General features: G+C 45.6%; 2 protein-coding genes across 5 annotated transcripts; one reads left to right on the top strand and one right to left on the bottom strand.

The window, feature by feature from the left end:
- The first annotated feature begins 4,629 nt into the window (after positions 1-4,629).
- On the top strand, positions 4,630-8,728 carry LOC123427137 (cell division control protein 48 homolog B). Its single transcript, XM_045111109.1, has 13 exons — positions 4,630-4,765; positions 4,880-5,171; positions 5,287-5,331; positions 5,419-5,474; positions 5,604-5,753; positions 5,820-5,927; positions 6,071-6,170; positions 6,466-6,750; positions 6,830-6,999; positions 7,384-7,512; positions 7,876-7,969; positions 8,068-8,145; positions 8,218-8,728. Exons 2-13 carry the CDS (start codon positions 4,992-4,994, stop codon positions 8,530-8,532), a joined length of 1,710 nt encoding a protein of 569 aa, XP_044967044.1. The 5' UTR covers positions 4,630-4,765; positions 4,880-4,991; the 3' UTR covers positions 8,533-8,728.
- A 39-nt stretch (positions 8,729-8,767) lies between these two features.
- Positions 8,768-11,084, bottom strand: LOC123427138 (protein CHROMOSOME TRANSMISSION FIDELITY 7). 4 transcript variants are annotated; one of them, XM_045111110.1, is made up of 7 exons: positions 10,831-11,083; positions 10,661-10,744; positions 10,362-10,578; positions 10,128-10,220; positions 9,814-9,888; positions 9,356-9,708; positions 8,768-9,114 (listed from the first exon to the last, which is right to left on the bottom strand). In XM_045111110.1, the coding sequence occupies exons 1-7, from the start codon at positions 10,887-10,889 to the stop codon at positions 8,979-8,981; spliced, it is 1,017 nt and encodes a 338-aa protein (XP_044967045.1). In that variant the 5' UTR covers positions 10,890-11,083; the 3' UTR covers positions 8,768-8,978. The 4 variants fall into 4 exon arrangements, with proteins under 4 accessions (XP_044967045.1, XP_044967046.1, XP_044967047.1 ...); XM_045111111.1 differs by having other exon boundaries at positions 10,661-10,690; positions 10,831-11,082; XM_045111112.1 differs by lacking the exon at positions 10,661-10,744 and having other exon boundaries at positions 10,831-11,084.
- Between the last annotated feature and the right edge of the window lie 61,005 nt (positions 11,085-72,089).

The raw sequence follows: 72,089 nt of genomic DNA on the forward strand, positions 1-72,089 counted from the left end.
ACTCTAAAATAAAAAAGTGAAGGAAAAACGAAAAAAAACACGCGCAAAAAAATCACGCATGACCTTAGCGTGACGCGACTTGTTGGTACTGGGCCGGCTTACTTTGGCCTCGCTGGAGGAGAGCCATCCCGTGCCTAGGCGTCGCAGTAAGACGAGAGCAGGGTTTGCTGGGCCGCCATCGCCGTTCCACCCGCTCCTCTCCGTCGCTGCCGCCGCGGCCGCCCTTCACCTTCCTCCTCTCCCTCACGCCTCCGCTCTCCTTCCTCCATATGGGCAGCTAACAAATGGGATACAATATTCCTCTCTCTCGGATGATGTTCTATAATTTCACGAGAGAAATTTGTAGCTAAGAAACACACTATTTGTATACTCACCAAGCTTTAGTCGATGAAAAACCTCCATCATGCATAGTTTGAACAACTTTCAAGCTGTGTGGGTTGATAATTATCTTGCACACCCAACTTGACGTGCAGGATGAGCCCGCGTTTAAACTATAACTTCGAGCAGAGAGGGGTACTTGTTAATGTTCTGCATTGAAGGTTGGCCTATCTTTATACTACCTCCGTCACGGTTTAGAAGACACAGTTAAATTTACGTGCATTTTCATAATAGACAAGGTTTAAGGCACATTGCATTTACTCCTAGCTTCTAATTACTACTCCATTGTACTACTTTTATATGCATGCGTAGCGTGAATGCCATTTTTGAACTCATTTCACAGCTAATAAATAACTAGCTAGGTTCTAGAGAATTTTCATGCACGCCTTCCAAACCGTGACGGAGGGAGTACTTGTTAATGTGTCGCACCGAAGGTCCGTGATAGCTATGTGCCGCCCGTACTGATTCCAAATAGGATTCACCTGCGGGTGACACAACAACGGGTTGATCCATTAGTTGCGTCGCTCCACGAACTCGTGCATGCTGCCATTTGTTATTGGTGATAGGAAGATGGCTCAATCATTGAACTAGCATTGAACAACCTACTTTAGAAAAAACTTAGAGTTAACCATCTAGTGCAAAAGTGCTAGTTTCCCCCTCCCGGAGAATGGGATAGTGGCGATAAGACCCCTCACTGGTCAAAATAAAAAAAACACCTAAGTCAAGCTCCTTCTCACAATTTGATCATCTGTGAACGAAAGAGATATCTGATTTGAGAGTCAGGACCTTAAAGCTGATTATGGTGAATCCGATGATAAGACTGGCAAAGCTTCTTTGCTCTAGGTAGAGGCGGCTGTGCTTTTCATTTTCTTTGATCTTTCCACGAGGGCCTCCGCTTTCCTTGAGGGAATACGACGAGCGCTCATCTCCAGCATTCAGGTGGTCCTATCATCTCTATTTCCTCCCGACATTTCCTTCTCTAGTCAGGGAAGCCATAATCAGTCCACTCTGTGCGCTCGATCAATTAGTCAGTCTTTCCTTTTTTTTTCGTTGTTTTTATTCGGTTTTCTTTGACTTCTTTTTCTCTTCATTATGCATTCGGTTTTCCTTTTTTTGCAATGGTTTTTTTATTTTTGTTCTTCTCTATATTTTGTTTTTCTGTGTTTCTTTCATTGTTTTTTTTGGTTTTTTGTTTCGTTTTTAATTCTTTTTTCCCTACACGTGTTTACTTTGTATGTTGTACATTTTTTCTTGTACTTTTGAAATATTTTTATACCCGTTTAACATTTTTAAATACATATTAAACATTTTTATCAAAATTTGTTTTGAATGTATTTTTTAAATATGCGTTAATCTTTTTTTAATACCTGTTGAAACATTTGTTGAATGATATTTTCTTTGAACTGTGCAAGCATCCTTTCGGAAATGCCACAAATACATTTTGAAACCCGCAAATATTTTCTTAAATATGACGTACTTATTTTAATATATGCATTTTTTGAACTACACAAACCTTTTTTTACATTGTATAAACACTTTTTAAAATGCCATGTAATTATTTTTTCCAAATGTGACTTCTTTTAATTTTCAGAAACATTTTTCATGCACATGATTAACATTTTTCGTACACTTGGTTTAACATTTTCGGTACACATGGTTAACATTTATACTTTTTATTAGCGTTATACATTTTTTATATGCACCAGAATTTTTCTATACATTTTAATATTGTTCTTTTTTTTTGCGGGAATTTTTTCAATATTGTTCAAATACAAGAATAATAGATTTTCAAATTTTTATTTAAATTGTTCTTGTAATATATATGAAACATTTAGAAATGTATACAAAATTAACTCTAAAATAAAAAAAGTGAAGGAAAAACGAATAAAAAACAAGCACAAAAAAAACACGCATGACCCCATCGTGACGCGACTTGTTGGTACTGGGCCTACTTAGTTTGGCCTTGCTGGAGGAGAGCCGTTCCGTGCCTAGGCGTCGCAGTAAGACGAGAGCAGGGCTTGCTGGGCCGCCATCGCTGTTCCACCCGCTCCTCTCCGTCGTTGCCGCCGCGGCCACCCTTCACCTTCCTCGTCTCCCTCGCGCCTCCGCTCTCCTTCCTCCATATGGGCAGCTAACAAATGAGATACAATATTCCTCTCTCTCGGATGATGTTCTATAATTTCACGAGAGAAATTTGTAGCTAAGAAACACACTATTTGTATACTCACGAAGCTTTAGTCGATGAAAAAACCCCATCATGCATAGTTTGAACAACTTTCAAGCAGTCTGGGTTGATAATTATCTTGCACACCCAACTTGACGTGCAGGATGCGTTTAAACTATAATTTCGAGCAGAGAGGGGTACTTGTTAATGTTCTGCATTGAAGGTTGGCCTATTTTTATACTACCTCCGTCACGGTTTAGAAGACACAGTTAAATTTACGTGCATTTTCATAATAGACAAGGTTTAAGACGCATTGCATTTACTCCTAGCTTCTAATTACTACTCCATTGTACTACTTTTATATGCATGCGTAGCGTGAATGTCATTTTTTAACTCATTTCACAGCTAATAAATAACCAGCTAGGTTCTAGAGAATTTCCATGCACACCTTCCAAACCGTGACGGAGGGAGTACTTGTTAATGTGTCGCACAGAAGGTCCGTGATAGCTATGTGCCGCCCGTACTGATTCCAAATAGGATTCGCCTGCGGGGGACACAACAACGGGTTGATCCATTAGTTGCGTCGCTCCACGAACTCGTGCATGCTGCCATTTGTTATTGGTGATAGGAAGATGGCTCAATCATTGAACTAGCATTGAACAACCTACTTTAGAAAAAACTTAGAGTTAACCATCTAGTGCAAAAGTGCTAGTTTCCCCCTCCTAGAGAATGGGATAGTGGCGATAATACCCCTCACTGGTCGAAATAGAAAAAACACCTAAGTCAAGCTCCTTCTCACAATTTGATCATCTGTGAACGAAAGAGATATCTGATTTGAGAGTCAGGACGTTAAAGCTGATTATGGTGAATACGATGATAAGACTGGCAAAGCTTCTTTGCTCTAGGTAGAGGCGGCTGTGCTTTTCATTTTCTTTGATCTTTCCACGAGGGCCTCCGCTTTCCTTGAGGGAATACGACGAGCGCTCATCTCCAGCATTCAGGTGGTCCTATCATCTCTATTTCCTCCCGACATTTCTTTCTCTAGTCAGTGAAGCCATAATCAGTCCAGTCTCTGCGCTCGATCAATTAGTCAGTCTTTCCTCTTTTTTTCGTTGTTTTTATTCGGTTTTCTTTGGCTTCTTTTTCTCTTCATTATGCATTCGGTTTCCCTTTTTTTGCAATATTTTTTAATTTTTAATTTTTTCTTCTCTATATTTTGTTTTTCTGTGTTTCTTTCATTGTTTTTTTGGTTTTTTGTTTCGTTTTTAATTCTTTTTTCCCTACACGTGTTTACTTTGTATGTTGTACATTTTTTCGTATACTTTTGAAATATTTTTATACCCGTTTAACATTTTTAAATACATATTTAACATTTTTATCAAAATTTGTTTTGAATGTATTTTTTAAATATGCGTTAATCTTTTTTCAATACCTGTTGAAACATTTGTTGAATGATATTTTCTTTGAACTGTGCAAGCATCCTTTCGGAAATGCCACGAATACATTTTGAAACCCGCAAATATTTTCTTAAATATGACGTACTTATTTTAATATATGCATTTTTTGAACTACACAAACCTTTTTTACATTGTATAAACACTTTTTAAATGCCATGTATTTTTGTTCGAAATGTGACATCTTTTAATTTTCAGAAACATTTTTCATGCACATGATTAACATTTTTCGTACACGTGATTTAACATTTTTGGTACACATGATTAACATTTATACTTTTTGTTAGCGTTATACATTTTTTGTATGCACCAGAATTTTTCTATACATTTTAATATTGTTCTTTTTTTTGCGGGATTTTTTTTAATATTGTTCAAATACTAGAATAATAGATTTCAGTTTTTATTGTAATATATATGGAACATTTGGAAATGTAAATTAAATTAACTCTAAAATAAAAGAGTGAAGGAAAAACGAAAAAAAACACACGCACAAAAAGAAAACACGCATGACCTTAGCGTTACGCGACTTGTTGTTACTGGGCCGGCTTAGTTCGGCCTCGCTGGAGGAGAGCCGTCCCGTGCCTAGGCGTCGCACTAAGACGAGAGCAGGGCTTGCTGGGCCGCCTTCGCCGTTCCACCCGCTCCTCTCCGTCGCCGCCGCCGCGGCCGCCCTTCACCTTCCTCCTCTCCCTCGCGCCTCCGCTCTCCTTCCTCTTCTGGGTTGCTGCGACAGCGGCAAAGGCGAGGGCGGCACGTGGACCTCCCCGCGGTGAGAGTCGCCTCCTCTCCCTCCCCGCGAGCACCGCCGCCGCTCTACTCGCCGCCACAGTGCCTGCGGCGTCCTAAGGCTCACTAGGGCTTATCCCGGGGTTCTCGCTTGCAGCTCCGGCGACCCCTGAGACTCTCCGCAGTCGGCGCGGCTTACCGTCCGGCCTGCACGACGACGACGACTTGACGTCCCGCACGCCGGTCTCGGAGAGCGCTGAAATAAGCGAATGGGCGAGGTAATGGCAGCACGGGACAGAGGCGGCGCTAATGGGGACGACGGCGAGACGGTTGCACGTTGGCGAGCGGAGGAGGCTGTCGCCGGGAACCGCATGGCCCTTCAGGCTCTCCGGGAGCTCGTGATTTATCCCTTCCTCTACGCTCGCCAGTCCCGCCTGCTCGGGCTTAAGGTGCTGGTGCTACTACCTCCTGTCCCCTTCTCTTCACCCCGCCAATTTCATCAGCTGACGAGCTTTATCTAGCCAATTTGTGTGCTCCTTATGCTGTGTGCTCTTGCTTCTGCAGTGGCCCAGAGGATTGCTGCTCTACGGCCCCCCTGGCACAGGAAAGGTACTGCATTAGCATCGACATGTCTTGATCGTTTTACAAATGTTGACCAGTGTGGTTCTTAGGATTGCTTCTTGTTCTTCTTGTCAGACAAGCCTGGTTCAAGCCATGGTTCGAGAATGCAATGCCCATCTGACAATGATCAAGTACTACATCAACTTGATGGCATCCATACCTACAATTTTAGGCTGAATCTGCCAAATAGGAGTACCATTTGTTTCTCAATGTGTATTTGGGCATAATCATTAAGCGCTCTAATCTGCCTGTCTCGACAGCCCGTATTCTGTCCATAAAGCTCATGCTGGAGAGGGCGAGAAGTTCCTGCGTGAAGCTTTCTCTGAATCCTACTCCCAGGCGTCACAGGGCAGACCAGCCATTATTTTCATCGATGAATTGGATGCTATATGTCCACGCCGTAACAGTAGGTATGTTTACCATGTTATCTTGTTTGGTGCTTGTTGAAATCTGTTTTCTCATTGTACTCCTCACAGGAGAGAGCAAGAGTCCCGCATTGTTGGTCAGCTGCTAACTCTGATGGATGGAAATAAGAAATCGTCGAAGAAGCTTCCTCATGTAGTCGTTGTTGCGTCAACAAACAGGTTAGAAACGCCAGTTGGAGGATTGTGATTGCTATTTTAACAGCCATGTTTAACAGTCTCTCCACTAGGACACTGGTTGTAGTTTGTATATCATCTCATGAAAGTAGTTCTATTGAAACAATATCTCGTCTTGTAATCTGTAGGGTGGATGCCATCGATCCAGCATTGAGGAGGCCAGGACGTTTTGACTCAGAGATTGAGGTCACTGTTCCTACGTTAGAAGAAAGGCTGCAGATTCTTAAGGTAGCATAAACTTTCTATTTGGGCTAATACTGATTTCTTCTTATCTATCTCTGTGATGTCTTCTACATTGCATACTGCTTATCACTCCGGTTGTATGGTTAAATCTGCAAAGTGCTATGCTTTTGGATACACGCCCTAGAATGCCTGCATAAAACTGATATCACTTGCCACTGCTTGATATTTTTTGTACTGAGCCTAAAATGTTTGTAACATAATGCTGCAAAACCTGCATTGTCTGAATCCATTAAGTGATATCACCAATTTGCTTGAAGTCTAATAGGCCTTATTTCTGTAGCTTTATTCCAAGAATCTGCATCTTGATGAAAGTGTTGATCTTCAAATTATTGCTGGATGGTGCAATGGTTATGTTGGGGCTGATCTAGAAGCTCTATGTCGAGAAGCTGCCAGACTTGCTTACCGTAGATTGTCAAACTCATCCGAGGATGGGAAGGTGCTCACACTACTCATGGAAGATTGGGAGTCTGCTAGATCTCAGGTCAAAGCAAGCATGATAAGAGGGGTAACTAAAGAAGCTCCAACTGTTTCATGGGATGATATAGGAGGTTTGAAAGATCTGAAGGTGAGATATATTTCACTTTAGACCTTATATCTTATATAATTCAAACAATTTCGTGACGGTGATTGTCCCTGTGCTGCAGAAAAAGCTCCAGCAAGCTGTTGAGTGGCCCATCAAGCATGCTGCTGCATTTGCAAGACTGGGGATATCACCAGTTCGTGGTGTGCTTTTGCATGGTCCTCCAGGGTGCTCAAAGACCACCCTTGCCAAGGCTGCAGCACATGCAGCCCAAGCTTCTTTCTTTTCTTTGAGGTCTGTCATAGTGTGTCTATTCTTTGAATAAAGTTGCAGCTCACGAATCCACTTTGTGGAAGAGTCCATACATTTTGTTTAATCAAAGTGAGCCCAATTAATCCCCGATATAGTGGGCTTTTTGTCAGAGGAAGGAAACAACATGAAGTTCTTCTGGGCACAGAAACATGAACTTCCTTTTCTTTTCCAATTCGTATGGTATTTTGATCAAGCTGGCTTACTATAAATATGATTATTTTTGCTAGTTTAGTTGTTATAGTATGCTGTGATCCTGAAGTTTGCGCAAGCTTAAACTAATGAGTAGAAAATTGGCCTAGCTATCTTCTGTTCAGGATGCACTCCTCATCGAAGGTCATCTAGGTTTTGAAATATATTGTTGACCAGTGGTGCAGAACTATACTCGAAGTATGTTGGAGAAGGTGAAGCTTTGTTGCGAAGAACATTTCAGAGGGCAAGGCTATCTTCTCCAAGCATTATATTTTTTGATGAGGCTGATGCAATTGCTCCTAAAAGGTATGAGATCCTTGTGTCCTAAATATTGAACACAAACACATCATATCTACATTGATCTGTGATTTTAGTAAAAGAGAGCCTGTAGAACATTATTCATATAAACTTTTATCCTTTTATAACTATGTGATCAGGAAACTTGCATTTGGTATGGTGCAGCAAGAAACTTGTTCATGTATTGGCAATTAATAGTGTTAACACATTTTCTTAGGAACTGTTTCTGAATTTTGTTTTTATCAAGACCATAACCGAGATTTCTTTGAACTTTAGTTGTGCCCTTGTTTTTTTTTTGCTACTCAGTACTAAGCTTCGAGATGCCAATTTTGCAATGAAATAACTTAGGTTGGCACTTGTATGATCTTGCAGAACCGGTCCTAGTGGGGACACTGGCAATGCCACGGTAGGAGAAAGACTCCTATCAACTTTGTTGACTGAAATGGATGGTTTAGAACTGGCTACGGTACATCTTAGCTTGCTGATAGTTTTCAACTTGATTCTACTGAATCCCTACTTCTCTTTGTAATACAAAATAAAAGACTATCTTGATATATGTTGTAGGGGATTATTGTTTTGGCCGCTACTAACCGCCCCAAGGCAATCGATGCAGCTCTTCTCCGCCCAGGGCGCTTTGATATGGTACCTCCCTATCACCGCCCTTCCCTCTAGCATGCACATCTGCAGCCACCATAACTTTCTCTTGAACTGCAGGTGTTGTACGTTCCACCGCCAGATGCACAAGGCAGGCAAGAGATATTACGCATCCATACACGGAAGATGAAGCTGGGGGAGGATGTGGACGTTGGGGAGATAGCGGAGCGCACCGAGCTGTTCACTGGTGCTGATCTCGAAGGCCTGTGCAGGGAAGCAGGAATGGCGGCACTGAGGGCAGACCTGTCAGCCAGTTCGATACACAAGGCTCACTTCGAGGCCGCAATAAGGTCGCTAAGGCCGTCGCTGACGAAAGCAGAAGTTGACGAGTACGCAGCTGCCGCCATACATGGCCCATCAGCTAGGAAACATTAGACCATGATGAGGAAACATTAGACTATGATGTATCTATTGAGCTTTTGTTCAAGTTCGTGTTACACAAGCATTTTAGACCAGTCAACCCTTGGATAACACAAGCATTTTAGACCAGTCAACCCTTGGATAACACAAGCATCATGATACATTTGTGTGGTTCTTTCTTTTTTTTAATGAAAAATGAGAATTCGAGTGACTCTGGTTGTGTTTGCCAGCTGCTATTTTTCTCTACAAATTGTCTAAACATGTCAGGCCTCGCTATATTGACAAACTGATAATGAAATACAGTAGCTTGTAACAGCATTCGGCTATCTTTGCCGACGGAAGAAAACATGACGACCTCGGCACTATAAGAGCAGAATGTGCCCTGTTTATGTGTCAAGTACTCAACATGACTGACTTTTGCAGCTGTTTAACACTTGCTTTCCAATTTTGGGAGGACCTCTCTATACATCTCCATTCCTGTAGACTAAGAATGCACTGGTCTTGTAGCAGCTTGACGCTAGCTCTTTCCCGTCAGAGGTTGGTGGCGTGAAAGCGCATTGTGATATCCCCAATGCGCCATCTTCGCAGAAGCTCTTCCTGCAGGAGATAAATGGAAGCACATCATCAGGACAGGGGAGGCAAGCTCAATAGACCAGTGATCTATCTTTGCAGGGTGATATCAGTCACAGCGAGTCTAGTAGCAAGAATGTATGCAGTCTGGTGAAAATTTGACACATCATGCTATCATGTCCCCTTGTTAAGGAGAAGAGCGCATGTTTGACAGTGATGAGTTCTCAAGACATGAGAAAACTGCAAGGAAAGGGCCTGGAGAACATACCGTGCAGCATCCACTAGCTGTGATGCTATTCCCTTTCTTCTGCACGATGGCACCACCCAGATGGCCCGGAATCCACAGAGGGCGGGAACAGCTTCTTCTTCGCAGACTATGGCGCCAGGGCCCTGGCACACTTCTTTGTTCTTGTCGGGGTGATTATGCCGTCGTAGGACTTCCCTCTTGAAACTTATTTTCCCAAACTTTAATGTATGGTTTGCCTGTGCTGATTCAGTTTTATTGTCCGGCAAATTGCTTCGGTTTTCCGATGCAGAGCTTGGAATAACTTTGTGTGCTGCTTTTATCGGTTCGGCAACTAGACATCCCACTATCCTCCCACCAGATACAAACAGATAGACCTATGCAACAGAGATGTTTTCTTTCTTTCAGTAACACAAAATATATTGCATTTATGATGTTATATTTTATATACTCCGTACACGGGAATTAAAAGTGTAACTTACCTTGCAGAGCTTATGAAGGAGCTGGCCTTCACCAAACCCCAGCTCCTTTTCCACCACTTTGATCACCTCCTGAAACTGACATATGTACATGATGTTAAATGGTTTGCAAACTAAATCTCAAAATCTGTGCAATTTGCATCTGCGTTTCTAATGTCGAAATGTGGATTGGTTGTGAAGTGGTTCAGGCTTTCAGCAGTAAGCATGGATGCATACACACAGATTACAGCTACCAGTCAACTTACAGTCTGCATTTCTTGCTGTTCCGTATACAAGTCATGCATCAGGACATAACAAAGTGAGTTTGCCCAAATTACCTTGCTGTTCCGTATACAAGAATTTTCACCTCTTGCTAGAATTATCCGGTCACCGCCCTCGGACCTCATAACCACGGTTTCCTCGCGCCAACCCTGCATTTCGTCGGTCAGAAACTCTCCACCCGTAGAAACAGCAAGGTGGAAACTCTCCACCCGTAGAAACTCTCCACCCTGCAATTCAAAAAAAAAAAAAAAAAAAAAAAAAAAAAAAAAAACAAGTGCAGCGCAATGAACCTTGAACGGGACGCCCTCGAAGTAGCTCTTGTGGTAGGCCCTGTGAACCTTCTCGTCATCGTCGTTGCCGCGGGCGTACATCATGCCGCAGACCGCGCACATGTGGAGGAGGAAATCAGGTTGCCCCAGCTCCAGGTGGAACTGCCCGTAGTTCCTCTTCTTGTTGAGGACCTTGCCGTCCCCGCAGCTCTTGGGCCTCTTCGCCTCCGTCGCCTCGCTGCCCAAAACCATCGACACGGATCAGTCGGATTCGCGAAAAGGTGAATCTGAAAGGCACCCATTCGGTGTAGAATACTTGCAAGATTTTGGAAGCATCGAACGGCCGTCCACTTGGAAGGAAATGAGAACGAACACAGGTCAAGATTTCGCGTCGGAGGATAATTCTGCATCAGTTGTAAGGGTAGGCTCGGAACCGGCGAGGTTTGGTGCGAGCAGTGATCGGCTTCAAGCGGGGAAAGGGAAGAAGAACCTGCTCGGATCCGGCCCCGTGACCTGGCGCTTGAAGAACGTGTTGATCTTGGGCTGCATCTCCTCGCGCTCTCCCCCTTCTTCTTTCCTGCCGGAGTGGGGGAAGAAGAGGCGACGGCGGCGGGCGGAGACGATGAAGACGCTGGGTGGGGACTGAGAGGGGGGCAAGCGGGCGAATGGACGGTGCTGATGAGGGGATGACGCCGCGAGGGGAGGAGATCGGACGGGCAGGGAATGGGAAGGCCGTCACGCGGGGTTCTGAGATGAAGACAGGGATTCGCTCCGCCGTTTTTAACCGAAGCTCCGTTGGAAACAGAGTCCTGGAACGGAGGGACTCCGAACAGGCCATTCGTCTCCATCTTTCCAATTTTGCTTTCAAATCAAATAGCAGCCCTCAAATTCACTCTAGCAGCCCTCAAATTCACTCTACTCTCTAATTATACTATGCACTATATCCTCTATATTTTTAAGACCTCACAATTAATTAAGATCTTTAATTTAGAAATGCACCACTCGATTTTCCCTGGTCAACAATTTTCAAGGATATCTCCCGTTCAATTCTTTTAGTCCACTAACCTCTCATATTCAATTCTTTTATACTACACACGATGCTTGTTAATTTTAAGGCCTCACATTAATTAAGGTCGTTAATTTAGAAATGGATTATTCGATTTTGATCGGGTTAACAATTTTTCAAGGAGTCCCCCTTCATTTCTTTGAATTCACTATGTTCCCTATTTCAATTTTGAATATAAATAAAACTCACTCCATCATCTCCCTCATGCGCCAAACTTTCACATTCATTTCTTTGAATTAACAGAATCATACCACGAAAGACCCACCAAACTATCACATTATAAATATAAATAAAACTCACTCCATCATCTCCCTCATCCGCCAAACTAAATATTTTATCAGTTCTAAAATATAAGGGGTATTAGATTTTTGAAAAGTCAAATTCCTATAACTTTGACCAAATTCAGAGCAAAAAATATCATCATCCACAATATTAAATAAAAAACTATGAAAATTCATTTCACGATGAATCTAATCATACCTACTTGATATTACAGATTTTGATATATTAATTTGATTAGACTTAAAAGGTTTGACTTTTCATACACCTTATACTTTGAAACAAAGTGATGTATCTTCTAAGAAATCCAACAATACCAACGACGCAGCAAAGCGCGCCCAACCCTTCTAGTTTAATACACTATGCTCCTTGGTTTTAAGGCCTTACATTTAATTGACGTCTTCAATTCTGAATTGGGTCACTGATTTTGACCAGGTCAATGTTTGAAGGGAAATGCTTCTTAACGGATGTCTGATAGGAACAAATCTTCAGACTGGTCAAGGAACGTAGATGAAGTTTTCATCTCATGGCTGAAATTGATTCCAAATCTGGTAGACGTGTTTCCATATATATCTGCGTGACTTCCTTGCCATGTATTCACCCATAATCACTCCCGTAATAATCGCACCAGCCCCAAACACTCCCCACGCGTCCCTCGTCCCCGGCTCCATGGCTGCTCCAAAATCACCTCCATCCCAGAGCTCACATCCTGAATCCATCCGCCATGATTCAGCCATCCCCCTTGGACCCTAAGATTAACCGGGTCGGTGCACCATCCCATCCGGTGGCTATGCCTATTCTACATGACATGCACAAAGGACGAGGTCACAACTTCCTTGCCTGCCCGTGCATCTGCCGTACCTTCATGGCAAGCGGCCTCCGGTTCACCGTGGCCGACGGTCCTCCCGGAGTCATGATGCTGACGACAACTCGGAGCGGCCGGACCACGTGGCCGCCTTCGTTGAGCTAGTGACCGAGGGCGCCGTGGCTTGGGCGCGCGTCGGGTTCGGGCTGGTCGACCAGACCACCGGCGAGACGGTGCCGTTGTTCCGTGAGAAGGACCCGATCCTGTTCGACGCCAGCAGCGAGGACACGTGCACCTGGGGCACCGGCGAGGTCGCCAGGAGGATCCACCTCCATGCTGGTTCGCGCTACGTCCTCGGCGACCGCCTCAAGATCGAGTGCGCCATCGACGTTTGCGGCGACTTCCTCACCTTCGACGACCCGCCACCGACGTCGTCCTCCGGCCTTCCGCTCTTCCAGCAAGTCGGCTACGGCAAGGGGGAGCCGGACGTGAGCACCCAAGTCGAAGGAGGGACGATTGGCGCGCACTACTGCATCCTCGACGCTCATTGTACATAGAAGCAAATTATGGCATCATAAGAAGCAAATACTATTTCCGTTGGAAGCATTGTTTCATTGGATAAGAAATTTATGTTTTTCATGCTCCTTCCATTATATACTCTCATACTTCCTAGCAAAATTAAGGCGGACATGTTTTCCAAGCCATCTGCTAGTTGATGTGATTCTATGCTACCATCTACTTCATAATTTCTTCTAAAATACCAGTTTTTTTGCTTTTGACCATACATATGTTTTCCATATTGTTTCATCAAACATACGTATGCGTCTATGCTACCAACCAAACCTGTTATTGCCTTCATACATAATCTTGTTTATGCTTCAAGCCGATTGCTCGTAATTTGGTTGTTGTTTTGGTGAACTTATGTGTGCAAGTTTCTGGTGTAGATGGTGACTTCTTGTTGTATTTTGAGTGGAGGCTATGCATTGGCGGTATGCATCAGTTGAAGCCCAGTTCACGAAGGCGTTTGCGAGACATCCTAGGAATCTACAGTAAGGGGGAGTGAAGGCAGCCAAAAAGAAGTTGGGCAAGATGTTGCTTGAACTCGATAAGGCGCACTCTAAATTGTAATTTCCATTACCTTGGAAACATATGTAATAATCAAATGGAAAAGTAGAATTTTTATGTTTAACCCAAACAAATATATGGGCTATTGGATTCCAGTAGACTTGAATAGATTTTTGCATCATTGTAAAAATATTCGGGACCCCGATCCTAAGCCATAGGAATCCAGCCTGTAACACATCGCATCCCTTTGTGGTCTCACGCACGGTTAACTCCACGGCTGCAGCCTTACCTTAGCCGGGACCGTTTGCGTCTTTTGACTCACGTATGCGATAGTGTCGCTAGCAATCCAATGTCAAAGAACCCGGATCGACATGTCTAGTCATAAACCAAAGTGGCAGTACCGCACAAGGACAGACATACATGACCCAACAAAGCGGGTGTCGGTCATCAGCGAATGTAGACGAGTCGTAGCAAGCTACAAGGACTCCATTATGTCGCGTGACATTTCCCCAAAGGGGACAGACACAGTAGCTAAGAAGGACACATGCCGGTCAACCAATGTGTCCGGAGCAGTAGCGAACTACCAAGGCTCGTTGGATCACAAAGGGGCATTTCCTTGTAAGGAATGCTACTAAAGTTCACGACTAGGTATTCGAACCCCATACATATCAAGTAAGACACACGTACGCATGGCATACCGATATGTATAGATACATCGATGGCATCACAACATAACCATAAACATACAAGCTTTATTTAAGAGGCTCGGAAGAGCCACACACATAATATTACACATTAAGGGTCTCACGACCCATAATAGCAGTCATACAATTACAAGCCAGCGGAAGAGTTATAAACTGTCTGGGTACAGACAGGGCAACTAGAAGGCTCATGGCCTGACTATACTACAGAGCCGACGTAGGGCCAGATCGTAGCTGGGACACCAGCTACTCGTCGTCGTCGATGTCAACGAAGAACCCTCCATTAGGGTCATTAGCAACCTCTGCAACATTTATTAAGCAAACATGAGTACGAAGGTACTCAGCAAGACTTTAGGAGAACTAACTACTCATGCAAGGTATCAAAAGGTATTGTGGGGTTTCATGCGGAAGGCCAGCATATGACTCGTGGCTAGACACTTACATTTTTAAATAATTTTGATAACTTGATTTCTCGCACACGAGTCCACTAACACCACAACAATACACTATCGTGGAATCATTCCGTCGCCGTACGGAAATGCCGTCCACGACACTCATGCTTATCTTGGCAATTTTATGAGTAGCCGTTGAAGTTATCTATGAACAACATATGTCTCCAAGTAGTCCATATCCGCGGACGCGGCTATTCGAATAGATCATAACCCTGCAGGGGTGTACTTCGTCACACACGCTCTCGCCACTTATCGCCATGTGCACGTCATGCACCTCGGCAACCTTCAAGCGGAAGCCCAGCGAGGGAGTCGGCCACGACCGTTAACCACACTAGTACCTAGTCCAGGTTTATCGCCTATCTGAGAGTAACCCGTACGGAAGTCCGGCCGAGGTTTCCGCCACGGCCTCAAACGATGGTTCCCAAGCCCACCATCCGGGTGCCACTTGGTACACCGTTCCACTGCCTACCGCATCACGGCCCACCTCTCAGGTCAGCACCATGCACGGCCTCGAGCATTACTATAAACACTAGAAACTACTTGCAACTCCTGGACTGAGTACTACGCGATTAATAGGCCGAGCGGGGTCATATTTCAGGGCCCAGCATGTGGTAGTATCTAGTCTTGGATTACATACACGGAACTCAGTTCCTAAGGACGGTTCCAATGAAACAACCCGCCATGTACTCCTACACAGCCTTTCACCGGTACCTTTACCAAATCAAGTTCAACACACAACCTTTGCTTACCAAACACATTCCACAATTCTGTTCATCTCCCAGATGACAGACCATACACAACTCTAAGCATAGCATGCATAGCAGGATAAGGCACATCATAGCTCAAGCAACTACCAGGTATGCTAGGTTGCAAGGTTCGGCTATTTACTGTGACAAGGTTAAGTCATGCAAAGGAAGTGGATTCAACTATCGTGGCAAAAGCAGTTGAAGCATTTGATCCTAAATGCAATAAATAGGTGCAGGAGCAAGAACATGGGAGTTATCGGGATGATCAAAGGGGTTGCTTGCCTTGTTGCTCAAAGGAGGAACGATATCTGTCAGACGGATATTCGGTGGAATCCGGGGGTGCGGAGCCTACCGAAATGAATGGCAACATTCAATAACAATCATATGCACTCAAAATGATGCATGAGCATGGCATGAGAGTGCAAGGTGATAAGTTGTTATAATCAATATGTATTAGGTTTAGAGTTGATTTGAATCACATTCGGATATCAATTCCAAACGGGGTATTCGGATACCGTTTTAATTGATTCGACCTGATGCTCAGATCAACTTGATGTTAACATGCATGAAATGTCATGTTATGGTACTGATTTGTAATTAGGACAGTGGTGATCATTGTGTTCATAATGAAATTTGAATAATTTTCCAAATTCCATTTTTAAAGTAATTATAAGAATTGAATTATTCCTTATTCCAAAATTTAGGGTTCTGTAACTTTTTCAAACATAGTTGAAAATAGCATAATCAGAATCCTTGAATTTTTCTGATACTTTTTCATATATAAATTATTTTCATTGGAGTTACAGATTAATTTCTATGAATTTTACAAGTTTTAGCAATTTCCTGGAATTATTTCTATACTGGAAATACTTTTATTGCATCAGCATGACATCAGCAGGTCCATCTGGCCGTTGAAAGTCAAACCTGACCAGTGGGACCCACTGGTCAGTCTCTCTGGTCAATTTTAGATTAAGATTAAACTTAATTAACTGATTAACCTTGCTGGACCCACATGTCAGTGACTGATTAACTTATTTGATTTATTTTTATTAGTTTTAAACTTGCCAGAGGTTGGCCCCACCAGTCAGTGGCTCAGGCCAGCCGAGATCCACCGGCGGCGAGGTCGTCCTCGCCGGTGGGGAGCCTCCGGCGACCACCAGCACGGCGGAGGGGCTCGGAAACGGCGCACAGGGGGCCAAATGCTGCGCGGAGAGCACCAGAGGAACGACACATCTCCCGCAGCTTCATTTCTGCACTTAGCCGGGGCTGATCTGGCCGGAGATGACGCCGGCGACGAGCTTGGCGGCGGCCAAGGCTCGGGCGTCATCGGGGTCTTTGATCCAGAGGAAACTACGCTCGGTTCTTAGCTGCTACAGCATCTACGCGTCGACCTGAAGCTGCTGGTGCCCTCGGAAGGACGAGCTGATCATCGGAGGGCTACAGGCGACGAGCGGCAGCGGCGGTCCTCGTCGGGCTCCGGTGAAACTAGAGCTAGAGGAGGGGATCGACGGGAAAAACTTAGAGGAAACGACCGCATGCTCACGGGGAGTGCAGAGCAGGGCTTAGACGGCTCGGGGAAGGCCTGGGGGCGACGAATCGACGGGAGAGGTCCGGCGGCCGAAGGTGGAAGACGACGGCGTTGGGGGCGATGCAGAGCTTGGGGAGACGTCAGCTTCTGCAGAGATGACCAGGGCGACGAGGCGGAGCTAACAGACTACTCGGAGGCGGGATCCCATGGCTAGAGGTGCTGCGGCTCGAGCTCGAGCTCGGCTCCAATGGCGGCAGCAAGGAGGAGGAAGAGATCCGGGAGGAGGGAGAGAGCCGATGCGGGGAATGGATAGGGGAGGCCTCAGGGGGCTTATCCCCGGCCTTGCCAGCGCGAAGCAGCGGCCAGGCAGTCGCACAGGTGCGTGGCCGCGCCGGAGGAGGCGGCGGCCACCTCGTGCTGCCTACTGGCGCGAGGGAGGGAACGAGCCAGGGATGGGCCGGGCCAGGCTTAGGTGACAGGTAAGGATTTCCCATTTTTTTCTGTTTTTGTTTTTCTGTTTTGCTAACTATTGTTTTGCTAATTATTTCAGCTCCAAAACAAAAAGTAAAAACTATTTTAGACCTCCTGAAATATTGTTATAGCATTCCCAACCATTTCCAAAGTTTCCAACATTTTTGGAAATTTATAGATTCTGATTTCAAATTTAAAACTTGAAACCAGTAGCCTTTTGCATTTATTTAAAATGCTTAAAGTGTCAAAAAAATAGTTTTCTCAAATGCTCATTTACTTTCATGATTTATCAGAAAGTTTGAACATTTCTTGAGGCCATTTTGGGTTCATTGATTTGAACTAGTTTGATATTTTCTTTAATTGAAATAGTGGCTAGGGTTTTGAGTTTTTCCTTTGCCACTTTGTTGTTTTTGTTGAAACTTCTTAGATGCAAATGCAAAGAAGACATGAACACAAGACTAACTTGCTTAAGGGTTAGGGATGTGAAGCTTGACACTGGATGCAATTTTTGTTGGATAGAAACAAATATCATTTTGGGTGGAAGCAATTCTTTTATAAGACAGAAACACATTGGAAGCAAATACACTGGATGCATTTTTTTGTTAGATAGTAGAAACAAATCACGTTTTGGGTGGAAGAAAATTTTGTATTTGACCGAAACACATTGGAAGCAAATATATTGGATGCAATTTTTGTTAGATAAAAACAAATCTTATTTTTGGTGGAAGCAAAAAAATTGTTCGGGCAGAAACATATTCGAATCAAATATTATTTTCGACATAAACTCAATAGTAATACTATGATAGCATAGTTTATTTTCCAATGGGGAAGCAATGCGTGATGGAAGGACAATTTTATTTTTCAAAATATTAGTTGGAGAAAGCAAGGGAGATAATCGAGCAGTGCATGTGCTTAGCCGGAGCAGTTACTGCCAAGAAAATTTAGTGCTGGCCTACTAATGAGAGAACCCAACAAATCTCGTGGGTTGCTGACCATCTGATCGGACGACTTACGTGCACCTGATCGGACGGCCTTCTACTAGTCTGATAGGTAGCAAACATCTGCTTGAGTGTGTTGTCTCTTCAATTCTTTTATCATCCTTATACACTATTCTCCCTAATTTTAGAGCCATCTGGTTATATTGAGATGTCACACATTCAATTGATGTCTTTAATTTGAAATTAGGTCACTAATTTCAATCGTCCAACGATTTAAGAGGCTTTCTCTTCAATTCTTTTATCATCCATGCTCCCTAATTTTGGAGCTTTCCGTTCAGTTGAGGCATAATTCGAATTTGGTTTCCGGTTTTGATCGGGTCAACGATTTCTCAAGGAGCTCTCTCATTCATTTGAGGTATTCAATTTTGATTTGATTCACGATTTTGACTGGGTAAATTACTTCTCAAATTAATAAGCAACAACCATTTTATAAAAATATATCAGTCCCGTACACCCTGTGATTACCTAACGAGGAAGCGCCAACACACGAACTATAGTACTAATATAGTCCATGTGCCTACAATCTTTCCCATGTATGGGTTGATTAGTAGATAACATAGAATCACCGCCCTGCCAAAAAACCCACCAAAAAATTGTATTATAAAAAATAAATCACACTTCACTATCTTTCGCATGCTTCAAACTAAATCCTGTCATTATGAAATCTCAACAACACAAACGACACAACAAAGCACGCCCAACCCTTCTACTAATCCCAATTTTGCTAACATGTGACATCCACCAATGAGTGTGGTTTCTTCTATCTCTCTCCACCCCGCGTCATCATCTCACTATGAATTCATAAGCTTGGTGAAGTGGTAGAGACATTCCAGACGAGGATAGAGGCGGCCCGAGGCATGAGGTGACGACACCAGAGCGGAGACGGTTGATGGAATGATGCGACGACGACGCGGGGCTTCGAGAGCTTGTGGACGCACGTGATGACAAGGAGGGTGGAGGAGGCAAAATTGACGAATTTGACCCATGAATGAAAGTATTTCACAAATTGAATCGCGTTCGAATTTTTTTCCACTCAAGTGACCCTTTTGTGTGGCGCCCGACACTCAGGCGCCACACTGCACTGTGTGATGCCTTTGCCTTAGGCGCCACACAGTGCAGTGTGACGCGTATGGCTTAGGCACCACACTAGCTCTCGGGCGCCACACACCGTAGTGTAAGGCGCCACACAGTGTAGTGTGATGCCTAAGCCAAAGGCGCCACACAAAAGGGTCAGATGGGTGATTTTTTTTCGAACACGGTCCAGTTTGTGAAATACTTTCGTTCTTGGATCAAAAATTTCCATTTTGCCGGTGGAGGACACCATGGAGGAGCCGAGGAGGCCTCTTATGATGGTGCAGAGCTGGGGCAAGTTGACATGGAGTTGGGGATGGTGTGCTGACGCACGACACGAGCTTCAAGCCAAACTCATGTTAGGGTTCTATTGGTGGCTTTAGGTGGAGCAACTTGACAGATGAGTTCGGGGAGGGGTCGAGTAGGTGCACGGGAGGTTGGGGAAGGCACGGTCGCCACCGCACGGGGAGGAGAAGCCCCCTGGCAGGTTGTTTAGGGGGGCTCTTGGAGATGATCTTAGGCTTTGCTTGGGAGCTTTGGAAACATTCACTTTTATAAGAGTATTTTACCTAAAATGAATGAAATACTTAAATCCAAGGGACAATCATCGGTGAGCTGGATACACTAAACTCGAGGAGCGAATCAGGTTGTTGAAGTAGTGGTTGTCGAACACCGTCGATCCGTCATCACAGTCCACCGCCGCGCTCCCCGACGCCGCGCTCGCAGGCATAAGCTTCATCGCGTACTTAGCATTCATTGTGCCGTCCACCGGCACCATGCTCCCATACGCGTCAGGTCGGAACCGCTCCCGGAATGTGCCGCATTGCGCCGATCCGATTGTGTGCCCGCCTGCAACACACGTCGGCTTCACGCCGTCAAATCAACGATGATGTTGCCGATGATATCACGAGTATAGGCAACTAGGCGAGTTAAATTCACCCGCGGTCAGTATATTTGATCGTGGAATTCATTTTGGTCACTGGACTGCGGAATACCTAAAATACGTTGCTTAATGTCACATCAGTGAACAATGCCGGTCACCACGCACGTTGTATAGACGTATTTGGTACACGTGGCATGTTGTTTGACCTGTTGACTAGCCACGCAAGCCAGGCGGGGGGTCTTTTGCTCTCCCCTGTTGATTTTAGGGGCCAATGTGCAAATTTTCCGTTCTGTTAAAAAAACCTCCGTCGTCGTCGGCCAAATCCCTAACCTTTTTCCTCTTTCGCCCGCCCATCGCCGGCGTCGTCGCCCGCCCAACACCACTCACCGCGGGCATCGTCGCTTCTGCGAGCATGTGTGCACCGAGCTCCTGCCGCTCTTCTCATGGCCGCGGCAGTCCATTTATCTCCCTCATCGACTGCCCGGGGGCGTGTGGCTGCCTGGTGAAGAATAATCTTTCCAGCATTGATGATCACCCTGGATGGGTGTACTACGGCTTCCCCAACCATGGTGTAAGTTTTTCACATTTGGCCTGCAAAAACTGTTGGTTTTGCCACATTTTGTCTCTAATTTTTGCATTTATTTTGACAGAATGGATGCAATTTCTGGCATTGGGAGAGGGAGTATGTTGCTATCTTGGTAAAGAAGATGTTTCTCACTGGAGCTAATGCTCTCGATGCAATTGGGTGGTCTGAAGAAAGGAGAGAAGACCTGGAGCGACACAATGAACAGAGAAGAGCTAGAGCTAGATTTATTAGGGGTCCATGCTCTGAGGAGAGGATGAATGCATCATTGTTGATGGTTGGCAGGCAGATTGTTCTTCTGTTGAAGATAGTTGTGGCAGTAGGTGTGCTTCTGTGCGTGATGTGTGTGTTGCTGGTGACGAAGTGATGGTAGAATTGTTGCTACTATGAAGAATTGTATATGTGATAAGTAGTAGTGACAGTAATAGTGAAGAGGTGTTATCCTCTTTTGGTTTTGTAATCAAGCTGCAACTTATGGAATTCCGTTGGCAAATATATGATCACAGTTGTGAGATGATGTTAGCTGTGACAGTTATGCAAGTTATGGAATTATGTTCTCCTCTTTTGCATTACCGTGTTATCATTTGATATTGAGAAGCATCATATATAGCATAGAAACATGATAAATAATATATTAAACATTCCAGCTTCACCAGAAGCACATGTCTACCAAGATAACACCAAGGTTTAGTTCAACACCATGACACCACCAAATAGAAACTCAACATGAAAAGAAACGCCAAAATGATGGACTAGTTCACCAGGAACATATTGACCAAAGTTTCTACTTCCTAGGCTCTCTCAGCTCATCAAACATGCCGACCTTCTTGTGTTTATTGCCGTTGGATCCACCTCCCATTGCATGTGTTTGTTGACTTGAAGAGGCCCTTTTAAGACTGGACTTGTTCTACCGATCTTCCTTTCTTTTGGCACCAAGCTCAAAAGCTTTTCTCTTCCTTGCCTCCTCTCTAGCAGCTGCCATCTCTGTTGCGTTCTTCTCTCTTTGTTCAAGGATGATTTCTCTCTTGGCTTCAGCTATTTCCTCTTCTTTGCAACATTAGAAGCTCTTTTTTCTTGTGTCTGTTGCTTCTTTGCTCTCTTTCTATTGCTTTCTTTTTTGCAACCAGGTCTCTGTTCTCTTGTGCCACAACAACTCTCTTCTCTGCTGCAACATCTAGTGCCTCTAGTGCAGCATCTCTATTCTTTGCCATTTCTCTATCTTTCTCCATCTTCACCTGCCTCAGCTTTATGGCTTGACTTCCATCCCTGTTAGCAGTTGTAGTAACATGTGGAATGCTGGTGTTCTGAGCTCTTGCTGACTTGATGAAGCTTGATTCAGGCATGTGTTCATGAGAAAATGCAGGCCTCCTGGATTGGTGCTCCATTCTCATTTGTTGTAGCATTATGTCACCTTACACTTCCTGAAATGATGAAACTTGTAAATGCTTGGATAAGAAAAATCACAATATGCAAAGCTTGGTAAGACAAACCTGAGTAATTACTGGCTCCTATTCATCATCACTATAACTATGTGAACCAACTTCATCTTGATGCACATTCTGTTGTTCATCATCTGATGACGCAATAGGAATAGGTTGTGGCTGTTGGGGAACATGGCATGGGAAACAAAAAATTTCGTACGCACACACAATACCTATTCATGGTGATGATCATCTACGAGAGGGGAGAGTGCATCTACATACCCTTGTAGATCGCTAAGCAGAAGCGTATATAAAGTGGTTGATGTAGTGAAACATCTTCATGATCCAAATCTCAGCTCGTCCCGCGATCTCATCATGATCCGTCCGCGATGTCATCACGATCCGTCCCGCGATCCCGTCACGATCCATCCTGATCTAGTGCCGAACGGACGGCACCTCCGCGTTCAGCACATGTACAGCTCGATGACGATCACCGCCTTCTTGATTGAACAAGAGGGGAGGAGAGGTAAATGAGTTCTCCAGCACAGCGGCATGGTGGTGGTGGTGGTGAACTAATTCCGCAGGGCTTCGCCTAAGCACCGCTGAATTAGACTAGAGGAGAAACAGATCTAGAGGGAGAGAGAGAGGCAGCCGTGGCTGATTTCTGTGTGTCCCAAACCCTCAATACCTCTAGTATATATAGGAGGAGTGTGACATCCTCAACTGTTGCTACAGTGATCTCTGTAATTAAGCTACAATTCTCGTATGCTAATGATGCTACGTCACCGTGATTACTGCTGTTAAACTCGCGTGGGTTCAAACCCCGTTCAAATTCAAATTTAAAATAAAATCAAATGATAAAAGTTTTTCAATGTCAAAATAAAAATGTTCGGTGTCAAATATTACATAGAAAATTGCCCTTTAGGAATCATTATTTTTGAAGGTATTTAAGTTCACTAAAATAAAATAATACTAAAACTGTAATTGAAATAAAAAGAAGAACAAAAAAAGGCCCCGGTCCAACTGGTCCAGCCCACCGGCCCACCCCACACCCTTGGGGGTATTTAACCTCCAAACCCTAGCTAATCCTCACAACCTCCCACACTCCCTCCCAGCCGCCACAAAGCCACCGCACCAGACCCCCATGAGGCGAGCCCCTCGTCCCCCCACTCCTGCCACGCCCGAGCCCTCCCCAGGCGCCCTCACCTCCCGCTCCTCCCTGCCACGCCCTAGCCCAGCCCCTCGCCGTCGCGCGTCGCGCCAGGGCCGCCCCGTGCCCGTGCCTCTCCCTACCACGCTGCAACCCCCCCCGCCGCCAGGGCCCCCCGCGGCGCCTCACCACCGCACCGGGTCCGCCTTCGCCCCATGCCGGCCACCACGACGCCGGCCCTCGCCGGATCCACCGCGTCGCGCCGACCCCGCACCACCTCCCTCGCTGGACCTCCCCACGCTGCTGCCTCCTCTACATCGAGGGTGATCTCCTCGGCTCCTCCCTCCCCTTTCTCTCCCCCTACGCAGCTCCGGCCACCGCCCCCACGCGCCGTCATTGGCCTCCACGACCCTGCGCCTTCCCCCGCATGTACTCGCACCCACCACCGCGTCGCCTAGCCGCCCCCTTCGCCCTGACCACCAGGGCCTCGCCCCTGCACCGTGTTCCCTCCTGCTAGTCAGGGGAGGGGGATTACCCCTGTGTTTTTGTTTAGAAAGAAGAAAAAACAAACAAACTATGTATGCATGTTAATATATATGTATGTATGAAAATATGTATGTATGTATGTTAAAGTGTATGTGCAATGCATGTGTATATATGTAGGAATGTATAATTAAAATTGTGTACAAGGTGTGTGTAGATGTAGTGTATGTGTGCTCGTTGTGCCAATGACATGCGGGCCCACACCTCAAAAAAGAAGAAAAACACAAAAACAGAAATTTAAAATGAATAAAAATAGTTTTATAAATATTTAATATTAATAAATAAATTAATTGGATTAATTATTTAGTTAAAACAACAATTACTGTTTTGAATATTTAGGATTGAATATAATAGATAAATAAGTATTTAGTTAATTATAATGTTTAAATTGGGTAAATTAATTAAATAAACTGTTAGCTAAATCTGTTAACTAGGATAAATAAATTATCCTAAGCAGTGTATGACAGCTGGGTCCCGTCCCACTAATTAACCTGATTAATTATATATTATACCCTAAAAATAGATGTGCCTATGACACATGGGACCCACTGGTCATATTTGACCAGTTAAAACCGAGTTGACTGCTGATGTCATGATGACATCACAATGCTGTCACATTTAATTATCTAAATTGTTTAAATCTGTTTAATTCCTAATATTGAATAAAATTTTAAAATTAATATAAAATAAGCCTTAAGTAAGATGGAAATATTTTGAACATGAAAGTTCATCTGCAAAATGAGACGAACCCGGATATGCTGTTCATTCGTCTCTCACACGTCCCTAGCATAGCAAACGTGGAACTTTTCCACCGTTTTTATCTGACCGGACCGGTAGTAGCCACAGACCCGGGAAATATCATCTGATATTTTCCCGACCCGTCTATGACGGATAGCACTTCGTTAGCTCATGCCTAACCCTACTTTGACATGTCATGCTTTGTGTTTGCATCTGTGTTTATATTTATTGTTTCTCCCCCCTCTTCTTACCGGTAGACCTCGAGACCGACGGTGCTGCTGGGTATGACTACCCTCCCGACGACCATCCCTTTGCCGCAAAGCAACAAGGCAAGCAAACCCCTCTTGATCATTCCTATATTGCCCATTCTTTCTCCCTCTTACTTGCATTAGAATTTTGCTATTGTTGTAGTTAGCATTGTAGTTAGCTCCTATATCTGATGCATAACCTATTTTGATGAACTACTAATTTAAGTACCGCACTTTAAACTATTTAGTATAAGTGGCTCAGTCATCCCTTTTGCCCCCTTAGTCCAGTTGCCCCGCTTTTATCATCAAGTCTCGATCCCTGATCGACGAGCCAAGACCTGACACAACACTTACACCCCCCTTAGTTGTACGACGCTACAGAGCTACTATCGTGTACCGGGGGTGACACCTTGCGAAGTACTCATGATGATATCTCTGTAGTGCAGCTAGTCAGTCGTTGTTATCGAGGGTGATTCCTCCTTCACCACTCCCGACGATGACTCTGTCGTGCAACCATTAAGTGAGAGACCCTCGAGGGTCATTCCTCTAAGTCCACCTTGACAGTTACATCGTTCGAAATCTAACGAGGGTGATACCTCGGACCCCCCTGATGTTACAACCACACAGTTACTTGACCATGTTACTGGGAACATTGGTGAATAATGTTAGGCGGGTGGATTCCCGCGTGGATGTGTCGATGAGTTAATTAAAATGTTAATGGATTTGGGTATTTTATCTGGGTTGGCCGGAGACCTTATTTCGCATTAACCGTCTACGTGGGAGGAGTTATGGGTACTCGACATCGTGGTATCAGCCGAACCTCTTCAGACGTCGGCAATGGAGCGACGCGTGCCCGAGTGGTCCCGATAGGCATCACGCTTGTAATAAGGGGTGATGGGGTTATAGTCCCAGGGTAGGGTAATAGGCCTGCCCTACAGGTCCTACCCAAGGACTACCCTTCATAGAAGACAAGGCCCTTAGTTAGTTCCGACTGAACTAAGGACTCCCCCATCATCCAGTCGGCGACGAGCATTCGGAGCGTATTTAACGTACCGACTGGATTCCACTCTGTACATCGTAACCTCCCAAGAGGGCAACGGTCATGCGTTTTCATACACCATTATTAACATTTAAGGCATACGTTACCTGTAACGTAGGCATTTATTCGCCACTATTCCACCCCTGTCCACCGGGCCATTATGAAGGGCAGCACACTCTATATAAACCGCCCTTCCCCATTGGTGCAGGGGTTGGCTTATACTGTAATCCTATATTCCACTCGACACTAAGCTCCCAAGAGCAATAATACGTAGGGCTTTTACCTCCACCATAGAGGGGCCTGAACTCATACAACCTCGCCGTAGCTAAGGCTCCGCCCATCCTTTCGTACCCTACACATCTACTGTCAGACTTATACCCACGACAGTTGGCGCCCACCGTGGGGCAGGCGTCTAAGCGACTTCTGGCGAGTTTGCAACTCCATCTTTTCATCATGTCGTCCGACGGAGATTTGTGCATGGGTCACGAGATCCTCTTCGGCGCACTCTCCTTCATCGTCGACGATTCAGCATGGCTTCGGGATGCGCCTCTCGACGTCGAGGCGCTCCCCAGTCGCGGGGCTACGCACTTCCGTGCCGGTGCCCGCGGCGTCCTTCTTCTCCAGCAATCGGCCCCGGTGTCGAACTTCGCCCTCGTCATGCGCTGCAACAAGCGGTCTCGCCGTCCGTGGCTCCAGCGTTGGGTGCGACATGCCCAAGCGCGATAGAACGCGTCCTCTCAAGTGGCGGTCCTCGAGTCGGTTGTGGTCGCACCGCCGTCCCAGTGCTTGGGCTCAGTTCCGACTGAGTTACCTTCCGAGTACTTGGGTCGCGGGCCCGCAACCGAAGTTCACATGGCCGATTCCCATGAAAGTCCCCTCCGAACTGGTCGGAACGAGCATGAGGTTGGCGAATCATCCGTCGCTGATCGTCAACACCGCCGTTCTGCCAGTCAGCGCACTCGCCAGAGCAACGTCGAGGTGTTCCGCACACCCGTCCTCAACCTGGCCGCCGCCGCCAAGATAGACGATTCCCTCCAACCGACTGATTCAGATGCTGGTAGAGGGATCAAGTAGATCCGCGCCCTGTTTCATACGGTGCAACAGCAAAATTCGGCAGTCTCCCAGTCGCACAACAGGATCCACAATAGTTCTGTTCACGCGAACACGCATCGGTCGGTTATCATCCCCGACTCTCATCAGCGACGCGAAGGAGGTAGCCGTTCCAGGAATCCCGAAGATCGTCACCATTCACGCACCCCTCCGCGTGGTGGGCCTTACGGGCCCCGGCATCATGATGATCGGCGTTCAGTCGGTGACACGTACGATCCAAGGCCCGACGCAAGAGGGTACATCGCCCAGAGGAAGGTCGACAGGAGTCGAGCCCACCGTGATGGTCACGATAGAGACCGTCCGAGTGGAAGCAGGACCGTCGTCTCTGGTCCCGAGTGCTTCAGTCGGGCGATCCGTTCAGCTGACATCCCTCCCAACTTCCGATTGGCGACGGGGATCAGCAAGTTCACAGGAGAATCCAAGCCAGAAACGTGGCTGGACGACTACCGAGTGGCGGTCCAGATCGGTGGCGGAGATGACCAGGTCGCCGTGAAACATCTCCCCTTGATGCTCGACGGCTCGACACGAGCGTGGTTGAACCAGTTGGCCCCATCAAGCATCTACAACTGGGCAGATCTGGCCCGAGTCTTCATCAGGACCTTCGAGGGCACGTGCAAACGCCCTGCTGGTCTCGTGGAGCTCCAGCACTGTGTCCAGAAGCAGAATGAGCCCCTGCGCGATTTCATCCAGCACTGGACGACCCTCTACCACACGGTGGAGAACGTCACAGAGCACCAAGCAGTCTGCGCCTTCAAGGCAGGCGTGCGGTACAGAGATTTGTACCTGAAGTTTGGTCGGACAGGCGACATCTCCATGAGCAAAATGATGGAGATAGCCGCACGCTATGCAAATGGCGAAGAAGAGGACCGCATACGTAGCGGCAAGCATAAGGCAGTCGCCGATGGAGATGGGAACAACAATCGGAAGCAGAAGCAGAAAGCTCCGTCCACTCCGTAGGCAGAGGTAGCAGCCGTTACCAATGCCAAGTTCAAGGGCAAGGGGAAAGCTCAGTTCACCCCCAAGAAGAAGCAATTCGGAAACTCCATCCTGGATCACCCATGTCCAATCCACACGAAGATGGACGAAGAAGGCAACGCCATATTCCCAAAGCACACCACTCGGCAATGTCGCCTCCTGATCCAAGGGTTCGGCGAAGGGCAGCCAAGCGAAAAGGACAACGAACAGGATGATGAGGACAAGGAGGATCCGTTCCCCCAAGTCCATGCAACATTGATGATTTTTGCTGACGTGGAAAGCAAGAGTCGACTGAAGCTGGTGAACAGGGAGGTGAACATGGCAACCCCAACCAATCCTACTGAAAGGACGTGAATGTCGCCTAGAGGGGGGGGGGGTGAATAGGCGCTTTAAAATAATTAAGGTTTAGGCTTGAACAAATGCGGAATAAAACTAACGTTTAATATGTCAAGCACAAAACCTACAAACAACTAGGCTCACCTATGTGCACCAACAACTTATGCTAAGCAAGATAAACAACTAAGTGATAGCAAGATATATTACAATAAACAATATGTCTATCACAAAGTAAAGTGCATAAGTAAAGGGTTCGGGTAAGAGATAACCGAGGCACGGGGAGACGATGATGTATCCCGAAGTTCACACCCTTGCGGATGCTAATCTCCGTTAGAGCGGTGTGGAGGCACAATGTTCCCCAAGATGCCACTAAGGCCACCGTAATCTCCTCACGCCCTCGCACAATGCAAGATGCCGTGATTCCACTAAGGGACCCTTGAGGGCGGTCACCGAACCCATACAAATGGCAAACCTTGGGGGCGGTCACCGAACCAGTACACGTGGCAACCCTTGGGGGCGGTTACCGGTACCCGTACAAATTGCTCGGGGCTATCTCCACAACCTAATTGGAGGCCCCAACGCTTGCCCGGAGCTTCACACCACAATGATTGAGCTCCGAGACACCACCAAGCTTCTAGGATGCCAAAGCATCCACGAAGAACAATATCTAGGGTACTAAGTACCAAAGGTAATAAGCTTCTCAAACTTCACTTCCACGTATCACGGTGGAGAACTCAAACCGATGCAACCAATGCAATGGCAAGAACACACGAAGTGGTCAAGTCCCTCACACTCAAATTCCTCCACAACAACAAAAGCTATGGAGAAATATGAGAGGAAGAACAAGGAGCTCACAAAGAACTCCAAGAGCTAGATCCAAGGGGTTCCCTCACATAGAGGAGAAAGTGATTGGTGGAGATGTGGATCTAGATCTCCTCTCTCTTTTCTCTCAAGAACAAGCAAGAATCATTGGAGGGATTGAGAGTTAGCAAGCTCTAAGAGTGTCAACAATGGAGGTAGAACAGGAGCTCAACGGATGGATAAGGCCAAGGGGGAAGAAGACCCCCTTTATATAGTGGGGGAAGGAATCAGATTGTTACCCCCACTCTCTGCCCGAGCTCCAGCGGTACTACCGCTGGCTGCAGCGGTACTACCGCCAGCTAGCGGTACTACCGCTGGCTGCAACGGTACTACCGCTGGGCCCCTCGTAGTGCAAAGGCACTACTACCGCCAAGAAAGTCTTCGCAAAAAGGTCCGTCCACGAACAACCGCTAGGCAGGCGGTACTAAGCTCCTGGAGCGGTACTACCGCTGACCAGGGGCGGTACTACCGCCAGCCAGCGGTACTACCGCTAGGGCCAGCGGTACTGCCGTCAACTCTAGCGGTACTACCGCTAGGTCCAGCGGTACTACCGCTCGCCACTGAAATAGCCATAACTTTCGCATACGAGCTCCGAATCGAGCAAACCCAAGCTTGTTGGATTCAGGACGACAAGAGCTATCCAAACAGCGACCATGCAGATATGAAAGTGCCAATGATATAGAGATGTGAGATCTCTATGAATGAAGAACCGGCAAAACCTCCAACATCGAAAACATCATAGTAGATGCATATGGACTCCGTTTTCGATGAACTCGAGCTTGTCACGAAGATGACCATAAGCTCTAAAACTCACAAAGAGAAACACCAAACAAGAACCAAGAAGTATGATGCAAGGATGCAAATGGTTTGAGCTCTCAACGAACGATACGATCAAGCTACTCACTTGAGAGCCCCCCTTGATAGTAAATCAATCTATCCTAACCAGAAAACCTATCAAGGGCAAACCTATACCTTGCACCTCGTCCTGTTGAGCTAGATGATGATGATCTTGGATTCCTCAAGATGGACCACCTTTCTTGATTGCGTTGGCTTGATGAAGACTAGTTGATTGCTCCCCCATACTCACTATGGGTGAGCCACTCTTTAGCATATCTTCACAAGTCCATTGCCACCACAATGGACAACAAGCTTCAAGCATGATATCTTCATGCTGATCCACTTGAACTTGCACATCGCAATCTTGATGACGATCACAACTTGACGTCATACTTCATGGGTTGTATGAGATCTTCTCTTTGACGCAAGCCCATGGAAACACACCTAACCCCCACATAGAACTCTCACGAAGACCATGGGTTAGTACACAAACACGTAATGGACAATGCTTACCATACCATGGGATCACTTGATCCCTCTCGGTACATCTTGTACGCTTTGTGTGTTGATCATCTTGATTTACTCTTTGTCTGAGATCTTGATCAACCTTGTGTCTCTATGACCATTCTTTGGATAATACCTTGAATACCACCTTGGTCATCATATAAACTCCTTGAACCCAACAGATGGACTTCAAGAAGTGCCTATGGACAAATCCTATAAATATAACTTAAGGCAACCATTAGTCCATAGGAATTGTCATCAATTACCAAAACCACATATGGAGATATATGCTCTAACACCTACGTTCCTCAAATGATCTCAGACTGCGATCACCTTTGATCAGTCGGACCATCCAGCGCATGTGCCCACCCAAGGGAGGCAAGCTCTTGTCGTCGACCCGGTGGTGGAAGGAGTCGGACTGCGCAAAGTCCTCATGGACGGCGGCAGCGGCTTGAAAATCATGTACGCCGACACTCTCAAGGGGATGGGCATTCCGATGTCCAAACTTAGCGAGAGCAGCATGTAGTTCCATGGAGTCGTCCCTGGACGAAAGGCCAAATCACTCGGCCAGATCGCGTTGGACGTCGTTTTCGGCTCCGACAAGAACTTCCGCAAGGAAAAGCTGACATTCGAGGTGGTGGACTTCTAGAGTGCATACCATGTGATTCTGGGCCGTCCGGCGTATGCGCGTTTCATGGCCCGTCCATGTTACGTGTATCTGAAGCTGAAGATGCCGAGTCCTAAAGGTGTGATCACGGTCACAGGCAATCGGCAGCGGGCCGAGGAGTGTCTGCAGCAGGGGTCAAGGATTGCCGATCAGCAGATGGCTATCCTCGAGCTGGATGAGTACAAGAAGACAGCCGACCCCGCTGACTTCATGCGTTCAAAGAAGCCAGCTTCGAAGTCTGCATTCCAGTCGGCGGGAGACACGAAGAAAGTCAGCATCCACCCGACGGACGACACCGCCGTCCCAACGAACATCTCCACCACCCTTGATCCAAAATAGGAAGCCGAGCTCATCCAATTCCTCCGTGAGAACTGGGACATTTTCGCATGGAAGCCCGCTGACATGCCAGGTGTACCCAGGGAGTTGGCTGAGCACCGACTGCATGTGGATCCTGCTGCTCGGCCCATTCGAGAACGCCCGCGTCGGTCCGCCGCGCACAAGAGGAAGGCAATCGGAGAGGAGGTGGCTAAACTTTTGGCAGCCAACTTCATTCGTGAGGTACACCACTCCGAGTGGCTCGCCAATGTTGTCATGGTGCCCAAGAAGGACAAGTCTCTCCGAATGTGCATCGACTTCAAGCATCTCAATAAGTTCTGCCCGAAAGATCATTTCCCGCTCCCCCGCATTGATCAAATTGTTGATTCGACTGCGGGTTGCGAGCGTTTATCATTCCTTGATGCCTACTCGGGCTATCATCAGATCCGTCTGTATGGTCCCGATGAATTAAAAACAGCCTTCATCACCCCATTTGGGTGCTTCTGCTACATTACTATGCCATTCGGTTTGAAGAATGCAGGAGCGACTTTTATGCGCATGATCCAAAAATGCCTCCTTGACCAGATCGGTCGAAATGTGGAGGCATATATGGATGATATCGTAGTCAAGTCATGCAAAGGTTCCGACCTGCTGACTGACTTGGCAGAAACATTCGCCAACCTTCGTAGGTACGATATCAAGCTCAACCCTGCCAAGTGTTCGTTCGGTGTTCCCAGCGGAAAGTTACTCGGTTTCTTCATTTCCGAACGAGGGATCGATGTCAACCCCGAAAAGATCGGGACCATCGTCCGAATGGAGCGGCCGGTCAGAATATATGATGTTCAAAGGCTCACAGGTTGCCTAGCGGCGTTGAGCAGGTTTATCGCTCGACTCGGCGAGAAGGCGTTACCTCTGTACCGACTCATGAAGAAATCAAATACTTTCGAGTGGACAGACGAAGCCCAGATTGCATTCGACGATCTCAAAGCCCTGCTTTCCACCCAGCCGGTTCTTACTGCCCCGCTCAGTAAAGAACCCCTTCTTCTGTACATCGCGGCTACAAATCAAGTCGTCAGCACTGTTGTCACAGTCGAACGCAAAGAAGAAGGCAAAGCATACAAGGTTCAGCGGCCAGTATATTATGTCTCTGAAGTCCTGACTCCTTCCAAGCAGAGGTATCCCCATTATCAAAAGCTTATTTACGGGATCTATATGACTGCAAAGAAGGTGGCTCATTATTTCCAAGACCACTCGGTGTCTGTCATTTCTGATGCTCCGTTGTCGGAAATCCTCCACAATCGGGACGCATCAGGCCGAGTGGTGAAGTGGGCAATGGAGATGTTATACTGCGACATCAAGTTCGAAGCCAAGAAGGCTATAAAGTCTCAAGCTCTGGCTGACTTCATAGCAGAATGGGTAGAACAACAACAACCGACTCACATCTACTCGGCTCATTGGACCATGTTCTTCGATGGGTCCAAGATGTTGAATGGCTCCGGCGCTGCCGTAGTGATCATATCGCCAAAAGGTGATAAACTCAAGTATGTGTTGCAGATACATTTTGATTCTTCCAACAACGAGGCAGAGTACAAAGCTCTCCTTTACGGATTGCGTATGGCCATCACACTCGGCATCCGTCGCCTGATGGTCTACGGCGATTCGGATTTGGTGGTTAATGAAGTGATGAAGGAGTGGGATGTAAGGAACCCCACCATGACTGCATACTGCAGTGCGGTAAGGAAGCTCGAGAAGAAGTTTGAAGGTCTGGAACTTCACCATGTTCCACGACTGAAAAACCAAGCAGCTGACGAATTGGCAAAGCTTGGATCCACTCGGAGACCAGTCCCGAGTGATGTCTGCCTCGAGCACCTACACCTCCCCTCAGTAAAAGAGGACCCTTTTACAGAGGAACCAATACAACCGAAAAGCTCAACAGATCCGACTGAAGTCGAGGTCCCTGCCGTGGTTGATCTGATCATGGAGATTCTTGCTCTCATCCCCGAATGGACTGTGTCGTTCATTGCGTACATCCTGAGGCAAGAGTTACCAGAAGACGAAGTCCAAGCCAGGCAGATCGTCCGTAGATCGAAGTCCTTCACCGTCATCGATGGTCAGTTGTACAAGGAAAGTGTTTCAGGCGTCCTTCAGCAGTGCATCTCCCCCGAGGAGGGACAGTTGATCCTGGAAGAAATTCACTCGGGAACCTGCGGCCATCATGCCTCCTCAAGAGCAATCGTCGCCAAAGCATTCGGAGCTGGTTTGTTCTGGTTGCAGGCGAATTAAATGGCAAAAGATATGGTCGACCGATGCGAAGGCTGTCAGTTCTATTCGAACAAGTCCCACAAGCCAACATCTGCGTTGAAGACAATCCCTCTTGTTTGGCCGTTCGCCGTGTGGGGTTTAGATACAGTCGGACCATTCAGAACAGGCCAAGGGGGATTCACTCATCTGCTGGTAGCAGTCGACAAGTTCACCAAGTGGATTGAAGCCAAGACCATCAAGAAGCTTGACGCCCTTACGGCCATCAAATTCGTCAAAGACATCATCGCCAAATTTGGGGTTCCGCACAGCATAATCACCGACAATGGCACAAACTTTGACTCACACAGATTCAAAGGTTTCTGCATAGGCCAGGGTATCCGAGTGGATTTTGCATATGTGGTGCACCCCCAAACAAACGGGCAAGCAGAGCGGGCAAATGGACTTATTCTTCAGGGGTTGAAGCCTCGACTCATGCGAGAAGTTGGACACGCCGCCGGCGCATGGGTCACCGAGCTGCCTTCGGTGTTGTGGGGCCTTCGCACAACTCCAAATAGATCTACAGGGCGATCCCCATTCTTCCTCGTTTATGGAGCAGAGGCAGTCCTTCCGAGTGACTTGCTTCACAACTCTCCACGAGTCGAACTCTTCTCCGAAGTCGAAGCAGAGCAAGCCAGACAAGACGGAGTGGATATTCTGGAAGAAGAGCGCGAGATGGCACTGACTCGCTCAACAATTTATCAACAAGATCTACATCGTTTTCACACACGACACGTCAGGAGTCGCACGTTCCAAGCAGGCGACTTGGTGCTCCGAGTGGATCTGCAGAGACCGCACAAGTTGGATCCCGCCTGGGAAGGACCCTTCATCATCTGTAAGGTGCTGAACAACGGAGCATATCGACTCTACAACCTCGACAGGGAAACAGACGAGCCGCGAGCATGGAACGGAGATCTCCTGAAGCGCTTCTACACATGACCGCCGACGGAGGCAATGTAAAGAACAAGTATCATTGAAGTAATACAAAGCAGATTGATTTCTTGCAAGTTCAAAATTCTTCCGCGTTGGCACACTTCGGTCAAGAAAATAAAAAAATTCGCTCCGAGTGCGCACTAAAAGTCGCACTCGGGGGCTTAGCTGCGACCCAGAGTCGCCTAAGTCCAAACTCTCTTCGAGTGTGCACTACACGTCGTGCTCGGGGACTTAGCTGCGATCCAGAATCGCCTAAGTACAAACTCGCTCCGAGTGTGCACTAAAAGTCGCACTCGGGGACTTAGCTGCGATCCAGAACCGCCTAAGTACAAAACTCTCTCCGAGTGTGCACTAGTAGTCGCACTCGGAGACTTAGCTGCGATCCAGAATCGCCTAAGTACAAAACTCTCTCCGAGCGCGCACTAAAAGTCACACTCGGGGACTTAACTGCGATCCAGAATTGCCTAAGTACAAAACTCTCTCCGAGTGTGCACTAATAGTCGCACTCGGGGACTTAGCTGCGATCCAGAATCGCCTAAGTACAAAACTCTCCGAGCGCGCACTAAAAGTCGCACTCGGGGACTTAGCTGCGATCCAGAATCGCCTAAGTACAAAACTCTCTCCAAGTGTGCACTAAAAGTCGCACTCGGGGACTTAGCTGCGATCCAGAATCGCCTAAGTACAAAACTCTCTCCGAGTGTGCACTAATAGTCGCACTCGGGGACTTAGCTGCGATCCAGAATCACCTAAGTACAAAAATCTCTCCGAGCGCGCACTAAAAGTCGCACTCGGGGACTTAGCTGCGATCCAGAATCGCCTAAGTACAAAACTCTCTCCGAGTGTGCACTAATAGTCGCACTCGGGGACTTAGCTGCGATCCAGAATCGCCTAAGTACAAAACTCTCTCCGAGCGCGCACTAAAAGTCGCACTTGGGGACTTAGCTGCGATCCAGAATCGCCTAAGTACAAAACTCTCTCCGAGTGTGCACTAAAAGTCGCACTCGAGGACTTAGCTACGATCCAGAATCGCCTAAGTACACAACTCACTCCGAGTGCGCACTAAAAAGCCGCACTCGGGGACTTAGCTGCGATCCAGAATCGCCTAAGTAAAAAGCTTCCTTTGAGTGTATCCTCGAGATCCACTCGGAGGCTTAGCAGACCCTCATTGAGGCTCATGTGGATGTGAAGACAACTGACAACAACATGAGTAGCAACTCACTCCGAGTGCGAGCTTACAGTCGCGCTCGGGGACTTAGCTACGATCCAGAATCGCCTAAGTAAAAAGCTTCCTTTGAGTGTATCCTGGAGATCCACTCGGAGGCTTAGCAGACCCTCATTGAGGCTCATGTGGATGTGAAGACAACTGACAACTACATGAGTAACAACTCGCTCCGAGTGTGCACTAATAGTCGCACTCGGGGACTTAGCCGCGACGAAGAGTCGCCTAAGTAAAAGCTCGCTTCGAGTGCACACTCGGAGGCTTGGCAGACCCTCATTGAGGCTCATGTGGATGCGAAGACAACTGGCAACTACATGCTCCGCATGTTTGCCATTGGCTTCACCAAGAAACGCCAAACAAAAACCACGAGCCAAAATCGTGTCAAAAAAACTTTTTTGGCGAAAAAAGAGCAAAATATTCGATTTGAATTCAAAGCTGGATCTAAGATCAGTCGGCTCGGTGTGGATCAAGCTTATCCACACCGAACCACGAATGTGACAGCCAACAACAGTGGCCAAAGTTTGATACAGATAACACTCGGCATACCGAGGTAAAGTTTTTCAAGCGCGAGGTAAAGTTTTTCAAGCATCACCAGGACTGGCACCGGGACTGACAGGCTCCACAAAGGTGTCAAGGTCGATCCCGTCTACGATGCGAGTGGCTGTCTCAAGGAAGGTCTCCATGAAATCTTCGAATCGAAGCTTCTTGGTGTTGGCGACCTGCAACGCCTTCAGCTTTTCTTCGCGAGCTTCCTTGCAGTGCACTTGGACCAGCGATAGCGCCACGTCCGCACCACAACGAGCGGCAGACTTCTTCCATGCCTGCACTCTGTTCGGGACGTCCTCCAACCGAGTCATCAATCCTTCTATTTCTCGCCGGGAATCGTCTTCGGGCCACAGCTCCTTGTCGATCCGGCCGATGACTTCTCTCAGGCGGCCAATGAAAGGTCCCGCTCTGCCAAGGCGAATATGCGCTTGGAGCAAGTCTCGATTGGCTTCGTCGCCGAGTGGAACGTTCGGAACAACCGACCGCTCAATGTCGGCTGCTTCAGCCTGAGCGTCCAGACAAAAATCTGCAAAGAAAAGACAAGCACAAAGTAAGCGCAGAATGAACTACAAAGTCAGGAAGCACTCGGCGAAAAGCTTACCACCGAGCAGTGCAATCATCTTCCTTGCCCAGTCACTGACGTACTTCTCCTGCGCCATGCACTGATTATTCATCAACTTCAGCTGAGCCATCCGTTCGGTTCTTTGACTCTTCAATTTTTCAATTTCGGCTACCAATGCCTTGTTGGTCTCCGGGGACTCCTCTAGAGACTTCTCTCGGTCAGCAAGAGCCCCCTTCACACCAGCCAGATCATTGACAGCCGCCTCCAAGTCCGCAGCAAGCTGAATCTTTTCAGCCTTCAAAGCATTGTACGCGGATCCCATTTTCGCAAGTCTTCTGCCAAATAAACGCAAAGGGAAGATCAGACACATTCAACAAGGAAAACAATAAAAGCTCAAAGTTCTTCAGACCCCTGCCGACGCAAGCAGTCGACAGCGGTCTCGGGGACTACACCCAGTGGGTTCACTAAGAGTGACCCCACTGGCATGAAGCTCGAACAGGTCGGCCCTATTGAGCTACATGACAAACAGACAAGCCTATGAGACTACTATTACCCGACCTGAGTAAAACTACTCTCGGGGACTACATCTAGTGGGTGCACTCGGAGTGCCCCCACTGGTACCATTCGGGCAGATCAGCTCTGATCCGATCAAGTCACGGAAAATGCATATAAAGACAACTGCCGGTGCAAGCACTCGACAGAAGTCTCGGGGACTACACCCACTGGGTTCACTCGGAGTGAACCCACTGCAAAAAAACATCCTACTGTATCCGAGTCGATCACTTAAACCCCAAGTGGGTGACAAGAGGAAAGTAAACACTTACTAGTGCACTTACTCGGATATCGTCCCGGAGTTCCAAGCTTCTCTTGTACAAAGACGTGATGGAGTCATACACTCCCTTGGCGTCACCCACCATCAGCTCCACCTGCACCATGGCCTCCTTTGCGGCCCCCACTTGGTCTTTCGGGAGGTGTCGGGCGTCATACTGAATGGTTGACGGACCCGACACGACAGAAGACTCCTTGGGCATCCCAAGCTCCGCTCCAATCGGTTCTGCCGCGAGGGGCACCGTCTCAGTCGGCGGCACCGTCTCAGTCGGCAGCATCGTCTCGGTCGGCGGCACGTTCGTGGTGGGAGCAACAGCAAATGGAACAACCTCAAGGACATGCGCCAAAGCTGGCCCTGACCCCCTCCGGCCGTCGTCCTCCAGATGAATCACCTCCGAAGGAAGCCCGACTGGACAACATGGAATTGCAGAAAAAGGGCAAGATTAAAGACAGCACTCGTGAAACAATAACACAAACTCTCAGAGTTGAGACAACGTACCTTGCTGGGATGTGGCAGCGTTATCCGTGTCCATAGGATCGTCGTCTTGGCACGGCAGAGGTAGCAGCTCTGTCGAGTAAAATCCACTCGACGGATAAGCACGAGTTCAGCTAGAGACTGAAGGAATATGGGAGAACAAGACACTTAAGCTGAAGCGACTGGAACAACGATCCTCATCCGAGGCAGAGCTTTCCGAGGCTTGGGCCCGCTCGGTTTGGCCACCTTGGACGGTTGCTCCGTGGGCTCGGCAGCAGCGTCCCTAGTCCTCTTCTCGCTCCGAACACTCGGAACCATGGGAGAGGCTGGCGGAGCACTCGGGGCCGCTGGAGGAGCCGGTGGAGCCGTAGGTTCGTGACGGCGCTTAGTTCGAGGCTCTGATGGTGGAGGTGGCGAGCTCTGCTCCCCAACCTCCCCCTCCTCCTCTTCAGTCTCCTCCTCCGTCTCCTCACTGTCGGAGACGTACTCGGCGCTATCCACGCTGCCCTCCTGGCTGCCCTCCTCTTCCTCGGCTGGGTTCCCGTTCGAGACGGCAGAATACCAGTTGGTCCACTCCTGCACAAAATACAGTCGACAACGTCACACATCAGGCGGTGGTACAAGAAAAAGCGATAAATCTAAGAAGATTGAAAGCACTCGACAAGAGGTGCTCACCTCATTCGGAGGAGGATTATCGGCGCGGAAGGGCTTCACCCGCCGGGCTCCTCTAGGGTTGTCGCATGCGCCTGTGATGCCGCGGACCCACGCTGTCACAACCTCCCCGGTCACGCATTCTGGATGAGTCCGAGTGGAGTCCTCAGGCCCCGTGTAGTGCCACATGGCGTGGTGTCGGGCTTGCAGCGGCTGGATGCACCGACCCAGAAAAGTCTCCAGCAAATCCGTGCCGGTGACTCCCTTGCGGACGACATCTATCAGCGCGTCGTCCAGAGGTTGGATCTGGATCATTTCCACCTTCGAGAGCGCAAGCTGCCTGGGAGGGGCCGGACGGTCTAGGCTAAAAGGTGGCAGCCCAGTTGCAGCATTCAGACAAACGACGTCCCGGCAATAGAACCAAGTCGACTGCCAGTTCCTAACTGACTCGGACAACTGAAGAGGGGGGTAGCTACTTTTGGTTTTCTTCTGGAAGCCTAAGCCCCCGCAAAGCTGGAGGAGATGGGTTTTGTCGTCCGACTGGCTAAGCTTTTTGACAGTTTGGGACCTAGCGGAGAAGATGTACTTAAAGAGCCCCCAATGGGGGGGGGGACATCCGATAAAGCACTCGCAAAGGGTGACGAATGCGGCAAGATGGGCTATCGCGTTTGGAGGAAAATGATGGAGCTGTGCCCCGAAGTGATTCATAATACCTCTGAAGAAGGGGTGTGGAGGCAAGGAGAAGCCCCTATACACGTGGCTGAGCAGCAAGACACGCTCTCCCTCCTGCGGCGCCGGCTCCGTCTCGCCCTCCGCCGGCAGCCTCCACGACTTGTTGGCAATCATGCCTTGCTCCACGAGCTCCAGCAAGTCATCCGCCATCACCGTGGAGGGGAGGAAATCCCCCTGGATCCAACCCGCCTGCAGTGCCCGCTATCGCCGCTGAGCAGGGGCCGCCGCCTTTTTCTTCTTCTTCTTCTTCTGGGACTCGAGCTTGCTCGTCTGCCCCTTCGTCATGGTGAAGGCAGCAGATCCACAGAGGAGGAGAGGAAGGAGGAGGCTTGGAGCGTGCAGGGAGCTACGGGAGAAGCGAGGCGAGTGCGAGTAACAAGGGCAACGCGACAAGAAACCCCCGCAGGAGAGACTTAAATAAGCTTCCGACTGAGTCACTAACAGGTGGCCCCAAAATCTTATCCCCCGACCGGCTGCGGCGATATTAGTGGAGAAGATAAAGGCGCAGTAATCGAGGCGGAAAAAACTACTCGATGGCGATGTCGACATCCCCGCTGAGCGCGCGACAACCGAAATTTGAGGATCCCAGAAAATCCGCCACTGTCAGTTGGACCGGTCACATCGAAAGATTCCATGGAAACACTCGGTCCCTGACGGTTCGTTTCACTGGTACATTCACTCGGGTCACTGGTTGAAAGGATAGAATGGATCGAGGCAAACAACGCCGAAGTCACATCCATACCAGTCGGATCCGTACTCCAAGCATCACTTCATCGTTTCAACCCCGATCCATTCGGGGACTAATGATGGGGTTATAGTCCCAGGGTAGGGTCATAGGCCTGCCCTACAGGTCTTACCCAAGGATTACCCTTCATAGAACACAAGGCCCTTAGTTAGTTCCGACTAAACTAAGGACTCCCCCATCATCTAGTCGGCGACGAGCATTCGGAGCGTATTTAACGTACCGACTGGATTCCACTCTGTACATCGTAACCTCCCACGAGGGCAACGGTCATGCGTTTTCATACACCATTATTAACATTTAAGGCATACGTTACCTGTAACGTAGGCATTTATTCGCCACTATTCCACCCCTGTCCACCAGACCATTATGAAGGGCAGCGCACTCTATATAAGCCGCCCTTCCCCACTGGTGCAGGGGTTGGCTTACACTGTAATCCTATATTCCACTCGACACTAAGCTCCCAAGAGCACCGAGACGTAGGGCTTTTACCTCCACCGTAGAGGGGCCTGAACTCTAACAACCTCGCCGTAGCTAAGGCTCTGCCCATCCTTTCGTACCCTACACATCTACTGTCAGACTTATACCCACGACAAGGGGTGCTAGGTCTAACCTCGGCCGCCCCCGCATCGTGCAAGAGTGCAAAGGGTGATGGGCCCATGAACCCTGCGTGCTTAGGATTTAGACCGTCGGGCTGGCCTCTCTGTTGAGCCTAGGTGGGGCTACGACATGTCGATGTTCCGAGGCCGGGCATGACTCAGGAAAGTGTGTCCAGCCAGAGTTTATCGAGCGTGACGGGGAATATGTTGTGCACCCCTGTAGGGAAGAACTTATCTATTCGAATAGTCGTGTCCATGGTTACAGGTCGACTTGGAGTTGTGCCCCAATCTTATACAACTAGAACTGTTACTTAACTAGAATGGTGCTCCGGGATTGCTTCCTCGCAGGGAGTCGAGGGAGAATCTGTGGGCGTGACCTCATATTAATATTGTTGCAACAATATGTCTATTATTTGTGTTACCTGTTCTACTCTCGTCTATTGATGCACGACCCCTGAAGATGCTAGTCTTCGATAGTACTAGGTCTTCCCTCTCTTTCTCGCATTGCTGCAGTCAGTCCACATTTAAACCCCTTCCTTTGATACTGATGCATACTTAGCATAGTTCTGATGTCAGTCTTGCGAGTACTTTGGATGAGTACTCACCGTTGCTTTGCTCCCCCTTTTCCCCTTGATCCGTTGCTGCGACCAGGCGATGGAGCCCAGGATATGGCGTATCCCGCTGACGACGACTGCTACCTGACGGTGCCTACTACTACATGGAGGCCGTTGAGGACCAGGAGTAGTTAGGAGGCTCCCAGGCAGGAGGCCTCGCCTCGTTCGACCGTTCTTTCTTTTGTGCTAGCCTTCTCTAAGGCACCTCATGTTTAATGTCTGTACTCAGATATTTGTTGTTGCCGCCGACTCGTGTGTTTATCGATCTTCCGTATTCTAGCCCTCGAGGCCCCTGGCTTGTAATATGAAGCTTGTATGTTTTATTTGTGTCTAGAGTTGTGTTGTGATATCTTTCCATGAGTCCTTGAGCTTGGTCATACACATTTGCGTGTATGATTAGCGTACGATCAAATTGAGGGCGTCACAAGTTGGTATCAGAGTCGACTGCTTGTAGGTAGCCCCCTTTCCAACTCCTTGGCCGAAGTTGAGTCTAGTACTTGAAAAACTTACTAACTTTGATGATGTGGCTTACGGGCCCACATCTCAATCGGGTGGTATTAGTATCTTTTACTCCTTTTCTATACTCTGGGTTCTAATCTCTCTTCTCTTTCGGGTTAAAGAATTTACTAACTCTAACATTAGGTTCTCGTAATCACATCGACCCGGAGGGCTGGACTATCTACTGTTGTTTTTCTGAAAATATATTACACACACTGTCATTTGACATCCTTGAGTCTTCCTTTTCAGATGCGCCCCACAAGGCAGCACATACACTTGACACTGGCTGATGAGGCGACTGGGTTCCCGACCATTTTGGTCGATCTCTTGACCAGGCTGGGATATCGCTGGTACCCCGAGTACACTATGTAGGAGGACTTCCGCGAGTTCAACCAGTACCAGTACCAGGCTGAGGTTCGCATCTTCAATCACATGGGCACCTCCACCCGCGAGCGCCACACCTTGTGTGGTATTAGATTGTCGATCGAGATGGCCGTCCATGATGCGGCCTATATCGCTATCACCCGTCCCCGTAGAGCGTACCCTCACCCGAAGGGGACTGCTTTCAGATACATCTCGTATGTTCCTGCTGGAGATGAGACTGGGTCTGATCTCACTGCCTACACTGCTCGCGTTCGGGAGCGCAATGACTGGTCCTACGCCGGTGTCTGTGCCCCCTACGTGACGCGTCGCTACGACGCACAGGTTCTGGTGTAGTACACTGAGGCACTGGATCGCGCTTTTCGAGCTCTGGCTGTGGAGCTGTACGCCGCGCGTGCCCGTCTTTATGACGCGTTGACAGAGTTGCAGCCAATAGTCCACCCGAGGGTCCACCCTGCGCACATCCTCGTGCCGAGCAGGACAAAGCTACCACCAGGTCTAGAGTGGACTGATGTTGGAGGTAGTACCCCGACACTTGGACCTCTGCTCCTTGATTGGATGTGGTACCCACACATGAGTCACCACGGGACGCAGGGTCCTACTCCTAGCTTCTGTCACCGCCAACTACCTGGATTTGGTCGTTCTCTCCGACATTGATGTAGCCTTATCGCTATGTCTCGTTGTGGTACCCTTCCACCGCGTGCTTGTGTGCCGCTTAGTGAGTCCAGGTTATCGTCTAATGCGTCCAGGTTATCGCTAAATTTCAAATTTGTAATCGATGGTCTGTAATCGATGGTCCAGGTTATGTATGGGTTTGTATGTCGAACTCAACTACTATGAAGTATCTATCACATTTCCATTTCGTCATGCTTGATTACTTCATGAATGCGTACAATGCCTTTGCAATTACCGTATGCTAAACTACCCCTGTTAAATATTTAGCACGATGGTTAGACCAGCTGGCCGCCCACGCGGCCCCGCCAACGATGCACCACCTCGCCTCCTGAATATATGGCGGGGGTGATCCAACAGTTTGAACTGAACCGCCATTTTATGCAAGGGCTCATGGACCAGTTCCAAAGGCCGAACATGAATCAGCAGCAAGGCATGACAACGCAAGACTTTTGTCTCCTCAACCCTATGATCTACCGCAGCTCAACTCAGCCTCTTGATGCTGATGACTGGCTCCGTGACATTGCTTATGGACTGGAGTCTGCCAATGTGCCCGTGGCGAGCTATGTCAACTTTGTCGCCTACTTCCTGAAGGGTCCCGCTGCTCAATGGTGGGACAGTCACATGCGCTCTCAGCCCGTTGGAACTGTCATCACTTGGATTGGAGTTCAAGGATGCCTTCCGTGCTCGCTACATTCCTCCGGGAATCATGGACCGGAAGAAGCGTGAGTTCCGCAACCTTGTCCAGGGCAACAAGACTGTGGATGCTTATCTATGAGAGTTTCCGGACTTGTCCCGCTATGCTGAAGAAGACATTGCAACTGATGCACGCAGACATGAGAAATTCCATGAGGGCCTCCACCCCGACATCAAGCTGGCGCTCCTTGATCAGGACTATGCTGATTCGCCACCCTGGTGAACAAGGCTATTCAGGTTGAGACTGGTCTACATGAATACAAGGATAGCAGCAAGCGCAATCGTGACACGGGCTCATCTTCGGGCTCATCTGCACAGAAGCGGAAGATCTAGATTCCCAACAACATGTACCATGCACCTGCTCCTGCTCCTAGGCCATCCTATGCTGCACCTCGTCTGCCTCCTCCACCACCTAGGCAGCCGAGGCCTCCAGCTCCACCGCCTCGAGTTCCTCCTTCCCGTCCCGAGGACGGGCTGTGCTTCAAGTGTGGCCGTCCAGGTCACCGTGCTAGAGACTGCAGGCAGAATTCGAATGAGCTCGCACTTCCTTCAACTCGTAGTGGCAACAATGAGAACCGCAACAACAATGCCAAGCCTGCTTATGTTCGTGGTGAGGCCAACAACATTGATATGGGTCAAGCTCAAGACCAGCCTGCTACCGTGATGGGTACACTTCTCGTTAACTCAGTACCTGCTTCTATATTGTTTGATACAGGAGCATCACATACCTTCATGTCAGAAAAATTTGCATTCATGCATGGCATTAAGTACAAACAGATGAACAACCCAATAGTGGTAAACACCCCTGCGGGCCAATGCCGACCCTCCATGGTCTGGCCCAATGTCCCCGTTGAAATTTAGGGATTGGAATTCCTTGCCGCTCCCATGTTATTGAGTTCTTCCAACATTGATCTCATATTGGAAATGGACTGGTTGAAAGCTCATACGGCTTCAATCGTTTGTGCCACCAAGACCGTCCACCTCCTACACCCTTCAAATGAATTAATAAGCTACCACACTCATCTCGTCCGAGATGCTAAGGCACGGCTATATGCCTTGAATGCATTAAATGTGTCGCCTCTTGCAGGGATCGAAAACATTCCAGTTATCCGAGAATTCCAAGATGTCTTCCCAAAAGAACCTCCAGAGATTCCCCTGATAACCCACAAGTGTAGGGGATCGCAACAGTTTTTGAGGGTAGAGTATTCAACCCAAATTTATTGATTCGACACAAAGTGAAGCGAGAGAATATGCTCAAGTATTAGCAGCTGAGTTGTCAACTCAACCACACCTGAAAGATTAATATCTGCAAGCAAACTATCAGTAGCAAAGTGGTATGATAACAACGGTGCCAGAAAAGGGTCTGTTGACGACAGACTATTCCTAACTTGTTGTATCAATGGCGCCTAGAAAAGTCTTGCAACAGGTAACAGCAAAGTAGCAAGTAACAACAGTAGTGACAACAACAGCAAGGAACAACAGTAGTGACAGCAGTAGCAAGTAACAACACTAACCAGTAGCAACAGAGTAACAACAGTAGCAACAGTAGTCGCGACAAAGTAACGTAGCAAGGACCAGTAGTAAAGACTCGTAGGCATTGGATTGGTGATGGATGATTATGCCGGATGTGATTCATCATGTAACAGCTATAACACGGAGAGATTTGTAACTAGCTCCCGTTTGTCAATCTAATGTAGGCATGTATTCCGTATGTAGTCATACGTGCTTAGGGAAAAGAACTTGCATGACATCTATTGTCCATCCCTCCCGTGGCAGCAAGGTCCTAATGGAAACTATGGGATATTAAGGTTCTCCTTTTAATAAAGAACCGGACCAACGCATTAACACTTGGTGAATACATGAACTCCTCATACTATGGTCATCTCCGGGAGTGGTTCCGGCTATTGTCACTCCGGGGTTGCCGGGTCATAACACATAGTAGGTGACTACAACTTGCAAGATAGGATCTAAAACACACATATATTGGCAACAACATAATAGGTTCAGATCTAAAATCATGGCACTCGGGCCCTAGTGACAAGCATTAAGCATGGCAAAGTAGTAGCAACATCAATCTCAAAACATAGTGGATACTAGGGATCAATCCCCGTCAAAACTAACTCGATTACATGATAGATCTCATCCAACTCATCACCGTCGAGCAAGCCTATGATGAGATTACTCACGAACGGTGAAGAGCATCATGGAATTGGCGATGGAGCAAGGTTGATGATGACGATGGTGACGATTTCCCCTCTCCGGAGCCCAGAACGGACTCCAGATCTGCTCTCCAGATGAAGAACAGGAGGTGGCAGCGCCTCCGTATCGTAAAACATGATGAATCCTTCTCTCTGATTTTTTTCCGGGCAAAACAGAATATATAGAGCCGAGTTTGGAGGCGGTGGCGCCACGTGGGCCCCACAAGCCTGGTTGGTGCGGCCTGGGGGGGGGGGGGTGGCCGCGCCCCCTAGGCTTGTGGCCCACTAGCACACCTCCTCCGGTGGATCTCTGCGCAGGTATTTTTCATTAATTCTAGAAAAATTCTCCGTAAATTTTCAGGACATTCCTAGAACTTTTATTTCTGCACAAAAACAACACCATGGCAATTTAACTGAAAACATCGTTAGTTCGGGTTAGTTCCATTCAAATCATGCAAATTAGAGTCCAAAACAAGGGCAAAAGAGTTCGGAAAAGTAGATACGACGGAGGCGTATCAACTCCCCCAAGCTTAAAGCCTTGCTTGTCCTCAAGCAATTCAGTTGACAAACTAAAAGAGACAAAAGAAAAACTTTGACGAACTTTGTTTGATCTTGTTGTTGCAACTATGTCTAACTCATAACCATAATTTCAGCAAGATCACAAGCAAACCACATAAGAAAATGACATCTAGGTCTCACGGTAAACTCATATCAATGGCATAATCAACTAGCGAGCAAATAATAATAAGTCTCAAACGTCAACACTTCAATCAAAACAACATGAAGTAGTATGAATAAATGATATCTCGCTAGCTCTTTCTGAGACCGCAAAACATAAATGCAGAGCACCTTCCAAGACCAAGGGCTGACTAAACATTGTAATTCATGGCAAAGAAGATCCAGTCACAGTCATACTCAACACAGCTGAAAGCAAAGCATAAAAATGATAGAGGTGCTCTCTAATTGGTGCTTTTACAAGAGGAGGATGACTCAACAGGAACATAAATCGGCAGGCCCTTTACAGAGGGAAGCATTGATTTGCAGAGGTGTCACAGCTCAAGCTTTGAAAACAGAGATAATAATTTTTGGTGGCATGCTTTCATTGTCAACGCAATGACTAAGAGTTCTCAACATCTTCCACGCTACACATGCTATAGGCAGTTCCCAAACAGAAAAGTAAAGTTTTGACTTCCCCACCACCAATCAATCACACTCCACGGCTAGCCGAATCCTCGGGTACCGTCCATACCAACATCAATCCTGGGGGAGTTTTGTTTGTAATTATCTTTTTGATTTGAGCATGGAACTGGGAATTCCAATTACCGACCCCTTTCTCGTGAATGATAGTGAATAAACACATATCGAGGATAACACGCCTAGCATGGAAGATACTAATAGCCCCCTGTCACCACATGAGCGGTTCGGGCATGCAAAACAGATTATTTCTTGAAGGTTGAGAGAGTGGCACATGCAAATTTACTTGGAACGGCAGGTAGATACCGCACATAGGTAGGTATGGTGGACTCATATGGAAAAAATTTGGGTTTGTGGAAGTGGATGCACAAGCTGTATTCCCGCTTAGTACAAGTGAAGGCTAGCAAAAGACTGGGAAGCAACCAACTAGGGAGCGACAATGGTCATCAAAATGCATTGAGATTAACTAACATTGAGTGCAAGCATGAGTAGGACACAAATCACCATGAACATGAATATCATAGAGGCTATGTTGATTTTGTTTCAACTACATGCGTGAACATGCGCCAAGTCAAGCCACTTGAATCATTCAAAGGAGGATACCATCCGATCATACTACATCATAGTCATCTCAACATTCATGTTGGCAACCAAGGCAAACCATTATAAGCTCCTAGCTAAGTAAGCATGGCATAATTAACTATGATCTCTAAGTTGTCATTGCAAACATGTTTCTCTCACAACAAAGCTGAACTAGGAACAGTGAGCTAGTCATATTTACAAAAACAAAATAGCTAGCAAGTTCATACCAACTTTTCCAGGCTCAGTCACTTCATCATATATCGTCATTATTGCCTTTCACTTGCACGACCGAACGATGTGAACAATAATAAGAGTGTTCATGCATTGGACTAAAGCTGGAATCTGCAGGCAAACACAAAGGAGAAGACAAAGTAATATGGCTCTATGACAGCTAAACAGGTATGCATGCAAGAGCCACTAAACATTGTAACCATTATCTTCTACCTTGACCCAAAGAAAAAGAAAACTATTTACACGAGAAAGCTCCCAACAAGCAAAAGAAGAAAAAGAAAATCTTTTTGGGTTTTTCTCAAACTAGACAGACACACGAAAAGAAAAAGAGAAAATGAAAATAAACTAGCATGAATGATATAGTGGCAAAGTGTGAACACCGACGAACAAAGTGAAAGCATAAGCAAGAATGTAAAGTCGGTGAGAAACACGTACTCCCCAAGCTTAGGCTTTTGGCCTAAGTTGGTCTACTCCCAAGGACGGAAATAACCAGCTCCGGGGGTACTCCGGAGTGGATTGAGGATGCCACTGCTGTGTGAGCTTCTTTGGCTCCCACTGATAAACTGGCGTCTCGTACTCGACTGGTGGCTCGGGCATGGGCACCTGTGGTTGGGCTAAGCCCCAATATGCGTAGATGTCTGAGGGCATAATAATGTACCTGCCTGCATGAAGATTGAACAAAGAAGGGGCAGGCAAAGTAATAGTCTCATGAGTACGCTGACTAAATACCAGGTTATAAATCATCCTTCTATTTATATGTCTATCAAGAAAGCCATGGCGAACCATGCTATCGTAATCTAGATATCTCTCGGGAAGAAGAATCTCTTCTTCCTCGTCCAGTCTAATAGGTATCTCAAAGTGTCTGGCAAGACGAGTAGCGTAGATACCTCCATAGACAACACCTTTAGAACGGTTCAGGTTCAACCGTTGAGCTACTATGGCGCCCAAGCTATAAGGTTTATCGTTATAAAGGGCTTCGCGCAAGACCGCAAGATCTGGGGAGCTAAGGGACCCAGCTTTCCCACGACCAATCAAACATTTTCTCACAAATAGTGAGAAGTACCGAAGCACGGTAAAATGAATGCTAGCAGCTCTAGTGCAAGACACTCCTCTCTCCTCTCCTACAACAATTGTATCGATGAAAGCTTCCAAGTCCCGTGGACGAGGTTAATGAATATCCCCAACAAAAGGCAATTTGCAAACATTGCAAAAATTCTGGAGTGACATGCGCTGGGGGATATCATAAAGTTTGAACTCAACCATAGGAGGATTCTTCCTCGGATAGAAGTTAAAGCTTTGTACGAAGATATTAGTGAGGAGGAGGTATTGCGGACACTTATCTTCAACGAAGGCGGTAAGGCCTGCGTTCTCCACCAAGTGATAAAAGTCCTCATAAATTCCAGCGGCGCGTAAGAACAGGTCACTTGGCCACTCGCACGCTCGAACTTCTGCGACTCGAGGGACCAGATACTTGGGCTTCTTCTCACTCCCATCATCCTTGGGGTCACGGGTTGAAGAGCCTCTTAAGAACCTCCTCATATTTTCCCTTTTCTATCTCTGAAAATTTCTGAAATTTTTAGTGACTCTAAGGAAAAGTGAATAAGGCTCAACAAAACTCGTAGCAACTACTCCCGCAAGTGCCTAGATGCCATATTACGCATCAAAACTACTTGGGACCAGCTAAAATCAGCATGCAAAGCTCAAGAACATGGTCACCAAGGAAGCAAAAATACGCGAAGTATAAGGCACTAGAGCAAAAACTAATTGGACCAATGGAGGACTCACTTACCAAGGATTAATGTCCCCAAAACTGTTCGGAGAATGGTGCTTTGAGCAAAGAGATCGAAAATCCCAGCAAGAGGAGCAAGAACACGGGTTTGAGCTGCGAAACGATTTTTTCTGGAGGTAGGAGAACCAGATGAGAGCAAGAATGAGTGGAGGGGGTGCCTGTGGGCCCCACAAGCCTGGGTGGCACGACCAGGGGGTTGCCCGTGCCCCCTGGGCTTGTGTCCCACTGGTGTAGCCCCCAGACAAGCTCTTCGTCTCAGTATTTTTCAAAAAATTCAGAAAAAATCATACTTGATTTTCAGGACGTTCGGAGAACTTTTATTTTCGGGGTACTTTTCTACCGGACGCTAAAATAGAAAACAGGGAAAAGTAAACTAAATCTATCATTTTTCTTCTAAGCAACCTAAAGTGAAAGCTTGGAACAGAGGTTTATGACTCCTTGATTCATCCATCTCATGGTCATCGAAAGAAATCAGTCAATGGGGTTGATCAAATCCCCTCGACAAAACTTCTCGAATCGCAAAAGAAGACGGAGAATTTCAGAATAGTCACTAGGTTACCTCAATGGGGATGTGTATCTCCCCAACAAGCAAATCATACTTCATCTTGACACAAGGAATAGGGCATTCAAAGCTCCCAATAAGAATTGATGAAGTTTTTTTGATAGCATTGATGCAATGTACTCGATAATGTTTCTTCGAAAAGTGCACCGTATGCTCATTACCGTTGACATAGAAAGTGACATTGCCTTTGTTGCAATCTATAACAACCCATGCAGTGTTTAAAAAGGGTCTTCCGAGGATGACAGCCATGGCATCATCCTCGGGAATATCCAAGATAACAAAGTTTGTTAAGATAGTGACGTTAGCAACCACAACAGGCACATCCTCACAAATGCCGATAGGGAAAGCAGTTGATTTGTCGGCTATTTGCAGAGAGATTTTAGTGGGAGTCAACTTATCTAGTTCAAGTCTACGATAAAGAGAGAGAGGCATAACACTAACACCGGCTCCAAGGTCGCATAACACAGTTCTAACGTAGTTGCCTTTAATGGAGCAAGGTATAGTGGGCACACCGGGATCACCTAGTTTCTTAGGAGTTCCACCCTTGAAGGTATAATTAGCGAGCACAGTGGAAATCTCAACATCAGGTATCCTCCTCTTATTAGTCACAATATCTTTCATGTACTTAGCATACAGAGACATCTTGAGCATATCTGTCAAACGCATTTGCAGAAAGAGAGGCCAGATCATTTCAATGAAGCACTCAAAATCCTCATCATCCTTTTTCTTGGATGGTTTGGGAGGAAAGGGCATGGGTTTCTGAACCCATGGTTACCTTTATTTACCATGCTTCCTAGCAGCGAAGTAATTCTTATCGTATCTTCTATTCTTAGGCTGTGGGTTATCAAGATCAACTGGTTCAATCTCCACATCCTTATCATTGCTAGGTTGAGCATCAACATGAACATCACTATTGATATTATCATTAGGCTCATGTTCATCACCAGATTGTGTTTCAGCATCAGAGACAGAGACATCATTTGAACTCTCAGGTGTAGCAGCAACATGGTTGCTAGCGTGCAGGTTCCTATCATCTTTCTTCTTCTTTCTAGGATGACTAGGTGCGTCAATGCTAACTCCTTGAGAATCTTGTTCAATTCTCTTCAGATGACCCTCAGGATACAAAGGTTCCTGAGTCATTCTACCACCTCTAGTGACAACTCTGACGGAATTGTCATTCAACTCATTGAGCAAGTCATTCTGAGCTTCAAGTACTTGTTCTACCTGAGTAGTAACCATAGAGGCATGTTTACTTAGAAGCTTAAGATCCTTGACGTTTCTGTCTACACAAGCACTTAAATGACTAAGCATACGAGCATTCTGTTCCAATTATCTACTAACATAATCATTGAAACTCTATTGTTTGGCAAAAAAGGTATCAAATTCTTTCAGGCATAAGCTAGCAGGTTTATCAAAAGGAATATCACTCTCATCAAACCTACGCAGAGAATTTACTTCTACTACCTGTATCGGTTTATCAAGACCATGGATCTCTTTGATAGGTGGTAGATTTTTGAGATCTTCAGATTTAATGCCTTTCTCTCGCATAGATTTCTTGGCTTCTTGCATATCTTCAGGAATGAGGAATAGAATACCTCTTTTCTTTGGAGTTGGCTTAGGAGGTGGTTCGGGAATAGTCCAAGCATTCTCATTGCACAAGATGTTATTCAATAGGATCTCAACTTGTTCTAGAGCTCGTTCCCTAAAAACACAACCGGCACAACTATCTAGGTGGTCTTTGGAAGCATCGGTAAGTCCATTATACAAGATATCAAGTATTTCATTCTTCTCAAGAGGGTGATTAGGCAAAGCATTTAGCAGCTGGATAAGCCTCCCCCAAGCTTGTGGGAGACTCTCTTCTTCAGCTTGAGCAAAGTTGTATATTTCCTGCAAGGCAGTTTGCTTCTTATGGGCAGGAAAATATTTCTCAGAGAAGTAGTAGACCATATCCTGGGGGCTACGCACACAACCAGGAGCAAGAGAAGTGAACCAGGTCTTAGCATTATCCTTTAGCGAGAAAGGAAACAGCTTGAGGATATAGTAGTGGCGGATCTTTTCCTCACTAGTGAGTAGGGTGGCTATATCGTGCAGTTTGGTAAGATGGGCTACAACCGTTTCAGACTCATAACCGTGAAAAGGATCATATTCGACTAGAGTGATTAACTCAGGGTCGACAGAGAATTCATAATCCTTATCGGTCACAAAGATAGACGAAGTAGCAAACTTCGGGTCGTATTTCATCCTAGCGTTCAGAGATTTTTCTTTCCACTTGCGCAATAATTTCTCAACATCATAGCTATCCTTACACGCAAGAAAATCCTCATCTATCTCTCCCTCTAGAACATAACGCGTATCAGGAGAGCTAGTTCTAGCAGGCAAAATAGCAGGTTCTACTTCAATGGCATCAGCAGTTTCGGAAGTATCATCACATCTAGCAGCAACTCTAGCAATTTGTGCACCAAGGAATGCACCTAGTGGCAAAGTAGTATCAAGCATAGCATCATCAGGCATAGTATCAAGCATAGCATCATCAGGCATAGTATCAAGCATAGCATCATCAGGCATAGTATCAAGCATAGCATCATCAGGCATAGTATCAAGCATAGCATCATCACGCATAGTATCAAGCATAGCATCATCAGTCATAGTATCAAGCATAGCATCATCAGGCATAGGCGACATATCAAGATTTCTAGCAGAAGGTGATGTCGCAAACTTACTCATAACTGAAGGTGAATCAAGTGCAGAGCTAGATGACAGTTCCTTACCTGTCCTCGTAGTGGAAGGCAAGACTTTAGTTCTTGGATCTATCGGATTCCTCATAGTGATCAGCAGACGTAAATCCCTACTGACTCAGAGAATGTAGCTGTGCTTCCCCGGCAACAGCGCCAGAAAATAGTCTTGATAACCCACAAGTGTAGGGGATCGCAACAATTTTCGAGGGTAGAGTATTCAACCCAAATTTATTGATTCGACACAAAGGGAAGCGAAAGAATATTCTCAAGTATTAGCAGCTGAGTTGTCAATTCAACCACACCTGAAATATTAGTATATGCAAGCAAAATATCAGTAGCAAAGTGGTATGATAACAACGGTGCCAGAAAAGGGTCTGTTGACGACAGACTATTCCTAACTTGTTGTATCAATGGCGCCTAGAAAAGTCTTGCAACAGGTAACAACAAAGTAGCAAGTAACAGCAGTAGTGACAACAACAGCAAGGAACATCAGTAGTGACAGCAGTAGCAAGTAACACCAGTAACCAGTAGCAACAGAGTAACAACAGTAGCAACAGTAGTAGCGACAAAGTAACGTAGCAAGGACCAGTAGTAAAGACTCGTAGGCATTGGATCGGTGATGGATGATTATGCCGGATGTGATTCATCATGTAACAGCTATAACACGGAGAGATATGTAACTAGCTCCCGTTCATCAATCTAATGTAGGCATGTATTCCATATGTAGTCATACGTGCTTAGGGAAAAGAACTTGCATGACATCTATTGTCCATCCCTCCCGTGGCAGCAAGGTCCTAATGGAAACTACGGGATATTAAGGTTCTCCTTTTAATAAAGAACCGGACCAACGCATTAACACTTGGTGAATACATGAACTCCTCATACTATGGTCATCTCCGGGAGTGGTTCCGGCTATTGTCACTCCGGAGTTGATGGGTCATAACACATAGTAGGTGACTACAACTTGCAAGATAGGATCTAAAACACACATATATTGGCGACAACATAATAGGTTCAGATCTGAAATCATGGCACTCGGGCCCTAGTGACAAGCATTAAGCATGGCAAAGTAGTAGCAACATCAATCTCAGAACATAGTGGATACTAGGGATCAATCCCCGTCAAAACTAACTCGATTACATGATAGATCTCATCCAACTCATCACCGTCCAGCAAGCCTATGATGAGATTACTCACGAACGGTGAAGAGCATCATGGAATTGGCGATGGAGGAAGGTTGATGATGACGATGGCCACGATTTCCCCTCTCCGGAGCCCAGAACGGACTCCAGATCTTCCCTCCAGATGAAGAATGGGAGGTGGCGGCGCCTCCGTTTCGTAAAACGCGATGACTTCTTCTCTCTGATTTTTTTCCGGGCGAAACGGAATATATAGAGCCGAGTTTGGAGGCAGTGGCGCCACGTGGGTCCCACAAGCCTGGTTGGTGCGGCCTGGGGGGGGGGGGGTGGCCGCGCCCCCTGGGCTTGTGGCCCACTGGAACACCTCCTCTGGTGGATCTTTGCGCAGGTATTTTTCATTAATTCCAGAAAAATTCTATGTAAATTTTCAGGACATTCCGAGAACTTTTATTTCTGCACAAAAACAACACCATGGCAATTCTGCTGAAAACAGCGTTAGTGTGGGTTAGTTCCATTCAAATCATGCAAATTAGAGTCCAAAACAAGGGCAAAAGAGTTCGGAAAAGTAGATACGACGGAGGCGTATCATCCCCCTGCTCGAGCTGTCAAGTTCGTCATTGACTTGGTACCCGGTACCACTCCTATCGCCAAGCGTCCTTATAAAATGCCACCACATAAACTTCTTGAACTTAAGCAAGAAATTGACAATTCACTTCATCTGGGATTCATTTGTTCGAGTTCCTTTGCTTGGGGAGCACCTTCTCTCTTTGTTAAGAAGAAGGATGGGACAAATCATTTGGTTCAAGACTATCGTCCTATCAATCAGGCCACTATTCAAAACAAATATCCTCTTCCTCGGATAAATGATTTGTATGATCAACTTGATGGTTCCTCAGTCTTCTCTAAGCTCGACTTGAGGTTGGGATACCACCAGATCCGTGTTCGCAAAGAGGATATCCCAAAGACCACATTCATTACTCGTTATGGATCATACGAGTACACCGTCATGTCCTTTGGCTTAACAATTGCCCCGGCAGCCTTCTCTCGATTGATGAATTATATATTCATGGACTACCTCGACAAGTTCGTCGTGGTATATCTGGATGATATTCTAGTGTTTTTGAAGAATAAAGAAGAACATGCCGAACATCTTCGTCTTGTACTGGATAATCTTTGGGAGCATAAACTCTATGAGAAGTATTCCAAATGTGAATTCTGGCTGGACGAAGTGACATACCTTGGTCATGTGATCTCCAAGGATGGTATTGCAGTCAACCCCGAACGAGTTCAAGATATTCTTGACCGAACTCCCCCTAAATATGTCAAGCAAGTCGGAAGTTTTCTCGGACTCGCCAGCTATTGCCGTTGATTCATCGAGAACTTCTCCAAGATTGCGAATCCCTTAACCAATCTGCTTCACACAGTTTTTAAGTTTGAGTGGACTGATAAATGTCACGTAAGTTTATAGACACTCAAGGACAAACTGACATCCGCTCCGGTACTTGCTCCTCCAGATACGAAAAGGGATTTCGTCATATATTGTGACGCTTCTCGTCAAGGAATAGGCTGTATCCTGATGCAGGATCGCAAGGTGATTGCTTATGCCTCACATCAGTTGCGTTCTCATGAAGAGAACTATCCACTTCATGATCTCGAACTTGTCGTAGTTGTGCGTTCACTGAAATAATGGCGACAATACCTCCTCGGTAATCGCTGTGAGATCTACACCGATCATCAAAGTCTGAAGTATTTGTTCACTTAGCCGGATCTGAACCTCCGCCAGTAGAGATCGATGGAGTGTATAGAAGATTTCGACTGTGGTATATCGTATACCCCCGACAAGGCTAACGTAATGGCTGATGCCTTAGTTTGAGGAGTTCATGTATTCACCATGTGTTAATGCTTTGTTCCGGTTCTCCATTAAAAGGAGGCCTTAATATCCTTAGTTTACAATAGGACCCCACTGCCACAGGAGGGTAGGAAAAAAGATGCCATGCAAGTTCTTATCGCAAGCACGTATGACTATATATGGAATACATGCCTACATTATATTGATGAATTGGAGCTAGTTCTGTGTTTCCCTAGTGTGTAACTCTTACATAATTAATGCCGTCTAAATAATTATCAATCACCGATCCACGTGTATATGCTTTACATACTGAATCAGCTAAGTTACTAACCGCTGTTGTTACTTTCACACTTGCTACTCTTTTTCTACTGTCGCTACTATTACTAAAATTGCCACTATCACTATTATTGCTACTCCTATTATTTGTCGTGCTATTAAACCTTTGCTGCAAAGATATATACACATGTCTCCTAGGACTATGTCGGTATTTCCCCAAAGAGGAAGGGATGATGCAGTATAGCGACAGTAGGTATTTCCCTTAGTGATGAGATCAAGGTTATGGAACCAGCAGGAGAACATCCTCACACCACGTAAACAACACCTGCACACAAATAAAAAATACTCGCAACCCGACGTGTTAAAGGGGTTGTCAATCCCTTTCGGGTATGGTGCCTCAAGATAGGCAAATAACGCGAGGTAAAAGTGGTAGATAGGATAAATAGATCACAGAACAAATAGATTGCAGCAAGGTATTTTCGTATTTTTGGTTTAATAGATCTGAAAATAAAAGCAAAGGAAAATAGATCGCAAAGGCAAATATGATGAAAAGAGACCCGGGGGCGTAGGTTTCACTAGTGGCTTCTCTCGAGAAAAATAGTAAACGGTGGGAAAACAATTACTGTTGGGCAATTTATAGAACTTCAAATAATCATGACGATATCCAGGCAATGATCATTATATAGGCATGACGTCCAGGATTAGTAGACTGACTCGTGCCTGCATCTACTACTATTACTCCACACATCGACCGCTATCCAGCATGCATCTACTGTATTAAGTTCATGGAAAAATGGGGTAATGCAATAAGAACGATGACATATGTAGACAAGATCTATTTATGTAGAAATAGTCCCCATCTTGTTATCCTTAATAGCAACCATACATACGTGTCGTTTCCCTTTCTGTCACTGGGATCAAGCACCGTAAGATCGAACCCATCACAAAGCACCTCTTCCCATTGCAAGATAAATATATCAAGTTGGCCAAACAAAATGCAAATATGAGAGAAGAAATACGAGGCTATAATCAATCATACATAGAAGAGATCCAAGAAGACTCAAATAACTTTCATGGATAAAAACATAGATCTGATCACAAACTCAAAGTTCATCGGATCCCAACAAACACACCACAAAAAGACTTACATCATATGGATCTCCAAGAGACAATTGTATTGATAATCAAGAGAGAGAGAGAGAGGAAGCCATCTAGATACTAACTACAGACCCGTAGGTCTACAAAGAACTACTCACGCATCATCGGAGAGGCACCAATGGACATGATGAACCCCTCCGTGATGGTGTCTAGATTGGATCTGGTGTTTCTAGACTCTGCGTAGGCTGGAATTGATTTTCGTACCGCTCCTTAGGGTTTCTGGAATATTGGGGTATTTATAGAGCAAATAGGCGGTGTGGGAGGCCAACGAGGAGGGCACAACCCATCGGGGCACGCTTGGGCCCAGGCGCGCCCTGGTGGGTTGTGCTCCCATCGGAGCTCCCCTGAGTTGCGTTCTTGGCTAACTCGATTTCTTTTGGCCCGAATTTTTTTTCAAAAAGTTTCGCTGCATTTGGACTCCATTTGGTATTGATTTCCTACGATGTAAAAAACATGCAGAAAACAACATCTAGCACTGGACACTATGTCAATAGGTTAGTACCAAAAAATAATATAAAATGACTATAAAATGATTGTAAAACATCCAAGAATGATAATATAACAACATGGAACAATAAAAAATTATAGATACGTTGGAGACGTATCAGCATCCCCAAGCATAATTCCTGCTCGTCCTCGAGTAGGTAAATGATAAGAACAGAATTTTTGATGTGGAATGCTGCCTAACATGTTCATCACATTTCTTTTCTTTATAGAATGGACATTTGGACTTTTATATGGTTCAAAGCAATAGTCTAGTTTTGACATGAAGACTTTAATACTCAAGCATACCAACAAGCAACCATGTCTTTCAAAATATCAACACTAAAGCAAGTTATCCCTAGCCCATTATGCTCAATCATTGATCCATTCATGAAACAAACTCGAATATTAGCTACACTCAATGCTCAAATACGATCAAAGTGCCCCTTAGTTGGTGCTTTATGAGAGAAGATGGAGACTCAAATTCAAAACAAAAACTGCATAAGTAAAAGAAAGGCCCTTCGCAGAGGAAACTAGGGATTTGTAGAGGTGCCAGAGCTCAAAGCGAAAATTGAGAGATAAAAACATTTTGGGAGGCATACTTTTCCCACCAACGAAAACGACTTAGAGCTCCCAACATTTTCCATGCTAGATACATCATAGGCAGTTCCCAAACAGAAAATAAAGTTTATTCTTTTTTCCACCATTAATTTCACTTTCCATGGCTTATCCGTATCCACGGATGCCCTCCATACCAACACTTTCCAAGGAATTTATTATATGACAACAAAAAGTAAATTCTTTTTTTTTATTTCGGGACTAGGCATCCCTAATACCTTTGCCGTACTCTCGTGCAATGACAAGTGAATAAATATTCATCGTGAGAATAACACATCTAGCATGGAAAATTTTGGCCACCCCTCACCGCCTCGCGAGCGGTAGAGCACACAAAAGAGAAATTTATTTTGAAAAATAGAGATGCCACATGCAAATTTGCTTAGAACGGCATGGAAATACCGCATATAGATAGGTATAGTGGACTCATATGGCAAAGCTGGTTTAAAGCATTTTGGATGCACAAGTAGTGATCATACTTAGTGCAAAATGAAGGCTAGCAAAAAGATTCAGAAGCGACGAACCAAGAAACAAAAAATCTCGTACCCTAGCATTAAGCATAAGTAACACCAAATAATGCACCAAAAGTAGGATATAAATTTCATTGCATAACTATTGACTTTCGTGCTTGCATAGGGAATCACAAACCTTTACATTAATATTCTTACTAAAGCACAATTACTCATCAACATGACTCACATATCATATCTTCATATCTCAAAACCATTACTAAGAATCAAGTTTATTTTGTCCAATGATCTTCATGAAAGTTTTTATTATATCCTCCTTGGATATCTATCACTTTGGGACTATTTTTATATGTTGCTTTTGATAAGCTCAAACAAATTTAAGTGAAGAACATGAACATAATTTTTCTTTGTCTCAAAATAATCTAAGTGAATCAAGAGAGAATTTCTTAAAAAATTTACTAACTCCCAAATAAATCTAAGTGAAGCATGACATAATTTCTTCAAAAATAACAAAGCACACCATGCTAAATAATATATAAGTGAAGTACTAGAGCAAATCCATGGCTCTAAAAATTTAAGTGAAGCATAGGAGCAAGCATAGCATAATTTTTGGCTCTCTAGAAAAGGTGTGTCGAGAAAGGATTCAAGACTTAAAACACAAAGCAAAACAAGCAAAGACTCATATGATACAAGACGCTCCAAGCAAAACTCACAATATGTGACGAATAAAAATATATTGTCAAGTAAAATACCGATGGTTGTTAGAAGAAAGAGAGGATGCCACTCGGGGGCATCCCCAAGCTTAGTTGCTTGCTACTTCTTGAATATTATCTTGGGGTGCCTCGGTCATCCCCAAGCTTAGCCTTTTGCTAATTATTATTCCTCCATCCATCGTAAGATCACCCAGAACTTGAAAACTTCAATCACACAAAACTCAACAAAACCTTCGCGAGATCCGTTAGTTTAAGAAAGAAACCACTACTATAAGTACTGTTGCAAACCTATTCATATTTTATTTTTGGATTACATCTACCTTATTCCAACTTTTCTATGGCAAAAACTCATTAAAGAAAACCATAGAATCATCAAAACAAGCACACAACACAAAGAAAACAGAATCTGTTAAAAACAGAACAGTTTGTAGTAATCTGACTACTTTGAATACTTCTGTAACTCCACAAATTATGAAAAAATAGGACAACGTGAATAATTTGTTTATTAATATTCTGCAAAAAGTATCAACTCAAAAGAAATATTTTGTTAAAATTTAAAAATAATTTTGTGAGCGCAAAAGTTTCTGTTTTTCAGCAAGATCAAATCAACTTTCACCCAAATAATCCCAAAGGCCTTGCTTGGCACAAACACTAATTTAAACCAAAAAACACATCTAACCAGAGGTATAATTGTGTATTTTATTGAAAACAGCAAGGAAACGAAAAATAAGAAATATACAAGTTGGGTTGCCTCCCAACAAGCGTTATCGTTTTACGCTCCTAGCTAGGCATAACACGTAGGATCTAAGTGTTGTCATCTTTGTTTCTAGATCCATATGATGCCCTCATGATTGATTCATATGGTGGCCTAATTCTTGTTCTGGAGAAGTGTTCCATTCCCTTCCTTAGTGGAAGTTGAAATTTAATATTTCCTTCTTTCATATCAATCATGGCACCAATAGTACGTAAAAACGGTCTACCAAGTATAATTGGACAAGACAGATTGCAATCAATATCAAGAACAATAAAATCTATGGGAACATAATTCCTATTTACAGGAATAAGAACATCATTAATTATTCCCACATGCTTTTTAATAGTAGAATCCGCCAAGTGCAAATTTAAGAGCATTCTTCAATATTGGTAAGACCAAGCACATCATATAAAGATTTCGGAATTGTAGAACCACTATCACCCAAGTCACATAAAGAAAAACACTCATAATTTTTAATCTTGACTTTGATAATAGGTTCCCACTCATCATGCAATTTTCTAGGAATTGAAACTTTTAATTCCAATTTTTCTTCAAAAGTATTCATCATAGCATCGACAATATGTTTAGCAAAAGCTTTATTTTGTTCATAAGCATGGGGTAAATTTATCATGGATTGCAAAAAAGAAATACAATCAACCAAAGATCAACTATCATAATTAAAGTCTTTAAAATCCAAAATAGTGGGCACATCACTAGTTAAAGTCTTGACCTCTTTTAACCCACTTTTATCAATTTTCTCAACAAGATTTTCACCCTCCGAATCATAGGGACGCCTTCTAACTAAAGTTGACTCTTCCCGAGTCCCTTTTTCATCGATCTTAATTTTACTAAACAAATAATTAATAGAAGAAACACCAATCATTTTAAGATCTTCATCACTTTTATGAAAGTAATCACTAGAAAACACTCTTTCTAAAAATTCTCTTTTAGCTCTAAGCATAGCGGTTCTTTTCTTGCTTTCATCCATAGAAACAGGAAGAGATTTAATTGATTCTTCAACTTTAGGCACAATTTTTTTCATCTTGAGAGTTTCTACATCATGAGAAATTCTATCAATACTTCTAGACAAATCATCAACTTTATTCAACTTTTCTTCTATCGAAGTATTGAAAGCTTTTTTGGTATTGATAAATTCTTTAATATTGTTATCAAGATCAGAGGTGTTTCTATTATTATTATAAGTAGGATTACCATAGGAATTACCATAATTATTAGAGGAATTACTAGTAAAAAGCCTAGGATTAAAATTACCTCTATAAGCCTTGTTATTGAAATTGTTTCGCGAAATAAAATTCACATCTATGGCATCACTATTTTGCTCAATCGAAGTAGACAAAGGCACATTATTAAAATCAATAGGAGCACTTTTATTAGCAACCAACTTCATAAGAGCATCAACTTTTTCACTCAAAGAATTTATTTCTTCTACCGAATTAACCTTTTTACTAGTAGGAGCTCTTTCGGTATGCCATTGTGAGTAATTGGCCATAATATTGTCTAGGAACTTAGTAGCTTCATCCAAAGTGATTTCCATAAAAGTATCCCCTGCGGTGGAATCCAAAAGATTACAATAAACAAAATTCAACCGTGCATAAAAATATTGTATGATCATCCAAAGATTTAACCAATGAGTTGGGCAATTCCTTAGCATCAATTTCATCTTTTCCCAAGATTGTGCAACATGCTCATGTTGAAGTTGCTTGAAATTCATGATCTGGGTTCTAAGGGAAATAATCTTTGTGGGCGGAAAATACTTAGTAATAAAAGCATCCTTGCACTTGTTCCAAGAATCGATACTATTGCGAGGCAAAGAAGAAAACCAAAATTTTGCATGATCTCGCAAAGAAAACGGAAATAATTTCAACTTCACAACATCATTGTCCACATCTTTTTTCTTTTGCATATCACATAATTCCACGAATGTGTTAAGATGGGACGCGACATCCTCATTAGGAGTACCGGCAAATTGATCTTTCATAACAAGATTCAACAAGGCAGTATTAATATCACAAGACTCTGCACTAGTGGTGGGAGGAGCAATCAGAGTGCTGATAAAATCATTGTTGTTGGTATTTGAGAAATCACACAACTTGGTGTTCTCTTGAGTCATGATGACTTCACAACAAGATTGCACTCAAAAACAGATCTGACGAGAAAACGACGAGCGAAAAAGAGAGCGAATAAAACGGCAATTTTTTGTGAAGTGGGGGAGAGGAAAACAAGAGGCAAATGGCAAATAATGTAAATTGTGAGGATATGAGATTTTTGAATAGGAACCTGATTGATGTTGAATATCTTCCCTGGCAACGGCGCCAAAAATTCCTTTTGATGTCTGCTAGAACTACGTCGGTATTTCCCCAAAGAGGAAGGGATGATGCAGTATAGCGACGGTAGGTATTTCCCTGAGTGATGAGACCAAGGTTATCGAACCAGTAGGAGAACCTCCTCACACCACGTAAACAACACCTGCACACAAATAACAAATACTCGCAACCCGACGTGTTAAAGGGGTTGTCAATCCCTTTCAGGTACGACGCCTCAAGATAGGCAAATAACGTGAGGTAAAAGTGGTAGATAGGATAAATAGATGGCGGAACAAATAAATTGCAGCAAGGTATTTTTGTATTTTTTGGTTTAATAGATGTGAAAATAAAAGCAAAGGAAATAGATCGCGAAGACAAATATGATGAAAAGAGACCCGGGGGCCGTAGGTTTCACTAGTGGCTTCTCTCGAGAAAAATAGCAAACGGTGGGAAAACAATTACTGTTGGGCAATTGATAGAACTTCAAATAATCATGACGATATTCAGGCAATGATTATTATATAGGCATCACGTCCAACATTAGTAGATCGACTAATGCCTGCATCTACTACTATTACTCCACACATCATCCGCTATCCAGCATGCATCTAGTGTATTAAGTTCATGGAAAAACATAGTAATGCAATAAGAATGATGACATGATGTAGACAAGATCTATTTATGTAGAAATAGACCCCATCTTGTTATCCTTAATAGCTACGATACATACGTGTCGTTTATCTTTCTGTCACTGGGATGAAGCACCGTAAGATCGAACCCATCACAAAGCACCTCTTCCCATTGCAAGATAAATAGATCAAATTGGCCAAACAAAACCCAAATATCGGAGAAGAAATACGCGTCTATAATCAATCATGCATATAAGAGATCAAAGAAGACTGAAATAGCTTTCATGGATAAAAACATAGATCTGATCATAAACTCAGAGTTCATCGGATCTCAACAAACACACCACAAAAAGACTTACATCATATGGATCTCCAAGAGACCATTGTATTGATAATCAAGAGAGAGACAGGAAGCCATCTAGCTACTATTGGAAATATGCCCTAGAGGCAATGATAAAATAGTTATTATTTTATTTCCTGTTTCAAGATAATCGTTTATTATCCATGCTATAATTGTATTGAATGAAAGCATAGATACATGTGCGGATATATAGACAAAACAATGTCCCAAGTAAGCCTCTAGTTGATTAGCCAGTTGATCAAGGATGGTTAAGGTTTTCTAACCATATGCAAGTGTTGTCACTTGGTGACTGGATCACATCATTAGGAGAATGATGTGATGGACAAGACCCAAACTATGAACGTAGCATGTGATTGTGTCATTTTGTTGCTATTGTTTTCTGCGTGTCAAGTATTCATTCCTATGGCCATGAGATCATGTAACTCACTGACAGCGGAGGAATACCTTGTGTGTATCAAATGTCACAACGTTACTGAGTGACTATAAAGGTTCTCTACATGTATCTCCGAAGGTGTCCGTTGAGTTAGCATGGATCAAGACTGGGATTTGTCACTCCGTGTGACAGAGAGGTATCTCGGGTCCCACTCGGTAATACAACATCACAAATAATCCTTGCAAGCAACGTGACTCAAGTGTTAGTCACGGGATCTTGTATTACGGAACGAGTAAAGAGACTTGCCGGTAACTAGATTGAAATAGGTATAGAGATACCGACGATCAAATCTCTGGCAAGTAACATACCAAAGGACAAAGGGCATGTTATACGGGATTATATGAATCCTGTGCACAGAGGTTCAACCCATAAGATCTTCGTAGAATATGTAGGATCCAATATGGACATCCAGGTCCCACTATTGGATATTGGCCGGGGAGCATCTCAGGTCATGTCTACATAGTTCTCGAACCTGCATGGTCTGCACACATAAGGTTCGGTGATGTTTCGGTATAGTTGAGTTATAGGTGTTGGTGACCGAAGGTTGTTCGGAGTCCCGGATGAGATCACGGACCACGAGGGTTTCCGGAATGTTCCGAAAATGAAGATTGATATATAGGATGTTTTCATTTGGTCACTGGAAAGATTTTAGGCATTACCGGCAGTGTACCGGGAGTGATGAATGTGTTCCGGGTTTTCACCGCGAGGGGCCCACCCACCCGGGTGTGAGCCCATTAGTCCTAGGGTGGCTTACCAGCCCTTAGTGGGCTATGGCGCTACGAAAAGAAAACCAAAAAAAGGAGGGAGGTGGGAAGGAAGAGGAGGACTCCTCCTTCCCCAAACCAAATTGGAGTTGGAGCCCTCCTCCTCCTTTCGACCGGCGCCCTTGGGGCTCTCTTGATCCCCAAGGCTAGCCCCTCCCCTCCTCCTATATATACTATAGGTTTTAGGGTTTTTGAGACACAACTTTGCCACGTGCAACTCAAACCTCTACTTCGTAGTTCTTCCTATAGATCGGTTTTCTGCGGAGCGCAGGCGAAGCCCTGCAGGAATAGATCATCACCATCACCGGCGTGTCGTCACGCTGCCGGAGAACTCATCTACTTCCTCGTGTCTCTTGCTGGATCAAGAAGGCGGAGGTCGTCATCGAGCTGTACGTGTGCTGAACGCGGAGGTGCCGTATGTTCGGCGCTAGATCGAAACAGATCGTGGGACGACGGTGATTTGAATCACGAAGCTGTACCACTACATCAACCGCGTTTCTTAACACTTCCCGCTTAGCAATCTACAATGGTATGTGGATCCGATCTCCCTCTCATAGATGAACATCACCATGATAGGTCTTCATGTGCTTAGGAATTTTTTTGTTTCCCATGCAACGTTCTCCAACAGCTACTAACTACGGACCCGTAGGTGTACAAAGAACTACTCACACATCATCGGAGAGGCACCAATGGACATGATGAACCCCTTTGTGATGGTGTCTAGATTGGATCTAGTGTTTCTGGTCTCTGCGGCGGCTGGAATTGATTTTCGTCCCCCTTAGGGTTTTTATAATATTTGGGTATTTATAGAGCAAAGAGGCGGTGCGGCAGGCCAATAAGGAGGGCACAACCCACCGGGGCGCGCCTGGGGTTGTGCTCCCATTGGAGCTCCCCTCAGGTGCGTTCCTAGCCCACTGGATGTCTTCTGGCCCAAAAAATCTACAAAAAGTTTCGCTGCGTTTGGACTCCGTTTGGTATTGATTTCCTGCGATGTAAAAAACATGCAGAAAACAGCAACTGACACTGGGCACTATGTCAATAGGTTAGTACCAAAAAATGATATAAAATGGCTATAAAATGATTGTAAAACATCCACGAATGATAATATAACAACATGGAACAATTAAAAATTATATATACGTTGGAGACGTATCATATACCAGGTGTGGTTGAACTGGCAACACAAATATCAAGACCAATAAACATTCTTTGGCTCCTAAAAGGACGTGGATGTCGCCTAGAGGGGGGGGGGTGAATAGGCGCTTTAAAATAATTACGGTTTAGGCTTGAACAAATGCGGAATAAAACTAACATTTAATATCTCAAGCACAAAATCTAAAACAACTAGTCTCACCTATGTGCACCAACAATTTATGCTAAACAAGATAAAAAAACTAAGTGATAGCAAGATATATAACATAAACAATATGGCTATCACCAAGTAAAGTGCATAAGTAAAGGGCTCGGGTAAGAGATAACCGAGGCATACGGAGACGAAGATGGATCCCGAAGTTCACACCCTTGCAGATGCTAATATCTGTTTGGAGTGATGTGGAGGCACAACGCTCCCCAAGATGCCACTAAGGCCAAGGTAATCTCCTCACGCCCTCGCAAAATGCAAGATGCCGTGATTCCACTAAGGGACCCTTGAGGGCGGTCACCAAACCCGTACAAACAAGGTTGGGGCAATGTCCACAACTTAATAGGAGGCTCCCAACAACACGACGAAGCTTCACCACAATGTAATATGGCTTCGTGGTAACCTCAAATGCTCAGGGCAATCTCCACAACCTAATTGGAGACCCTGATGCTTGCCCGGAACTTTACACCACAATGATTGAGCTCTGATGCACCACCAATCTTGTAGGACGCCAAAGCATCCACGAAGAAAATCTCTAGGGTGCCAAGAACCCATGGGTAATAAGATTCTCAACTTTTCACTTCCACTTATCACCGTGGAGAACTCAAACCTCTACACCAAATGCAATGGCAAGGGCACACGGAGTGCCCAAGTCCATCTCTCCCAAATCCTACCACAATAACTAATGCTATGGTGGAAAATGATAGGAAGAACGAAGAAGAACACCAAGAACTCCAAGAACTAGATCCAAGGGGTTCCCCTCACATAGTGGAGAAAGTGATCGGTGGAAATGTGGATCTAGATCTCCTGTCTCTTTTCCCTCAAAAAAGGAGCAAGAATCATTGGAGGGATTGAGAGTTAGGAAGCTCTAAGAAGGTCAACACTGGGGGGAAACATGAGATGGAAGGATGGGGAACCATTGGGGAAGAAGACCCCCTTAAATAGCCCCCCACAAATATGCCCGTTATGTGGGGAATTACACATGGGTGGTACAACCGATGATGCGGGCGGTACAACCACTGAAGCGCTACAACCGCCCAACCACTGCCCAACAACCGCCCAACACGAGCGTTGGAGACGGCAAAGTCCCAAGTGGTACAACCGCATGGAACACCGGTTGTACCGGGCTATGTAATATAGTGGTACAACCGGTCCACTACTGCCCAACAACCGGAGCACAACAGAGACCCTGTCCGTTTGAAGCCCAGAGTTGGGACGGTTCAACCGTCCAGGGTGCGGGCGGTACAACCGCCCAGAGCAGCGGTACAACCGTTGGAAGAAAACAGGAAATACCAGAACTGCCATAACTTCTGCAAATGAGCTCCGAATTGAGCAAACTCAAACTTGTTGGATTCAGGATGACAAGAGCTATCCAAAATCGAATATGCCAAATATATAGAGATGTGAAACCTCTATGAATGAAGAACCAGAAGATACTCCAACATAAAAAACATCGTAGAAGATGCACATGAACTCCGTTTTCGATGAACTCGAGCTTGTCATAAAGATGACCATAAGTTCTAAGACTCAGAAAGAGAAACACCAAACAAGAACCAAGAAAAATGATGCAAGGATGCAAATGGTTTGAGATCTCAACGAACGATACGATCAAGATGCTCACTTGAGAGACCCCCTTGAGAGTACGGTAATCTATCCTAAAATATAAAAACCTATCAAGGGCAAACCTATACCTTGCACCTAGTCCACTTGAGCTAGATGATGATGATCTTGACTTCCTCAAGATGGACCACCTTTCTTGATTGCGTTGGCTTGATGAAGACTAGTTGATTTATCCCCCATACTCACTATGGATGAGCCACTCTTCAGCACATCTTCACAAGTCCATTGCCACCACAATGGACAACAAGCTTCAAGCATGATATCTTCGTGATGCTCCACTTGATCTTGCACGCCACAATGTTGATGACGATCACCATATGATGTCATCCTTCATGGGTTGAATGAGATCTTCCTCTTGACGAAAGCCCATGGAAACACACCTAACCCCACATAGAACTCTCACGAAGACCATGGGTTGGTACACAAAAGCATAATGGACAATGCTTACCATACCATGGGATCACTTGATCCCTCTTTGGTACATCTTGTACGCTTTGTGTGTTGATCAACTTGATTTACTCTTTGTCTTAGTCTTGATCAACCTTGTGTCCTTATGACCGTTATTTGGATAATACATTGAATACCACCTTAGTCATCATATAAACTCCTTCAAACCAACATATGGACATCAAGAAGTGCCTATGGACAAATCCTTCGAATATAACTCAATGCAACCATTAGTCCATAAGGATTGTCATCAATTACCAAAAGCACATATGGAGAAATATGCTCTAATAAACTCCCCTTGCGTTGAATCAATAAAGTTGGGTGAAATACTATCCGTGAAGATTATCGTGATCCCCTATACTTGTCGGTTATCTAGACCCTTTTCTAGCTCCGTTGCCAGGGAGCATAGCTTTATTTTTTTAACTTGAGGATATCCAATTGACACTATGAATGATCTGGAAGATTATCGAACTATGACCATCCCCTCTCGCACAAGAGAAGGTAAGGAACTGCCATCAAGCTCTACTTTTGATTCCCTACTGTTTTGGATCATCTTGTTACACCACCACCTGTTGATCGTCTTGATATGTCACCTGAACTTGATGATGCTACTTATGAAATTAATTATGATACTACTGCTATGTTTGATGAAACCGAAAGTGTACCACTGAGTGAATTACAATTTTGAAAAAAGTTCGTGCATTTAAAAAAAGATGAATAAAAACAAAGACAAAAAGTGAAAAAAGAAAAAGAAAAAAAGGAAAAGACGCGGGAGGAAAGATAAAAGAGAGTAGGAAGTAGTACGTGAACAACTAACTCGGGATGGTAGAGTGGTTCTTGTGTCATAATGCCGATCGGTGGGCCGCCCGGGTTCGAATCCCTGCAACACAACTTTTCCTTTGTCACTCCTAAATAGGATTCACCGTTTTTCTTGTTTTTTCTTTTCTCATGGATGGTGCAGTTATGTGTTGCGGGCTTGACATCTGGCCACATCCCCAATTGTGTCTCCTTCGGGAGCCACTAGTTAGAGAGCGTTCCTTCGGGAGTCTCTCAACGAGGACTTCCACGCGTCGCCACTTGGCACGTTCCGAGACGCCGTCATGTGTCGTGTTCTAAATGCTTTCTTTGATTTGTTTTTATTTTTCGCACTTGTTTTCGACTTTTTAAATTGTTTTTTTTCATTTTTTTGTTTTTCACCGGTCTTTCTTAGTTTTTTAATGATTTTTTTCATTTTTTTGCGCGAAAAAACGTGGTTTCTATTTTTCTTTGCGAGACACACGGTTTTGCTTCCGCGAGAGGCACGATTTTGCCTTTGCGAGAGGCACGTCCGTGCCTCTTTGAAACGAAAAAACATGTTTTCTGTTATTTTTGCGAGAGGCACGGTTTTGCTTCCGCGGGAGGCACGGTTTTGCCTTCGCGAGAGGCACGACCGTGCCTCTCGGAAAGGAAAAAAACAAACGCATTTTCTGTTTTCTTTTCCGCGAGATGCACGATTTTGCTTCCGCGAGAGGCACGATTTGCCTTCATGAGAGGCACATTCGTGCCTCTCGGAAAGGAAAAACACGTTTTTTCCACGAGAGGCACGATGATACGCGGCAAGCCCGTGTGTGTCGATCTTTCACGAATTGGAGGTGAATTTTTGAATTGGGACGAAAACACACAAAATTAAGACTAGAAAAAGAAGGGAAGGACTCCATTTCATGAGAAACCTGGCTTTGATACCAATATGATACGGGGCACACCCGTGGGTGTCGATCTTTCACGAATTGGAGGGAGATTCCGCAAGAACACGAAGAACACGGCGAAGAACAAGAAGAAATCACAAGGGAAACAATCAAGAACAAGACCAATCACACATCCACTAGACTAACCACACAAAAGATCCACAATGGTACATGAACAACAAATGGAAAGTAAGATACGTGGTAGAGTTCATCCCAAATCCCATGGGGAGATGGGGCATTGAATCCACTAGGGGATCTTCCCTCGTAATGGGCCTTGGCATCCACTACGTGGTCCTCTCACATGGAGGCATCTCCATGGGAGGAGGTAGTAGATGGATCTATGCTCAACAAATGATGCCTATGCAAAAGCTAACCCTAGAATGGAGGTGGTAGAGGAGTATATATAGTGCAAGCCACGAAGGGGTAAGTGAGGGGGAAAAGAGGTACACGGGCTGTGGCCCAAGTCTCCGCGTGCACGCAGGACCTAAAATTCCGAGAATGGCTAGAGGTTCCGGGCAAGGTCCGGATGGTTCCGGCTACCCACAGAGTTGGCACACTCTCGGGTGCGTTGAGGCCGGAAGTTCCGGCCACGACGGAAGGTCCGAGGCCCGGAGGTTCCGGACGAGGTCCGGACACGGTCTGGGCTAACCACAGAGTTGGTGTGCCTGGGAGCTACTCTGGTCGTTGGAGGCTGGAAGGTCCGGGTACGCCGGAAGTTCCGGGGTCCAGAGGTTCCAGGCCTTCGAGAAGCTGTCCTTCCTTCTTCTTCCTTCTCTTCCAAGCTTCCCTCGCGGATGGTGTAGTGGTATGTAGGTGTTGACACTCCTCCTCATCATTCATGAAGCTCCGGCAATACCTATGCATGCACATGAGAGGGGTGTCAAGTAGTATACCATCCTCTAAGGACACAAGCTGACACGTGTAAAGGAGAATATTAACCTTTGTATGTATGAAGTAGAAGTGGCACATGTCACTTGGCAAAGGGACTCTTACCATGGTGATGTCCGTGGGATGCTCTCTATCACACAGTTTTATTTTTGTGAGAGATATGGTTTTGCCTTGATGAGAGGCACGGCGGTGCCTCTCGGGAAGGAAAAATGCGGAAAAAACGCGTTTTTCCTATTGCAAGAGGCACAATTTTTTTGGTCCGTTCTTTTCGTGAAAAAAAGTTTGCCAAAACCTGTGGGGACCCCGACTTACTAGTCGAGAATCGCCGTGCTCAGTGATCCCAGAGATAAATGCTCACCGAACACAGATACCAAATAAAAGAGTCTTACATCCATACATACCGTTTGATACAATAAATGACCACTTCGGTCGAGTCTTACATATATAGGGCCTTAAAGGCCTACACTTGAAACTGAACCAATAGCGGAATTATTGGTTGAAAGCGTGAACCCATGCCATCAGCCTTAACCTACAGGCATTTTGACTGGGAAGCGTCCTAGCTCGCAAGAACATCACCGAGTTAATCTTCACCATATCCTGTTCTTTCATACCT

The sequence above is a fragment of the Hordeum vulgare genome, chromosome 2H (assembly GCF_904849725.1).
Source record: "Hordeum vulgare subsp. vulgare chromosome 2H, MorexV3_pseudomolecules_assembly, whole genome shotgun sequence".
In the NCBI taxonomy this organism is placed as follows: domain Eukaryota; kingdom Viridiplantae; phylum Streptophyta; class Magnoliopsida; order Poales; family Poaceae; genus Hordeum; species Hordeum vulgare.

Bases quoted from the DNA above. Each gene is read 5' to 3' on its own strand.
- LOC123427137 (XM_045111109.1), top strand. From the start codon at position 4,992: ATGGGCGAGGTAATGGCAGCACGGGACAGAGGCGGCGCTAATGGGGAC. The intron at 5,172-5,286 runs GTGCTGGTGCTA...TTGCTTCTGCAG, and splicing joins CCCGCCTGCTCGGGCTTAAG to TGGCCCAGAGGATTGCTGCT. The intron at 5,475-5,603 runs GTACTACATCAA...CTGTCTCGACAG, and splicing joins GCCCATCTGACAATGATCAA to CCCGTATTCTGTCCATAAAG.
- LOC123427138 (XM_045111110.1), bottom strand. From the start codon at position 10,889: ATGCAGCCCAAGATCAACACGTTCTTCAAGCGCCAGGTCACGGGGCCG. The intron at 10,745-10,830 runs GTTCTTCTTCCC...CAACTGATGCAG, and splicing joins ACGGGGCCGGATCCGAGCAG to AATTATCCTCCGACGCGAAA. The intron at 9,115-9,355 runs GTATGTTCTCCA...TATCTCCTGCAG, and splicing joins CAGCTAGTGGATGCTGCACG to GAAGAGCTTCTGCGAAGATG.